At 37.7% G+C, this 68022-nt stretch overlaps 1 protein-coding gene across 2 annotated transcripts; it reads right to left on the bottom strand.

The window, feature by feature from the left end:
* Positions 1-26633: 26633 nt before the first annotated feature.
* Positions 26634-56641, bottom strand: LOC112809070 (UPF0547 protein C16orf87). 2 transcript variants are annotated; one of them, XM_025852411.2, is made up of 5 exons: positions 56391-56641; positions 56261-56354; positions 50130-50226; positions 33620-33802; positions 26634-27830 (listed from the first exon to the last, which is right to left on the bottom strand). In XM_025852411.2, exons 2-5 carry the CDS (start codon positions 56324-56326, stop codon positions 27712-27714), a joined length of 465 nt encoding a protein of 154 aa, XP_025708196.1. In that variant the 5' UTR covers positions 56327-56354; positions 56391-56641; the 3' UTR covers positions 26634-27711. The 2 variants fall into 2 exon arrangements, with proteins under 2 accessions (XP_025708196.1, XP_073740464.1); XM_073884363.1 differs by lacking the exons at positions 33620-33802; positions 56391-56641 and having other exon boundaries at positions 56261-56372.
* Positions 56642-68022: the final 11381 nt, after the last annotated feature.

Raw genomic sequence — 68022 nt, 5'->3', positions numbered from 1 at the left:
TCTGCTTCTCCTTCTTCCTCTCCCTCTGCCCCTGCTTGTGTGCTCTCTCTCTCAAATAAATAAAATCTCTAAAAAAAATAGAGATGTAAAATATGGGTCATATGTGTGGGAATGAATCTCTAAGGGCATGAGATCATGGTAGAAAGAATATAAAGTTGGATTAGGCTGACTATATTGATATGAGTCTACTAAGCAGAGATTCTGAATTCAATGTTTTAACTTAAGGGGCTTAGAAAAGGATCTAATAGTATGGCTGGTCGGCTGAACCATGGATCCAAAGGTTTCAACTTCAGCAAATGAAGCTGAAACTTGCCTTGGTCTACTATAAAGAGCTGCCTTGATTACTATAAAGGAAAGCATCCAAAAGCTAAGAGATACTGTTTTCTTCCCTCTCTTATTCCCTTATCATCTATAACATAAGATATATTAATAATAGTTAACTTTATATCACAGAATTTAAGTTACAGGATCAAAGGAGAAAATGAATGTTCTTGCATGCTCTTCTGGAGTAAGAGTTAGCATGTTTTTGATTGTATAAAAGGCAACTGTATTGATGAGAGACAGAAGCAGGAAAATGTCTACCCTTAAAGTCTGCATAGTTTCAATAAAGATCAAATACATGCTGGTTGCTACATTCTTTAAGGGTATCATGACTGCCTATATATCTCACCAATAGTTAATATCAAACTGAATGATATGTGTGGTGTCTAAATGGGGTGTCTTCTGATCAGATGGGGGCCCCCAAATGTGGGGTGATGACTGGGTGGAAGCCAGTGGCACAGGCGGTAAAAGAATTCACCTGAGGCAGAACAAAGGAGATAGAAGTTTACTGAATGCACCACAAGGGAGGAGCGGGCAGGAAAGGAGAGGAGAGAAGCTCCTGCAAAGAGGCAGTGGATGGGGTCTGTTTTTAAAGGGGCAAGGTGAGGCGGTATGACAACCTATGGAATTCTCCCTTTTTTGGTAACTGTGCCTGGTTGTAAGTAGCCCATTGGTCAGTTAGGGCCTATGGATATTTTGAGGTGGGTCACCTGATGGGTCTGTCTGTATTCAGCCAGTTGGTCACTATGCGCCCTCCTACATTCCAAAGCTCAAGGCTGCCTAAAAGTGGCCTCTACAATATGCACCTGATGAATCTTCAAAAGTAGTTTTCCAAGTAGTAATTCAAAGAAATTCAAAGAAACGTTTATAATCTGATACACCCTGCATGCCCCCTTCCTTTGCTAAGTATGTAACCATCAGCCTCACACAGCAAACAGTGCAGCTCTTTCTGCCCAAAGGTCCTGTCCCTGTGCTACTTAAATAAACTTACTAAGTTGCACTGTAAAGGTCTCAAGAATTCTTTCTTGACCATTGCACTGGAAGACTCCACACCAGTATCATGTCAGGCAGAAGTACAACTTTGTTACTGCCTTTGAGATTAAGTATAGTTTGAGATGTATAAGGGTAGCAAGCTGACAAGGGGTAGACAAGGTGTCCACTTGACTAAGCTACAATCCCTAGTTATTCAGACATGAATCTAGGTATTGCTATGAAGGTGTTTTGTAGATATGGTTAAAGTCCATAATCAGATTTCTGGTTTCTGACATATAAAAAGCTCCGAGATCATCACTCCCATCCTTACAAGAGCTGAAGAAACTGAAAAATTCAATAACTTTTCTTGGGCTGGTTGCAGAATTGAGGTTGTGGGGAAAATTGCCCCCCTAAAATCTGGAGAGATATGCAAATACAGAAAATCACAAAATGATCTGTTTACGTTGAGCAGAAACCTCTGAAGCCATAAAAAGAACACTTACATGGTAATTTTGATGGATGCTGGAAGCTGTATGGACTAGTGTCAAAGTGAGAAATTCCTGGGACTGAAGTCTTGGCGGGGAGGGAGAAGGACACATTTTCATGGGTATTCCAAAGAATCCTACTAGGTTCTCAAGGTTAAGAACCAAGAAAAAAGATCATAGCTCTGGCAAGAGGAGAGGAAAAATAACCATCTTGAAATACACCCAGATTGGGGGTGCCTGGGTGGCTCAGTCATTAAGCATCTGCCTTCGGCTCAGGTCATGATCCCAGGGTCCAAGGATCGAGCCCCGCATTGGGATCCCTGCTCAGTGGGAAGCCTGCTTCTCCCTCTCCCACTCCCCCTGCTTGTGTTCCCTCTCTTGCTGTGTCTCTCTCTGTCAAACAAATAAATAAAATCTTAAAAAAAAAAAAAAAAGAAATACACCCAGATTGTTCTCCATAACAAAGACCTACTCTCCACTGGAAAAGCCTTTTCCAGAGCCTTATCTACCTGGAAGGAAGGACATTTATCTAACTCCTGCCCTCTCTAGCCATCCTGTCTCACTAAAGGGGGTTATGGGGTAAATAAAAGCCAAGAAACACTTGGGAAGGTAACAGCCCAGGGATACAGTCTTACCACTAAAAGACTGAAATATAATCAAAAGATTAAAGAATGTTTCACATCCCTCACACCTTACCACCAACAACACTGGATTACAGCTGAAAGAACTACAGGGTATAGGTTCTATTTAAGGAGAACGTCTCTGGGAAATTAACGGTACAGGTAAAAACACGGACAGCAGAAGAGTTTGAAGCCGCTGGTACCCACAACTACAGTGAACAATAAACATAGCCCAACTCCTAACCTGATTAATATAAAACCTCACATTAAAGACCTCTTACTCTCCTGGCCCCATCTGTTCAGAAGTACTGGTGAGAATGCCTGGAAGCTCTGTGACCCAGTGACACTCAGAGCAAAGCCAGTGGACCTCTTTGGCTAGGAATCTTGGAGCACAGGTTGGTGTGAGTTAAGACAGCAAAGAGCTCTAGCAGCTTTAGAGCTACTTCTCCCACTGCATCCAGGCAGAGAAACTAATTCATAGCTCTGCTTGATGATGAATACAGTCCCCAGCCTGCCTGACCAGATAAACCAACCAGAGCATACGGGAAGCTGTGTAGCTGATCCAACATCCCCGCTTACAGTGGTACTTGAACAGAGAACACAGCCCATGGCTTTCCTCATCTGCTGAGTACAACCAGCAGCCTCACCTGACCATAGAATTCCGTATATACTCTTGCATGATTTGGGATCCCAAACAATGAGCCATACAGGTTCTGGGTCATGTCCTGCTGCCCTGCCAGGGCAGGGAAGCTGATTCGTGGCCCAATCTACTACCAAATATAGCATTCAGTTACAACCATCTGGTAAGCCTGACCAGAGGATCCAAGCAACCACAGAGCCCATCCTACAGCCCCACTTGAGTAGGGAACCAAACCAACTTATCTAACTGCTCTCATCAGTGGCACCCTCCCCCTCCATCATCAACCCCAGAAAGGGAGCCAAAAATAGACCACAATAGCAGGTACCACCTGCCTAAAGGACATTACCAGTAATTACACCCAGAAACCCAAACTGAGCTGATTGATGAAGATCTGTCTCTGCCAAAGCAAATCTGTCAAGGAACCTGATTACTCAAATGTACAGATATCAATGTAAGGAATCAAGGATCACAAAAACAAACAAACAAACAACAGGTAAATATGACACCACTAAAGGAACCTAATAACTAATCTTTTAAAAAAAAGGAGACCTATGAAGAATTCAAAGAATTCAGAATAATCCTCTTAAATAAATTTAATGAACTATAAGAGCACAGAGACAGCTCAACAAAATTAGGAAACAATGCATATGAGCAAACAAGCTCAACAATGCTACAGAAATCATTAAAAAATCAGAAATCCTAGAGTTGAAAAATATAATAATTGAACAGAAGAATTCAATAGTTTCAAAGACTGACTTAAGCATGAAGAAGAATCAGTGAAGTGGAGGATAGGACATTAGAAACTATCCAATCAGACAAACAAAAAGAAAAAAGAATGAAAAAAAAATTAAGAAAGTCTATGAGACTTATAAGACACAATGAGGGCGCTTGGGTGGCTCAGTTGGTTAAGCATCTGCCTTCGGCTTGGGTCATGATCCTGGAGTCCTGGGATCGAGTCCCGCATTGGGCTCCCTGCTCAGCAGGGAGTCTGCTTCTCCCTCTGACCCTTCCCCCTCTCGTGCTCTCTCTCTCTTTCATTCTCTCTCTCTCTCAGATAAATAAATAAAATCTTTAAAAAAAAGACACAATGAAACAAAACAATATTCATATTATGGGAATTCCAGAAGGAGAAAAGAAAGAAACAAAATATATTTAAAGCAAAAATGGCTGAAAAATTCCTGAACCTGGAGAAAAAAATTGACATCCAGATCTGTGAGACTCAAAAAACTCCAAATAGATTGAACTCGAATAGGGCTACACTAAGACACATAATTAAATTGTAAAAAACCAAGACAGAGAGAAAAAATGAAAAGCAGCATGACAAAAGAGAAAAAGTTACAAACAAGGGAACCCCTATAAGACTATGGGCAGATTTATCAACAGAAACATTTCAGACCAGGAGGGAATGGGATGACATATTCAAAATAAAAGAATGGTCAGTTAAGAATACTATACCCATCAAGTATAGTATTCTTCTGTGTTCTGTTTGAAGCTGTCCTTCAAAAACAAAGGAGGGATAAAAACTTCCCTGAACTAACAAAAGCTGAGGGAGTTCATTACCACTAGACCTGCCTTATAAGAAACAGTAGAGAGTTCTTTAAGTGAAGTAAAAGGATGCTGATTAACATAAAAACATTAAAAAGTAGCATAAAACTCATTTGTAATGGTAAATATATAGTTAATGCTCGACTCTAATTTGGTAATGGTGGTGCATAATTCACTTATAATTCTAGTTTAAAAGTTTTTAAAAAATGGATATAGTCAAAACAACCATAACCACAATAATCTGTTACTAGTTACATAATATAAAATATGTAAATTGTAACAGCAATAACCAAAAAAAGTGAGAAAGAGAAGTAAAAGTGTTAAGTTTAGAAATTCTGTTTAAGGGTGCCTGGGTGGCTCAGTTGGTTGGGCGACTGCTTTCTGCTCAGGTCATGATCCTGGAGTCTCAGGATCGAGTCCCGCATCGGGCTTCCCTGCTCAGCAGGGAGTCTGCTTCTCCCTCTGACCCTTCCCCCTCTCATGTGCTCTCTCTCTCTCAAATAAATAAATAAATAAAATTAAAAAAAAAAAGTCCTCAACTTCCTTTAAAAAAAAAAAAAGAAATTCTGTTTAAGTTGTTATCAGCTTAAAATAGGGTGTTATAATTTTAAGATGTTTTCTGTAAGCCTCAAGGTAACTATGAGGGAAAAACCTATAGCAATTACACAAAAGAATATGACAAATAAGTTAAAGCATACTGATACCTAAAGACACCAAAACACAGAAAAGAGCAGGATAAGAAAAAGGAACAATTAATCTACAAAACAACCAGAAAACAATGGACAAAATGTAATGGTAAGTCCTTACCTATCAGTAATTACTTTAAAGTTTATTTTTTTTAGTAACCTCTACACCCAATGTGGAGCTTGAACTCACGACCCTGCAGGACACCAATGCAGGGGCATTTGGTGGCACCAGGTACAGTGTGTATGATGTCTCTTTGGCTCAGGCCACTGGGGTCCACAATACTGACAACTGTGTAGTTTTTGGCAAGCATTGAAGGAGGTTCACAGTGGCTTCAAGGGCCGTTGGGCTCTTAAGTGGCACCTCCAAGACTGGTAGAAACCACTGCAGGTAGTGGTGGTGATCAGAGCCAATGGCGTGCAGACACTTGACTATAGAGGCCAGCTATGGGAGCCTATGCAGTTGGAGAAGTCACTTACAGACACACTCATAGTAATGGGGGTCAGGATGGGTAGCAAGGGCTGGGGCTAACTATGGGTTCACTGGAATCTATGCAGGTCTGTTTGTATGCCAGTACTATATTATTTTGATTACTATAGCTTTATAGAGTTAGCATGAAATCAGGAAGTGTGATGCCTCCTGCTTTGTTCTTCCTCAGGATTTCATTGGCTGATTTTGGGAATTTTGTGGTTCCATATACATCTTAGGAGTTTTTTTCCTACTTCTGTAAAAAATGCCATTGGAATCCTGTCAGGGATTGCTTTGAATCTATAGATGGCTCTCGGTAACATTGACATTTTAACAGTATTCTTCAATTCTGCATGGGGTATCTTTCCATTTATTTGTGTCTTCTTTGATTTCTTTCATCAATGTCTTTTAGTTTTCAGAGTAGAGATCTTTCGCCTTCTTGGTTAAATTTACTTCAAGTATTTCATTGTTTTTATGCTAGTGTAAATGGGATTGCTTTATTTCTTTTTCAGAAAAGTCATTACCCACAACTATATGGCCAATTAATTTCTGACAAAGCAGGAAAGAACATACAATAGGAAAAAGACAGTCTCTTCAAAAATGGTGTTGGGAAAACTGGACAGCAACATGCAAAAGAATGTAACTGAACCATTTTCTTACACCATACACAAAAATAAATTCAAAATGGACTAAAGACCTAAATGTGAGACTTAAAACCATCAAAATCCTAGAGAACACAGGCAGTAACCTATTTGACACTGGCCATAGCAACTTCTTTCTAGATATGTCTCTTGAGGCAAGAGAAACAAAAGCAAAAATAAACTATTGGGACTTAATCAAAATAAAAAGTTTCAGGGCGCCTGGGTGGCTTAGTCAGTTGAGTGTTTGTCTTTGGCTCAGGTCATGATCCCAGAGTCCTAGGATCGAGTCCCACATCAGGCTCTCCGCTCAGCGGGGAGTCTGCTTCTCCCTCTGTCCCTCCCCCTGCTCATGTGCACTCTCTCTCTCTCAAAAATAAATAAATAAAATCTTTAAAAATAAAAATAAAAAGTTTCTTCACAGCAAAGGAAACAATCAACAAAACTAAAAGGTAACATACAGAAAGGGAGAAGATATTTGCAAATGACATATCTGATAATGGGTTAGTGTCCAAAATATATAAAGAACTTATCAAACTTATCAAATTTACCCAAAAAATAATCCAATTAAAAAATGGGCAGAAGACATGAATAGACATTTCTCAAAAGAAGACATACAGATGGCCAACACTCATGAAAAGATGCTCAACATCACTCATCATCAGGGAAATATAAATCAAAACTATAATGAGATATCACCTCACACCTGTCAGAATGGCTAAAATCAACAATTCAAGAAACAACAAATGCAGGGCGCCTGGGTGGCTCAGTCATTAAGTGTCTGGCTTCGGCTCAGGTCATGATCCCAGGGTCCCGGGATCGAGCCCTGCATCGGGTCCTCGCTCAGCAGAAAACCTGCTTCTCCCTCTCCCACTCCCCCTGCGTTCCTTCTCTCACGTTGTCTCTCTCTGTCAAATAAATAAATAAAATCTTAAAAAAAAAAAAAAAAGAAGAAGAAACAACAAATTCTGGCAAGGATGTGGAGAAAGGGGAACCATCTTATGCTGTTGGTGGGAATGCAAACTGGTGCCGCCACCCTGGAAAACAGTGTGGAAGTTCTAAAAAAGTAAGAAATAGAACTACCCTACAATCCAACAACTGCACTACTAGGTATTTACCCAAAGAATACAAAAATACTAATTCAAAAGGATACATGTACCCTGATGTTGATAGCAGCATTATCTACAATAGCCAAGATATGGAAACAGCCCAAGTGTCCATCAACCGATGAATGGATAAAGTTGTGGAATACATATACAATGGAATATTACTCAGCAAAAGAATGAAATCTTGGCATTTGCAATGATATGGATGGAGCTAGAGAGTATGCTAAGTGAAATAAATCAGAGAAAGACAAATACCAGGATTTCACTCATATGTGGGATTTAAGAAACAAAACAAACCAACAAAGGGGGAAAAGAAAGAGAGAGGGAGGCAAGCCAAGAAACAGACTCTTAAATATTGAGAATTGATGGTTACCAGAGGGAGGTTAGTGGGGGGATGGATAAAATAGGTGATGGGGATTAAGGAGTGCACTTGCTGTGTTGAGCACTTGGGTGTTGTATAGAAGTGTTGAACTATCTTATACACCTGAAACTAATATTACATTGCATGCTAACTAACTGGAATTTAAATAAAAACTAAAAAAAAAAAAAAAATGGGGCTACCTGGGTGGCTCAGTCAGTTAAGCATCTGACTGCAGCTCAGGTCATGATGTTGGGGTCCTGGGATCGAGCCCCACATTGGGCTCCCCTTTCCCCCCTCCCCCACCCCTGCTTGTGCTCTCACTATCTCTCAAATAAATAAATAAAATCTTAAAAAAAAGAAAATTCATTATTCTAGTCATTAATGTAGAGAAATGGTGATTTTTGTCTCTTGATTTTATACCCTGAAATTTTACAGAATTTATTGATGAGATCTAACAGATCCAACAAAGAATTTAAAATAATTGTTCTACAGATGCTCAGAGAGCTACAAGAGAACACAGAATCAAAAAAAAAAAAATACGAGAACAAAATATAAAATTCAACAAAGAGATAGAAACACTAAAAAAGAACCAAATGGGAATTCTATGGCTGAAGAATACAATGGCTGCAATGAAGAACTGAATAGCGGGTTTTATTAAAGCGTGGGTGAAAAAAAAAATGGAGTTTCAAGAGCAGACTTGAACAAGCAGAGGAGAGAATCAGTGATCTAGGAGACTGATCAATTGAAATTATATGAACAGAATAAACAAGAAAAAGAATGAACAAGGTTGAAGAGAGCCTTTGAAGTTATAAAACACCATCAAAAGAAATAATATGTACATTATTGGAGTCCCAGAAGGAGAAGAAAGTTGAAAGGAGCAGAAAATAAGTAATGGCTGAGAACATCCCAAACATGAGGAGAGATTTGGTCATCCAAGTTCATGAAGCAAATAGGCTACCTCAAAATGTCAATCCAAAATGTTCTTCTCCAAAACATAAAACTGTCTAAAAACAAAAACAGAATTTTTATATTATGTTATGTTAATCACCATACATTACATCATTAGTTTTTGATGTAGTGTTCCATGATTCATTGTTTGCATATAACACCCAGTGCTCCATGCAGAATGTGCCCTCCTCAATACCCATCACCAGGCTAACCCATCCCCCCACCCCTCTCCCCTCTAGAACCTTCAGTTTGTTTCTCAGAGTCCATAGTCTATCATGGTTCGTCTCCCCCTCCAATTCCCCCCCTTCATTTTTCCCTTCCTACTGTCTTTTTTTTCAACATATAATGTATTATTTGTTTCAGAGGTACAGGTCTGTGATTCATCAGTCTTACACAATTCACAGCACTCACCATAGCACATACCCTCGCCAATGTCTATCACTCAGCCACCCCATCCCTCCCACCCCCCCCCACCACTCCAGTAACCCTCAGTTTATTTCCTGAGATTAAGAATTCCTCATATCAGTGAGATCATATGATACATGTCTTTCTCTGATTGACTTATCTCACTTAGCATAATACCCTCTAGTTCCATCCACATCATTGCAAATGGCAAGATTTCATGTTTTTTGATGGCTGCATAATATTCCATTGTGTGTGTGTGTGTGTGTGTATGTGTGTGTGTATTATATATATATATACATCTTCTTTATCCATTCATCTACAAAAAACGGAATTTTTAAAGCAGGAGAAAAAAAATTCATACAAGGGAAGCCCCATAAAGCTATCAGTGGATGTCTCAGCAGACACCTTACTAGCCAGGGGAGAAGAGGAGGATATATTCACACTGCTAAAAGAAAGAAACCGCCAACCAAGGATACTTTACCCAGCAAAGTTGTCCTTCAGAGTTGAAGGCAAAAAGACTTTCCTTAATAAACAAAAGCAGACAGAATCAATCACCACTAAACCTGCCTTACAAGAAATGCTGAAAGAAGTTTTTCAAGCTAAAACAAAAGGACACTAATTAGTAACATGAAAATATACAACACATGGGGGCAAAGATAAGCATAAAGTCAGATTCAAAATACTTCAATACTGTAATATGGTGATATGCTAATTAACTCTACAATAAAGATTTTTAAACAAAGGTATTAAAAATAGCTATAGCTTCAACAATTTGTTAATGAATACACAATAAGCAAAATGTAAATGGTGACATCAAAAATGTAAAAGGGTAGAGAGGCGTCTGGGTGACTCAGCTGGTTAAGCATCTGCCTTTGACTCAGGTCATGATCCCAGGGTCCTGGGATTGAGCCCCGCATCAGGCTCCCTGCTCGGCCGGGAGCCTACTTCTCCCTCTCCCTCTGCCCCTCACCCCTGCTTGTGATCTCTCTCTGTCAAATAAATAAATAAAATCTTTTAAAAAAATGTAAAAGGGTAAGAGTAAAAGGATAGACTATTTGTATATGATCAAATATTGGCAGAAACTAGAGTACTATAAGATATCTTATGTAAACTTCATAGTAACCACAAAGCAAAAATCTGTAACAAACAGAAAAGACAAAGGGAAAGAAATCAATGCATTCTACTATGGAAAAACACTGACTTACAAGGAAGCCAGCAAGAAAGGAGGAAGACAATAAGATGGTATTAGCAAGTTCTTACCTATCGGTAATTACTCTAAATGTTAATGGATCAAATTCTACAATCAAAAGGTATGGAATGGTTAGGTGGATTAAAAAGAAAAAAGACCCAACTATATGCTGCTTAAAAAGATTCACCTCAGCTCTAAGAACACACACAGATTCAAAGTGAAAATATGGCAAAAGATATTCCATGCAAGTGGAAACCAAAGGAAAGCAGAGGTATCTATACTAATATCAAACAAAAGAAACTTTAAGCCAAAAACAGTAACAAGAGACAAAGACAGTCATTATATAATAAGGGGGTAAATTCATCTAAAGACATAACATTCATAAATATATATACACCCAACATCAAAATACCAAAATATATTAAGCAAATATTATCACAGTTCCAAAGAGAGAAACAGAATATAATACAATAATAGCAGGGGACTGCTATACCTCACTTTCAACAATGGATAGATCATCCAGACAGAAAACCAGTAAGAAAACATTGAACTTGTGGGGCGCATGGGTGGCTCAGTTGTTAAGTGTCTGCCTTTGGCTCAGGTCATGATCCCGGAGTCCTGGGATCGAGCCCTGCATCAGGCTCTCTGCTCATCAGGAAGCCTGCTTCTCCCTCTCCCACTCCCCCTGCTTGCGTTGCCTCTCTTGCTGAGTCTCTCTCTGTCAAAGAAAGAAAGAAAATCTTAAAAAAAAAAAAAATTGAACTTGAACCACACTATTGACCAAATGGACCTAACAAACAAATGTAGAACATTTCATCCAGAATACACATCATTCTCAAATGCACACTGAACATACTCCAAGATAGATAACATGCTAGGTCACAGAACAAGTCTTATCAAATTTAAGAAGATTAAAATCAGTCCAACTATCTTTTCCAACCACAACAGCATGAAACTAGAAATCAATTAACAGGAAGAGAGCTGGAAATTCACAGATATGTGGAGATTAAACAACGTGCTCCTGAACAACTAATGGTTCAAAGAAGAAATCAAAAGGGAAATCAAGAAATATCCTGAAAAAATGAAAATGAAAGCACAACATATCAAACCTATGGGATGCTATAAAACAGTTGCAAGAGAGAAGTTTATAGCAATAAACACCTAAATTAAGAAACAAGAAAGATCTCAAACAACTTCACTTTACATCTCAAGGAACTAGAAAAAAAAAAAAAGAACTAAATCCAAAGTTAGAAGAAAGGAAATAAAGATCAGAATGGAAATAAATGAAATAGAGAAGACAATAGAAAAGATCAATGAAACTAAATTGGTTTTTGAAAACATAAAAATAGAGAAACCTTTAGATAGACTTACCAAGAAAAGAGAGAGGACTCAAATAAATAAAATTAGAAATGAAAGAGGAGACATTACAACTGATTTCACAGAAATACAAAAGACCAGAAGAGACTACAATAAATAATTATACACCTACAAATTGGACAATCTGGAAGAAATGGGTAAATTTCTAGAAACATACAACTTACCAAGACTGAATATGAAGAGGGATGCCTGGGTGGCTCAGTTGGTTAAGCGGCTGCCTTCAGCTCAGGTCATGATCCCAGGGTCCTGGGATTGAGTCCCACATCAGGCTCCTTGCTCAGCGGGAAGCGTGCTGCTCCCTCTGCTTGTGCACTCAATCTCTCTCTCTGACAAATAAATAAATAAAATCTTTAAAAAAAAAAAAGACTGAATATGAAAAAATAGAAAATATGAACAGTTCATTTACTAGTAAGGAGATTACTGAGTCAGTAAAAACCTCCCAACAAAGAAAATTCCAGGACCAGGTGGCTTCACTGCTGAATTCTACCAAATATCTAAAGAAGAATTAATACAAACCCTTCCCAAACTCTTCCAAAAAGATGAAGAGGGAACACTTCCAAAGTCCTTTTACAAGACCAGCATTACCAAAATAAGAGTACGCTACAAGAAAATTACTGGCCAGTATCGCAGATGAACACAGAGGCAAAAATACTCAACAAAACATTAGCAAACCAAATTCAACAATACTTTAAAAGGATTATATATCCTGATCAAATGGGATTTATCTCAAGAATACAACGGTGGTTCAATATACGAAAATCAGAGAAAGGAAGATGGTGGAAGAGTAGGGGACCCTTATATTTCATCTGGTCCCTTGAATTCAGCTAGATATCTATCAAATCATTCTGAACACCTGTGAATTCAACTGGAGATCTAAGAAAAGAATTGCTGCAATTCTACAAATAGAAAAGCAACCACTTTTTGCAAGGTAGGAGGTGTGGAGACGTGAATCTGAGGGGATATATTGGAAGATAGACTGCGAGGGGGAGGGAGCCTCCATAAGTTGGCTACTGGAAAGCGATATAGCAGTGGAGCACCAAATCAGAACTTTCACAAGTCTGCTTGGTGAGGGACGTCCCTGCTTGAAAGGTGCCCAGACAGCAAAACAGGGCAGAATCCTAGGTGGAAGAGTGTGGTCTCAGGATCCCTGGGGTAACAAAGAATGGGGGTGCCTGAGTGGGACAGAGTTCCCAAGCATCAGAACAGGGAAGCCAGCTACAATCAGAGAGCCCCAGAGTGGGCTCTCAGCTCGATGTTGCCATAAACCATGAACCACAGCACATTCCGGCGACCGCTCTCCAAGCAGGGACCAAACAAGTGCCTGAACCACAGGGAGACCCTGCTCCTTCCCCCAGGAGGACTGGCAGAGGTGCACACTGCAGGAGTCTGCTGAGTTTGGTGCACACAAAAGTGACTGACTGCTTTTCCCTGAGAGTTTACTAAAGAGAGGGGGCCTTGATATTTCAGCTCTGGGGCTGGAGATGGGGGCACTGCCATTTTTATTTTCATCCTCTTAGGTGGTAAAGAAAGACTTCAGGGAACAAAAGCCACGTAGAGCAACTGGAAGCAGCTTGTGCTGAGCCTGGCCCTCTGGTAAAGGGCAGTGCAGCTCCCCCTAGGCAAAGACATCTGAGAATCAGTGCAGCAGGCCCCTCCCCCAGAAGACCAGCAGGAACATCAGGCTAATACCAAGTTTATGTATCACACAGAACTGAAAAACTCCTGCACTAGGGGAAAATTATACAATATATAGAATTCAAGGTTTTTTTGAGTCTTTAGTCTTTCAGTTTAAAATTTTTTTTTCCTTTTCAACTAGCTTCTTATCAAGTCTTTTTTATGTCTTTTTAAAATTTTCATTTTTACATTTACCTTTTATAAGTATGTTCTTCATTTTTGGCTTCCTTTCACTGTATTCAATTTTATTTTTGTGTATATATATATATATATATATATATAAACTTTCTTTACAATTCTGGAATCTAGTGTCTGTAAGATTATATTCTACCCCCCCTTTATTTTTCTTTTCTTTTTTTTCCTTTTTTGGTTCCTGATCTCTTTGGATTTGTCTAGTGTATACTTCGCTGGGGTCATGGTTGATATTTTTGATTTTATTCTCTCATTCATCTATTCTTGTCTGAACAAAATAACTAGAAGGAGAAATTTGCAACAAAAGAAAGAACCAGAGGCAATACTCTCTGCCACAGATTTAATCAATATGGATATAAGTAAAACCTAGAATTTAGAATAATGATTATAAAGACACTAGCTGGGCTTGATAAAAGCATAAAAGATGCTAGTGAATCCCATAGTACAGAAATAAAAGAACTAAAATCTAATTAGGCCAAAATTAAAAATGCTTTAACTGAGATGCAGTCTAAAATGGACGTGCTAATGGCTATGGTAAAATAAGGCAGAAGAGAGAGTCAGTGGCATAGAAGACAAAATGATGGAAAGTATAAGGAAGCTGAGGAAAAGAGAGAAAAACAACCAATGGATCATGAGCGGATGCTTTGAGAAATCAGCCATCCCATAAACTGAAACAATATTAGAATAATTGGGGTCCCAGAGGAAGAAGAGAGAGAGGGATAGAAGGTATATTTGAGTAAATCATAGATGAGAACTTCCCTAATGTAGGGAAGGAAACAGACATTCAAGTTCAGGAGACTCAGAGAACCCCTCTCAAAATCAATAGAAACAGATCAACACCCCAACATATAATTGTGAAGCTTGCAAATTTCAGAGATAAAGAGAAAATCCTGAAAGTAGCTCAAGACAAGAGGTCCTTAACCTACAAGGGTAGAAACATTAGACTGGCAGCTGACCTATCCACAGAGACCTGGCAGGCCAGAAAGGGTTGGTGTGATATATGCAGGGTACTAAATGAGAAGAACATGCAGCCAAGAATACTATATCCAGCAAGCTGTCATTTAGAATGGAAGGAGAGTTAAAGAGCTTCCAGGACAAACAGAAACTAAAAGAATTTGTGATCACTAAACCAACCGTGTAAGAAATATTAAGGGGGATCCTGTCAGTGGAGAGACAGCCCTAAAGTAACATAGTCCAGAAAGGAACAGAGACAATATACAGAAACAGGGACTTTTCCAGGTAATACAATGGCACTAAATTCATATATTTCAATAGTTACTCTAAATGTAAATGGGCTAAATGCCCCAATCAAAAGACACAGGCTATCAGATTGGATAAAAAAAAACAAGACCCATCAATATGCTGTCTACAAGACACTCATTTTAGAGCAAAAGACAGCTCCAGATTGAAAGTGAGGGGGTAGAGAACCATTTATCATGCTAATGGACATCAAAAGAAAGCTGGGGTAGCAATCCTTATATCAGACAAATTAGATTTTAAACCAAAGTCTGTATTAAGAGATGAAGAGGGACACTATATCACACTTAAAGGGTCTCTCCAACAAGAAGATCTAACAATTATAAATATTTATGCACCTAACTTGGGAGCAGCCAATTATATAAACCAATTAATAACAAAATTAAAGAAACACATTGATAATAATACAATAATTGTAAGGGACTTGAACACCGCCCCTCACAGCAATGGAGAGATCATCTAAGTAGAAGATCAACAAGGAAATAAGGGCTTTGAATGACACACTGGACCAGATGGACTTCACAGATATATACAAAGCATTCCATCCTAAAGCAACAGAACATACAATCTTCTCGAGTGCACATGGAACATTCTCCAGAATAGATCACATACTGGGTCACAAATAGGTCTCAACTGATACCAAAAGACTGAGATTATTCCCTGCATATTCTCGGACCATAATGCTTTAAAACTTGAACTCAATCAAAAAGGAAATTCGGAAGGAACTCAAACACTTGGAGATTAAAGAGCATCCTACTAAAGAATGAATGGGTCAACCAGGAAATTAAAGAAGACTTTTAAATATCATGGAAACAAATGAAAATGAAAGCACAACTGTTCAAAACCTTTGGGATGCAGCAAAGGTCGTCCTAAGAGGGAAGTACACAGCAATACAAGCTTTTCTCAAGAAACTAGAAGAGTCTCAAATACACAAGCTAAACTTACACCTAAAGCTGGAGAAAGAACAGCAAATAAAGCCTAAACCAAGCAGGAGACAAGAAATAATAAGTATTAGAGCAGAAATCAATGAAATAGAAACCAAAGAACAGTGGAACAGATCAACTAAACTAGAAGCTGGTTCTTTGAAAGAATTAATAAAATTGATAAACCCCTAGCCAGACTTATCAAAAAGAAAAAAGAAGGACCAAAACTAATAAAATCATGGATGAAAGAGGAGAGATCACAACCAACACCAAGGAAATACAAACAATTTTAAGAATATATTATGAGCCTGGGTGGCTCAGTTGGTTAAGAGTCTGCCTTCAGCTTGGGTCATGGTCTTGGGGTCCTGAGATGGAGCCCCTGCTCAGCAGGGAGCCTGCTTCTCCCTCTCCCTCTGCTCCTCCCCATTGCTTGTGTGCTCATGCACTCTGTCTCTCTCTCAAATAATTAAAAAAATCTTTAAAAAAAAGAACATATTACAAGTGATTATATGCCAACAAATTAGGCAATCTGGAAGAATGGATAAATTCCTAGAAACTTGGAAACTACCAAAACTGAAACAGGAAGAAATAGGGAACATAGTCAATAATACTGTAATAATGTACCATGAGAGATGGTGATTACACTTATTGTGGTGAGCACTGAATTATGTATTGAACTGTCAAATCAGGGGCGCCTGCGTGGCTCAGTTGGTTAAGTGTCTGCCTTCGGCTCGGGTCATAATCCCAGGGTTATGGGATCGAGCCCCACATCAGGCTCCCTGCTCAGTGGGGGGCCTACTTCTCCCTTTCCTTCTGCCGTTCCCCCTGCTTATGTTCTCTCAAATAAATAAATAAATAAATAAATAAATAAATAAATAAATCTTAAAAAAAATTGTCAAACCAGTATGTTGTACATCTGAAACTAACACATTGTATCTTCGCTATATTTCAAGAAAAAAATTAAACCTGCGCATCAAGAACATTATCAAGAAAGTAGAAAGACAAAAAAAAAAGTAAAAACAATCTACAGAATGGGAGGAAATATTTGTTAATCACCCATCTGGTATGATATAAAGAACTCCTATTAACAAAAGACCACCCAATTTGAAATGGGCAAAGGAGTTGAACAGACACTTCTGCAGATATATAAAAATGTTCAATATGTACATGAAGATGTTCAGCATCATCAGTCATTAGGCAAATGCACATCAAAACTACAATGAGATACTACTACTAGGATTGCTATAATAATAAAACAATAACAACAACAAAAGCATTGGCAAGGATGTGGAGAAATTCTTCAATCATGTACATTGCTGGTGGGAATGAAACTGGGGTAGCCAGTTATCACTATGAAAAATAGTTCGGCAGTTCCTCAAAAAGCTAAATATAAAATTACCATATGATCCAACAATTCCACTCCTAGGTTTATAACCAAAGGAATTGAAAGAGGGACTCCAACATAAACTTGTATGTCAATGTTCTGTAATGGCATTTTCACAATGGCCAAAAGATAGAACCCAAGGATCGATCAACAAATGAATGGATAAATGAAAATGCAGTAGTGCATAATTATATATATATATGTATATATATATATAATTGTACACTTAAAAATGGCTAAAATGGCAACTTTTGTTATGCATATTTTACCATAATTTTTTATAACATACCAAAGGTGCATTTTAACTGGGTGAATTGTATGGTATATGTATTTCATCTCAAAAAATATTTTAAAATTATCAGGACCTGTGCATCCCCTTAGAAAGTGTTTTCATTTCCCAGGTTAAAGGCCACTGCCATAGCACATGCTGTCACCAAAGGGATGGAGAGAACACTCCGGTTACAGATGCAGCATCATATAGCAACCATTCTGCAAAGCATACTGGAGGGCAACAATTCTATCCATTGCTCAAAGATTACAACTACAATAATGAGTATCCTAACATACAAAGTTAACACTCTAAATGAAAAGCATGAGTTAGTTCTATAATAGAGGTTCTAGACTGGGCCAGAATAAGTCATTTCACCACAATCAAAATTTATCATTAGTTCCTTGGTGAAGAAAAACTGGAAAGTGGTTCCTGAAACTACTGTATTATCCTTTAGTTATATTTATCCATGCATATGTAAACTCCATTTCTCATTGATGGAGGAATCTGGTTAACTCAACAAAACATTATCTTCATAAGTTCCAAAGTAAAGAATCCTATGAGATATAGGAAGAACTCTAAGACATATTGTAAGCAGTGACATATGACCTTATTTGAATTACATACAAAAACTGTGAGATTCCAATTCCAAGGCAGTTAGAGTAAGTACACACTTGCCTCTCCCACTGAATGTAACTTTAAATCCTGGACAGAATGCATGGAGCATATCCTGAAGACTCTGAAATATAAATCGTAGTAGCAGACAAATTAGGAAAGCAGACCCAAAATCTAAATTCCACAGAACTAGCAAAGACTTTATAATTCTTTAGTTACTACCTAGCCTGAACCCAAAGGCAGCCTGAAACACAGAAATATGCACCAAGGAGTCAACAGAATCCTTCCCTTTCTGAAGAATAGGAAAGGGGGCTCCTAAAGGTCAGAGAGGGTGGGTCATGGCTCTTCCCCCCCCCCTTATTTTCTCCCTTCTTCACCACTCCAGGTCCCAAATGATAGACCACAGCAACCACATCTTGTCAGGCACTTAAATCTCAGAGGATTCAGAGTGAACAGATCCCTTCTCTTTGACCAAAAGAGCTATGATCCCAAGAGTGTGGGCAAATCCCCATTGCTTCTCTTCCCTCTGTCTTGATACCTTTTCACCACAGATGCAGTCATAGGAAGTGTAGAGCAGAAGGAAGAAACTAAAGCCTCAGCTTTTTAGATGAAAGACTAGGAAGGGAGGCTCTAGGGAGCCAGAAAGTGTCAAGGAGACTATAAAAAGTAGGAAAATGAAGTGTGATCCCACAGTTGTTTGAATTATTAGGCTTATCCCTGAGTTGTACATAAATGGATCTGACCCTAAATAACATAGCACAAGTTTTGAGAAGTGAGCTGCAAGGTAGAACTATTGTCCAGGTCTGTAGCAAATCATGAGTAGTACACATGCAGAAGTGACCTAAATAGTACCGCAATCATTGAGGAAATGAATGGATATTGGAACCACAGGTCACAGAGGCACATCAAAATGTGCGGCCTGAACCTAACTTGGCTATTATCCTTAGTTACCCAGAGATTCCTACACAATATTTGAAATGTCAAAGATGGTATCCAAAATTACTTCAACAATCAACAGAAACCAATCATGACATGACACAAATTTTAGAACCAGAGAAAGATGTTAAGGCAAACATTTTTGAAACAAATGGAAAGTTTCAGAAAAGGAATATAAAATATAAAGAAAAACCAAATGGCAATTTTAGAAATAAAAAGTATAAAAATAAAAATAAGAAATTCACTGGATGAATTCAGAAAGGAGATAAAAGGGAAGTCAGTGAACTTGAGATAGATCAGGAGAAACAATCCAATCTGAACAAAGGAGTAAAAATAAATAAATAAATAAATGAGGAGAGGCCCTGGATCTGTGAGACAATACCAAAAAGTCTAACATCATTGGAGTCTCAGAGAGGAGAAAGGAGGTGGAAGAGCAAAAAAAATCTGAATAGCTAAAAATTTTATGTAGTTGTTGAAAGATATGTACTTACACATTCAAGAAGCTCAGAAAACCACAAACAGGAAAAATTCAAAGAGAGCCACACCCAGACATATCATAATCAAACTGATAAAAAGGACAAAGACTCCTGAAAACAGCCAGAGAAAAATAATGTTTCATAGAGATGAAAAATTATTTGAATGGCTGTATATTTCTCATCAGAAATCATGGAGGCCAGAAGGAAGTGGGGGATTTTTAATGTGCTGTAAGAAAAGAACTGTCAGAATGGAAGAAAATATTTGCAAATGAGATATCAGATAAAGGGCTAGTATCCAAAATCTATAAAGAATTTATCAAACTCAACACCCAAAGAACAATTAATCCAATCAAGAAATGGGCAGAAGACATGAACAGACATTTTTCCAAAGAAGACATCCAAATGGCCAACAGACACATGAAAAAGTGCTCAACATCGCTCGGCATCAGGGAAATCCAAATCAAAACCTCAATGAGATACCACCTCACACCAGTCAGAATGGCTAAAATGAACAAGTCAGGAAACGACAGATGTTGGTGGGGATGTGGAGAAAGGGGAACCCTCCTACGCTGTTGGTGGGAATGCAAGCTGGTGCAACCACTCTGGAAAACAGTATGGAGGTTCCTCAAACAGTTGAAAATAGAGCTACCCTACGATCCAGCAATTGAACTACTGGGTATTTACCACAAAGATACAAATGTAGGGATCCGAAGGGGTACATGCACCCCAATGTCTATAGCAACAATGTCCACAATAGCCAAACTGTGGAAAGAGCCAAGATGTCCATCGACAGATGAATGGATAAAGAAGATGTGGTATATATACACTATGGAATATTATGCAGCCATCAAAAGGAATGAGATCTTGCCATTTGCAACGATGTGGATGGAACTGGAGGGTGTTATGCTGAGTGAAATAAGTCAATCAGAGAAAGACATGTATCATATGACCTCACTGATATGAGGAATTCTTTTTTTTTTTAAGATTTTATTTATTTATTTGAGAGAGAGAGAATGAGAGATAGAGAGCACGAGAGGGAAGAGGGTCAGAGGGAGAAGCAGACTCCCCGCTGAGCAGGGAGCCCGATGCGGGACTCGATCCAGGGACTCCAGGATCATGACCTGAGCCGAAGGCAGCCGCTTAACCGACTGAGCCACCAAGGCGCCCTGATATGAGGAATTCTTAATCTCAGGAAACAAACTGAGTGTTGCTGGAGTGGTGGGGGCTGGGAGGGATGGGGTGGCTGGGTGATAGACACTGGGTAGGGTATGTGCTATGGTGAGCGCTGTGAATTGTGCAAGACTGTTGAATCACAGATCTGTACTTCTGAAACAAATAATGCAACATATGTTAAGAAAAAAGAAAAAGAAGAAGATAGCAGGAGGGGAAGAATGAAGGGGAGTAAGTCAGAGGGGGAGACGAACCATGAGAGACGATGGACTCTGAAAAACAAACTGAGGGTTCTAGAAGGGAGGGGGGTGGGGGGATGGGTTAGTCTGGTGATGGGTATTAAAGAGGGCACATTCTGCGTGGAGCACTGGATGTTATGCACAAACAATGAATCATGGAACACCACATCAAGAACTAATGATGTAATGTATGGTGATTAACATAACAATTAAAAAAATTTTTTTAAAATAAAATCAAGAACTGTCAACCTAGAATTTTATATCCTCCAAAAATATCTTTCATGAATTAAAGTAAAATAAAGACATTCTCATATGAAGGTAAGCTATGAGAACTAATCAGATCAGCTCTAAAAGACATGCTAAAAGTAGTTTTCCAGGTAGAATGGATATACCAATGGAAACTTAGAACATCAGAAATTAAGAAAGAGCAACAGAAATATGACAAATATCCAGATATATGTAATGGATTGTTCTCCTCTTGAATTCTTAAAAATATGTACAACAGTTGCAAACAAAATATACAACCCTGTCCAGTGGGTTTTATAAGACAACTATGACAGAAAAAGGAAAGGATAAAGGAATATAAATGGAGATAAGATACCTATATTCCACATGAATTGGTAAAATACTGATTTTAAGTAAACTGTAAAAGTTCGTTTAGGATAATACCTAAGAAAGTAAAAAACTATACAGATATAGTAAAAAAAATCACAATAGATAAAATACTAAAAAATGCTCAAGAAATCCAAGAGAGTAGGAAAAGGGAAATGGGAAAATATAAAAGAGAAATCATACAGAAAATGAGTAATAAAATGGCAGATATAATCCAACATATACATAGTCTAAATAAACCAAGTAAAATATTGAGATTGTCAGAAAAATTAAAGCATGAATATGCTCTCCACAAGAAATTGACTTCAAATATAATGACAAGGGTAGGTTAAAAGTAAAATGATGGATGGGATGCCTGGGTGGTTCAGTCAGTTAAGTGGCTGCCTTCAGCTCAGGTCAGGATCCCAGGGTACTAGAATCCGTCCTGTGTCCTGCATCAGGCTCCCTGCTCAGCAGGGCGTCTGTTTCTCCTTCTTCCTCTGCCCCTCCCCCTGCTCGTGGTCTCTCTTAATCAAATAAATAAATAAAATCTTTTAAAAAATAAAATAAAATGATGGAAAAGACTTACCACGCAAACACTAATCAAAAGACAATAATCCTAGGTATTTATGTACCAAACAACAGAGCTTCAAAAACTAACAGAACTAAAAGGAGAAATAGATCCATTATTATAGTTGGAGATTTCAACACTCCTCTTTCAGTAATGAAACTGGTAGAAAATCAGCAAGGAGGGTGCCTGGGTGGCTCATAGTTGGTTAGGTGACTGCCTTCGACTCAGGTCATGATCTTGGAGTCCCAGGATCGAGTCCTGCATGGGGCTCTCTGCTCATCAGGGAGTCTGCTTCTCCCTTTGACCCTCCCCCAACTCATGCTCTTTCTCATTCTCTAATAAATAAATAAAATCTTTAAAAAAATAAATCAACAAGGACACAGAACTGAACAGTATTAGGAGAATCCACACTCTTTCAAGTGCACACAGAACACTTAGCAAAACAGACCATATCTTAGGTCCTAACAAACTCTAACAATTTTAAAAGAACTGAAATCATATAAAATATGATCTCTGATGATAATGAATTTAAACTGAATATCAACAACAGAAAGATAACTAGAAAAGCCTCCAAATGCTTGGAAATTGAAGAAATATCAAGGAATATTGGAAAATATTCTGAACTGAACAAGAATAAAAATATAACACAAAAAAATTTGTGTGACAAAGAAGATACTGTGTTTAAAAGCAAACTTAGAGCATTAAATGCTTCTGTTAGAAAAGTCTCAAATCAATGATCTAAGTTTCCACCATAAGAAACCACAAAAAGAGATAAAAATAAACCCAAAGCAAGCAAAAGGGAGGAAATAATAAAAAGCATAAATTACTGAAACTTATAATAACAAAAGTAGCAATAGACTGTAAGCTGGTTCTTTGAAAAAGAATACAATTAAATAAACTCTAGTTTACACTGAAAAAAAAAACCCAAATTATTAGTATCAAAAATGAAGGAAGAGGGGCGCCTGGGGTAGCTCAGTCAGTTGGGCATCTGCCTCCCACTTAGGTCATGATCTCAGCGTCCTGGGATCAAGCCCCGTGTCAGGCTCCCTGCTCAGCAGGGAGTCTGCTTCTCCCCCTCCCCCTGCTCTCTCTCTCTCTCTCTCTAATAAAGTCTTAACAAAAAAATGGAGGAAGAAATATCACTGACCCCTAAAACACAAAAAAGAGAATGCCACAAGGAATTTTACATATAATTTCCATAACTTCAATGAAATTGGCCAACTACCAAAACTCATCCAAATAGAAATAGATAACTGAAATTATCCAATAACTATTAATGTAATTCTTAGTAAAATCCTTTTGAAATACATGTCTAGGCCCTGATAATTTCAATGCCAACTTCTACCAAACATCTAAAGAATAACAATTAAGTCTACACAATCTCTTCAAGAAAGCAGAAAAAGATGGAATACTTTCCAACTCATTATACGAAACCAGTATCACCTAATTACAAAACCAGATAAAGACACTACAAAAACATTACAATTCAATATACCTTATGAACGTAGACAAAAATCCTCGATAAATTAATTCAAGTTGAATTCATCAGTATATAAAAATAGTAACACAACACAACCAAGTAAAATTTGTATCAGAAATGCAAGGCTGGCTTCATTAATCAAAAATCAGTCAATGTGACCCACCATATTAACAGTCCAAAGGAAAAAAAAATCTTTTCAATTTACGTGAAAAAATCATCTGACAAAATTTAACAAATGTTCACAATAAAAACTCTCAGCAAATGAAAAGGGATTTTCCTCCATTTAATAAGGGGTATTCTAGGGGCATCTGGGTGGCTCAGTCGTTAAGCGTCTGCCTTCGGCTCACGTCATGATCCCAGGGTCCTGGGATCAAGCCCCACGTCGGGCTCCCTGCTCCGCGGGAGGTCTGCTTCTCCTTCTCCCACTCCCCCTGCTTGTGTTCCCTCTCTCACTTGTTTGACAGAGAGAAACACAGCAAGAGAGGGAACACAAGCAGGGGGAGTGGGAGAGGGAGAAGCAAGCTTCCCACTGAGCAGAGAGCCCGATGCAGGCCTAGATCCCAGGACCCTGGGATCATGATCTGAGCTGAAGGCAGACGCTTAACGACTGAGCCACCCAGGCGCCCCATAAATAAAATCTTTAAAAAAAAGGGGGGGTATTCTACAACACAAAAACCTATAGTTAACATCATACTTAATGGTGTAAGACTGAGTATGTTTCTCCCACAACTGGCATCAGGGCAAGTATCTTCCTCTTCTCACTTTTAAAGATTGTACTGAGGTCCTTGCCAGTGTAATAAGGGAAAGAAATTAAAAAACACACTGATAAAACATTAAGGGAAGGGGAGAGACACTCTTGACAATAAGAGGGTAAAAGATTCCTTAATAATACAAAAGGAAAATTTTTGACTATGGTAAAAAGAATTATTCCAGTCCAGCCTAGAGCCTCTATATGTCTCATACTTTTCATTCCAGAGAGTTTGCTTTCTATGTTAGGATACTCATTATTATAGTTGTAATCTTTGAGTAATGAACACTATTAATAAACTAAGTGGATTAAAACAGCACAAAAGAACTAGAAAAAGTAAAATAGGTGTGTACGTGTGTGTATGTGTGTGTGTATCACCAAATGTAAAAACAAGCCTTATAATAATAGTCAAAGATGAAAACAAAAAAACTGAACACAAAAAATTTAAAAATTCTATATAGAACATATTTTTGTATGCAGAAGCAAACAAATTTGATTAATACTTTTTTCTAAGATTTTATTTATTCATTTGTGAGAGAGAGATCGAGAGAGAGAAAGCATGAGAGGGGGGAGGGTTAGAGGGAGAAGCAGACTCCCCACTGAGCAGGGAGCCTGACGAGGGGCTCAATCCTGGGACTCCGGGATCACGACCTGAGCCAAACGCAGACGCTCAACCGACTGAGCCACCCAGGTGCCCAATTAATACTTTCATATAAAGTATGCAAAGAGCTTAACTTCTCCAAATTTAAAGGATAAACATATGCAGGTTGAAAGTAAAAATTACATGTATTACTAAGACATTTTTACAGTCAGAATTAGAGAATCAAATGCAATTACCAGCGTTTAGAAAGTCAAACACTTTTCAATTTGAATTATTTCAGAGAAAACACATTACTTTTAGGAAACACCACAAATGTCACGACATACTGAGCATTATTTTTTAAAATACTTTTGAAATTTCAAGAAGTGTCAATTTACTCTGGCTAAATTTTTAAGTCATTTTGTAATTTTAAATTTTATTTCATCATAATATAAACTGTCTCAAGATGTTTTATCATTTCCACTGATTTCTACAGAAGAAATAATTTGCAGTATTTCCTTACTTTTAAATACCTTACATTGAACATAGTAACCTAAGGCTTCTCTGCCCATAAAAACTTAAGAAATGTTCATGTTTAAAAAAACAAAATTAAATCTCAAAATCTTAAGTGCCTCCCCCAAAACATTTTGGAATACGTGGGATTGGGTGGGGAGATAAACATACGAATTTGTATAGTTCAGCCTAACAATTCCCAAATACATTTAATCTTGTTCACATTTAAGAATGAACATCTCTTCAACAGGCCTAATCTAATTATAGAATCATTTTAAGGCATTCTGAATAATCATATCATTTATAGGTATTAAAGCAGAACAAATTTTGGATTATGTAATTAAATTATTATAATTATGCTCTTAGGACATCTAAGAGGTTTCATAAGAAACCTCTCATCTCAACCTCTCAGTTTCTTCAACACCAGTGAATGACAAATAATATGTTCCAAGACGATTACAACATTCTTAGACAAATTCAGCTTTATGAGATAGCTTATAAAAATATCAGAGAACACAATTTTTAGAGAAATTTCCTGAATAGGTTACATCACAAATAGGGGAAAGCCTAGTTAGCCCCTCTACCAAAGAACTTTTTAAATAAGCCAATGATTTAACATCATGAGCATCTGAAATAAATTACTACTTTACACGGTAAGTTCCAGCCTAATCACCGTCTCCTTCCATATTGTATCCATGACTATTCTAACACGACTTTCCTCTAAGGGTCTTCAGCTTTAAATGGATAGACTCTGACATCAATAGTTCTTTATAGAGATGCCTACTCCATAAGCTATTCTTCCTTTTTCTGAGGACATACTCAAAAGCATTTTTAGATATTATTTTTATATTTTCTTGTCAAAATGAAAATAGTTTTCTTATATTTCAAAGATAAAAATCACATTAGCATTCTTGGGAATAAACTTTATTACTAGGGCTTTAAAATGCATACAAGATAATTGTAGTAGTACCTATAGGTAAATACAAGGATTGTGGGGAAAAAAATTCTACTTCCTGCCTAGAGTCTCTTAAGCTCCCTCTGCTGGCTACAATTTAGATGAAGTAGGACAACATGTGAATCTTTTTTTTTTTTTTGAGAGGTAATGAGAGAGGCAGGATGAAGCTGACAACGCAACTACCAAAACTCAAAGGGAAATTCTCTTAAGGCTAAATCTATCTGATGAGTACCTTCCCTAATAAGGCTTCTGGACTTCCAAACAGATTCAGCCACTGGGGTGAGGGTGGGGGGTACCTGAAATAAGGGAAATTACTGTCAAGTTTGAATATTAATATTAAATTGAAAAACAAAAATGCAAAAGCATTTAGTATAAATCAACTATAAACAGTTATCAATTACTAGAAAAATTAAGAATTTAAGTATATTTCATAAACTTCATAGAACAAAAACTTATACCACACTATTAATCTATTAGTTTCAATATTAAGATTTATTTTTTTTTCCAGAGTGAGATTAAGTAACAATTTAAATAATTATCTGTATGTATAAATGAACATCCATTCAGATAAAACATTACTGCTTAAAAGAGGCTACCTAAGAAATATTTTGTATGTAATAAATATATTTTATGTTTAGGTTAACAGGCACCATCTTGAGAGCAGAAAAGGTATTTTTAACCAATAAATAAATTACATTCAAGAAAACAAGATGTTTGTATCTGAAGTATGATATATCCTTAAATGTTTTTCTTCATATAGCACCCAAACTTCCCAAATGTCTAGAAAGTATCTCCCAAAATATAACTCATACCTTAAGTCATAAAAATAAAGGCCAAGAAAAAAAATCAATTTAAGACAAAATGTACAGTTTATATTCTTAATTCCCCATTCAATAAAATATCAATTGCCAATTTATTAAAAGTAAATGAACTGTATATATGTAATCTGTTAGTGCTGAAAATCTGAAATATAATATTTTTAAAAGTCACTTTCTCAAAGTACTTAAAATATTGCATCTCTGGTGGCAAACCTGAAAACTATCAAGCATTTTATTTCCCTAGTTTTCATTCTTCCACTCTCACCTCTATTCCTTTATCCTTTAATAGCCATCCATTGTTTATTTTTTTGTTTTTGGTAAATATACTTACTTATATCCCAAACACAAAACACTGACAATACTCCTTGGTAAACAAGGAAATCCCAGAACAGTCCAAGCCTACAGCTTTGCTCCCAAAGTGTGGCACAGGCTAAAGACAGGGAAAAAAAAACAATCAATGGCCCTTATTGATGCAGTCAGAATGCTCCTGAGAGTCCACAACTGTTTGAGAATTTGCTGATGTAATCCTGAAGACAGTTTCAACATATTTTGCAGGCAAATATCAGAGAATAAGTCTTTGATTGATAATTTTTCTATTTATTTCTGCCAAGGCGACTGAAAACACGAAAGCCTTTTCATCAGAGAGGTTAGCATAGATGTCAATTTCCTTTTCCTGTTTCTCTGTTAAAAGAAAAAGAGAAAGCTTAATGTAAATGTGGTAATTAAAAAATACTTGAGGCTTTCAAGTATCTCTTTAGATGACAATAAATATACATAATACTAACAATATATATTACTTGTTATACAGTATCATGCTACTAAACTGAAAATTTTTTAAAATGACACAAAGGAGTTATTGAAATGCCATAAACTAAATGGAAACTGTATATATATATCTCTATACACACCGTCTATAATATCTATATTTCTTAAAAATCTCAAATATTTTTCTCTTCACTAGGATGAGCTTATTGTCCAATCAAAATGAATTTTCTCACCCTAAAAATGGTCCCTTCTGAACACCAATAGTGCCTTTATGAATATATTAACTTCTTTACCTTAGCCCTGCTATAGAAAATAAGAATAACCAACATTTAATTCTATTTTTCCCCCTCCTGATTACAAATGCAATCCAAGTTCGTGGTAGAAAATTGAAAAGTACAGAAAAACAAAAAAGAAAATAAAACCCATCTATATTATCCCAGAGCCAGGTAAAACCACAATAAACATCTTTGTGTATTCTGCCAACTTCTTTTTTCAGACTCTTCTACGATTGTAATTTTGTCTATTTTTTTGTTTTGTTTTGACTTTTTAATCAAAGTTAAATATATAGAGTCAAATCGTTTTTATTCAACTTGTTACAAAATACGGAAGTCCTCCTTCCCCCATGCACGTTTCCCATAATCCAAGTGCAACTACTTTTTTTCAGTTGTTTCTTTTCGTTTTTTACCTAAGCAACATTTTTATGTCCACTTCTTGGTTTTAGGCATTATTAATTAACCTTCCACCATGAAAAGTTAGTATTTTATTGTTTTACATATCTTAAGCCCTGTACTCTTCCTATCCCATCTTCCCATTACAATTACATCACAATTTAGGTGAGATCAATATTCAATGTTTACATTATTCTTCTATGTAAATGATTTCACTTTTCCTGCACATTGTTTTTTTCCTGAGATTCTTTCTCCATCAGCTTAGTTTTCATTACTAATGAGTTGTACAGATCTTTCAGAATGTTTACACATACTAGATATTATATCAATTTTAACTTCTTGAATAAGTCTCTCCAAGTCTTCTGCTCAATCTGAAATGGTTGATTTCTAAACCTGCTACACAATTATCACCAAGATCTCTCTTCAACATCATACTGGATATAAACATCTTTTCTCTTGAGTTGGACCCTGTGTCCTGGATCCCAGGACACTTTCTTGGTTTACTTCTTCCTTTTGATGCCAGGTATCTTGTAGTAGCTTCCTGAGAAAGGGAGTACAGGTAGCAAATTTTTTGAGACCCTGAATGTTAGAAAGTGTCATTAATCTACCTCCATGCTAATTCATAGTGTGGCTGACTAAACACTCATAGATTTCCTGAGTAGTACAAAGGCAAAAAATTGGCTTCCAACTAGTGGTGCCACTGTTTTAAAAAGAGCCAATACCTTTTTTTTACAGCTATTTAAAACATTATTGTTAAATTTACATACAGTGAAACACACAGACCTTAAAGTACAATTGGATGAGTTCTGACAAAATATACATCTATGTAACCCACACCACAATCAAGATACAGGAAATTCCTCATGCTCCTTTCCAGTCAATTCCTCCCCACCTCTGTTCTGATTATATCACCACAGATTCATTTGCCTGTTCTTGGACTTCATATAAATGGCATCATCTAGCATGAACTGTTTTGTGTCTAGCTTCTTTCATTCAACATGTTTTTAAAATTCACTGATGCTGTCTGTTCATATATGAGTAGTTTGTTCCTTGCTGTGTACTATTCCACTGTATTAATTCCAAATACCACTTTCTTTTCTCGCTATTTTTTCCCTGAGTACTTGAAGGAGTTTCCCTTTAACCAAAGAGACAGGATTTATGATGATAGGCTTCGGCATAATCTCTACTTTTAACCATCCACTGGTCTGGGAATTTGGTGGACCATTTCAATGTCCTTCAGGTTTGGAAAAATTTCTTGAATTATTTCATCGATGACTTCCTTCTCCTCCATCTTCTATGTTCCTTTGTGGAACATCAGTTATTTATAGATGTTGACTTCAAACTGGTCCTCTAAATTTCTTATCTTTCCCATTCTATTTTTTCTTTTTTTTTTTTCTTTCTCCCTCTCTTTCTTTCCTAGAGAGAGGGAGAAAGAGAATCCTAAGCAGGCTTCCCACGCTCAGCACAGAGCCTGACATGGGGCTCAATCTCACCACCCTGAGATCGTGACGTGAGCCGAAATCAAGAGTCGGACACTTAACCGACTGAGCCATCCAGGTGTCCCTTTCATCTCTTTTTTATTTCTCTGCCTTCTGGTACAATTCTTTAATTCTGTCAATAAACCTGTTAAAGTTTTTCATTTCTGCAATCTTTATACACACACGTATTTTTTTAGATTTGTATTTTAAAGTTCATTTTCTAGGTACTTTTTTGACACCTGCTTTTCCATTTAAATATCATCTTGTTCTTGTTTCATGACTATATCTTCTCTTGCTAAAACCATTAACAATAGTTTTAAGTTTTTCTCTTTCCTGCAAAATCCTGTTTTATCCAAGTTATTGTTTCTTCCCTGTTGTTTCAAGGTCTTAGCCTTTCATATAGATGCTTTCTTCTATATATCTGAGTAATTCTTGATAATATGCTCATATTTAAGAACGGGATCCAAAAAGATGATAAGCTCATACATATTTGTGGAGCTTGACTGTGATCACCAATTTAGGATGATCTGACTGGGCCATTTGTGAAATCCCTAATGAAAGTTCCTTATATTAGGCCCTTTCTCTTGGGTTTTTCAGATTTTCTAGAGAAGATACTGCTAATCTCCTACCTCGAAGATCCAACCCTGACCACAGAAGTCAGTATTTACTATCTCCAAATTTTCATGTAATCTTCCTGATCTCAATATAGTATCCCTGCCCTCAATGACACCTGGTGTTCCATTAAATCAGAGACTCTGTTTTGTTTTCTTTTTGAAAGGATAAATTTGGAAGGAGGGAAAAATGAGGTAAACAGCCTTAGCAGGCCATTAAGAAACAGACTTCCAAACAATCTCATTTTTAGCCTCACCTTCACCTCTACACTTCCAGACATAACTGATGCACAAATTCCTGACCTTAAGGCAGCTGTGTAATAAAAACCAGCTTTTTATTATTTTTTCCCAAAGGGGCTAACAGTTTAGATTTCATGGGTCTACTAAAGCAGTCATCACTTTCTAGAATTCTGCTGCTTTTCCCATTCCTTGTCCTTGTGAAATTTGGTCCTTTAAAAAAAAAAATCCCTTTACTATAATATTACTAGGATTTGAGGATGATGGAGAGCATGGTGTGGTTATTCAATCTACCAACTTGAACATGAACTCTACATAAATCTTGTACGTTCGTTAATAAGATATTCAGAATTGCCCATTATATTTTAATCTAAATGTCACTCTTACCTTACTAATATTCAAAATAATCATACTCCCCTCATATAAAATGAAAACTTATCTTAAACCAACCAAAATTTTTAAGTTTAATGGTTTGTTTTTATGATTGTATAAAAATATTTTGCTATCTAGATGTCTAACAAGCTTTCCTTTTGCATTCTTTCTTCTTCCTATTCTTTTTCAAAATATAGAAAACAAAGTCAATAAAAAATGTGTTTTTTATACATAAACTGTCCTTACAAAAGGTAAAGCTTGCTTCAAAGTTTTCAAGTACCCTACGAGCAAGAAATCAATAAAAACTGAATTACAGTAAATAGCTAGTTAATACTAAGAAGCATATGAAAGAAGTCTATTCTAAAATACATAGAGATTTCAAAAGTTCATATTTCTTATCCATATTATATTTCGGGAACATGGTTTGCCTCAAGGGTTGGTAAAATACAGCCCAAGGTCAAATCTGGCCTGCCACCTGTTTTTATAAAGTCTTACTGGAACACAGCCAGGCCCATTTATTTACATATTGTCTATGGCTGCTCTCCAGCTACAATGACAGGGCCGAGTAGCAGCAACAGAAGGCTGTATGGCCCACAAAGCCTAAAATATTTATTACTTGATTCTTTACAGAAAGTCTGCTGACCTCTTCCCTACCCCGCCCCCATGGCCTACATGAAAAGATTCCAGTTTATTCTACAAAAATTGCTTTGAGCACCTTCCTGTTTGTATTAAAAATAAATCAAAAGCGTATCTTACTCTAGAAATAGCTTAAAACTTTTCTATTAATAAGCTCAAAATATCTGGAAAAAAAATAATAGCTAACTAAATTCTTTTCTTAAAAGTTCAGACCTGCACATACAGATTCCTAGAACAGCTATCTAGATTTCATTTCCCCAACTAAAAGACTGTCATTATCTGTTTGCTCATCTCCTCTCACTCACCACCAGAAGCATTCCTTCTCCATTCTTTGGGTTATATTCCCTTTACTTCAACTGAAAAGAATGTCCTGTTTTCTGGGCCAAGCAGTATTTCTCTGGGTTTTTTGTTTTTTTCTTGTTGATTTCTCTTTGCCTAGTTTCCCTGCTGAAGCAGTTTTTAGCATAGATTTTTCTGATCATCCCATGTTAAAAAACACATTCAAATTTAGAAAATAATTCAAACTCTCTGGAAGAGCAGCATAAGAGAAGGAAAAAGAAAATGGAGTACTATTACCCAAGGAATTAAGGAAGATCTAAGTATTCTTCAAAGAATACAGTCAAATATGATATAAGCCTTATTCCTTTAGCCATACAATACTACGACACCATTAACTCTGAAAAAGCTAAAGACAGCTATACCGGTGAAGTTATTTTCCCTAACAGTCATAACTTTATTGAAATAAAAGCATACAAAGCAGAGAGAAATGGTAAACAGGTTAAAAAAAATTCTCAATGTCTAAAATAAGAGAAATTTACACTTATGCTTGAATATCTAAAACTGAATGCCTGAAAAAGCAAAGCATAACTCACCAACAAGATAAGAAATTATAAACGCATTTCACTGAAGATGAAATTATTTTGATAGATGTTTTTAAGTAATTATAAAGAGCAACCATCCCTTTTTTCCATTAATTACAGGCTTAAAAGTCTCAATTGCAAAAGATATTCATTCATGGCCATACAGGGATTCATTATCCTAGTCTCTCTACTCTTGTGTCATCTTTGAAATTTTCCATGATAAATGGTTTTTTAGAAGATGTATAAAAAGAGAAGCTGAAGTTTTAGTTAATGTGTTAAAAACAAGTTATTGGTAGACATACTACTTATCAGAAGAAAGGAGAAAATCTGTAAGGAGAAATATGAATATATTTTGGACCAAGAAGAATTTACCTAACTACCCAAAAGCTGCCTCAAAGCAGGGAGGACACAATGAGCAATTTAAAAATTCATACTGAAGAATACTTTCAGTAGTAAATTTTAAAACTCATAGTGTAACAGTTTGAAATAAGTGTAACAGAACTCAGATTTATCTTTAAAAACAAACAAAAAAACAACCATTTTAACAGGCTTCCCTAGGTTGTCATATACAAATTATTATCTCTGAACTCTACTATCATCAGTTTATAGCAAGGTGAATTTTACCTAATTTGAGCCTTTATAGCTTTTCAATAAGAATTAAATTGTGATTTAAAAAAAAAAAAAAAGCATCTACCCTGGAGGAAATGTTTTCAAACTAAAATATGAGTTGTGATTTTAAGTCCAGGAGCTCAATGCCTACCAAACACTTTCTTTACTACTATCTAATTAAGATCTAGAAAAATTTAATACTTGAAAAACAAAACTGCTTGGATTTATTCATACCTCTTTCTTCCTCATGTTTTTTGGCAGATGCAGTTTTAGGTCTTCCTCTTCCTCGTCTGATATGATCTGAATGGCTGTTACTTCGAGACCTCTTTCTGTTTTCTAAATCCTTATTTACTGTAGAATTTATCTTCTCTCGCCTAACTCTCTCTGTTCGCCTCCTCTTGGCCTCATGCTTGTTTTCTGTATGGATGAATAAAAGTGATATATTTTAGGGCTTAGCAAGAACTGTTTGCCCAAGTTCTCATTGTCTTCTTTTTCTTTCTAAATAGCACTAGAGTTTTTGCTGCCTGGCATATTTTATAAAACTACAACCATAACATCTACGTTCCTCACACCCACACAGGAAAAAAAGAAATTCAACAGAATACAGATCCTCATTAACTCATGAGGTAGGAAGAATTGTAACAAGACCAGTTTTTTTATTTGGCACCTTTAATTTCAGCCCCTACATGTTCACACAATTTCACAGCGATCTTTCTGCCTTTTTCCTTCTCTCTGCTTCCAAGCTAAAAATGGTAAAGTATTAGAAAAGGAAAAAAAAATTCCATTCCTTTTTGCCCCCTACTCAAATTATAGACTGAAATATGTCAAATATACAGAAGCAAAACTGACCTTAGTCATAATACGTTAAGGTTACCAATAAAAAGCAAACAGAAAACATCCACAGAAAATATAAAAACACTAGGGAAGTAATAAGTAGTTTTCACTTTAGCCACAGATGAGATCATTTCTGACATTCTCAGAGCATGCAGATCCCTAAATGGAATAGCAAAAGAGGAACTTTACTCAATATGGTGATTTAATTAATGCCAAGAAGCCATCTTTCTCACTCCAAACAATTCAAAATGTTGGATAAGGCAAACAACAAATTAAAAAAAACAAAAACAAAAAAAACTTGCTTTAATACATACCTCAGGTCATGAACTCAAAAGCAACAAAGAGAATTCCCCAAATACATAAAACCACAATGGTAAAGGGCCAAAATGGATAAAATTCATATCCCAAGAAGGGAACAATTTAAAAGACTGTAATATAACTATGCTTAATAGGCTAGTGTAAAATTAAAAAAAAAAAAAACTTAAGTAAAATGGTAATGGTTATTTTTAAATACTGTACCCTTAGAGAATTAGTTAATTCTCATCTCAGACATATACCAGATGATGCAAGAACACTTAATTATTCCAGATTGCAAGGAAGTTATCAAAGACAACCAGGGTCTTGTTGAAGGACTAAAGGGCTAACTTGAAAAGGCTCCCCCTGGCCACTTTACGACAGTTCGGGCATCAACACAAATAGTAACTATAATAATAAATTGGAACATCAAATATACTTAATATTACGAGTACATGACATTAAATTAAAAAAACACAAGCAAAAACTACGTGGCCACCATAGGAAGACACTAAAGAACCAACTCCCTATTTTGAAAGCTTAAATAGAATAGAAAGAATAAAGCATTTATCCTGCCTCTTCTATTCAAACTGTACCACTCACTGGGTAACCAAAGGACAGATAAAGAGAAGTTTCTAATTTAAGAATTACCGTGGCTAAAAAATGAAGGATGATAAAATCAAAGCATCACCATTTTTCTTAAAGATTTTATTTATTTGAGAAAGCGAGCAAGTGAGCACGAGTGGGAGAGAGGGGTAGAGGCAGAGGGAGAAGCAAGCTCCCCACTGAGCAGGGAGCCCAACATGGAGCTCAATCCCAGGACCCCAGGATCATGACCTGAGCCAAAGGCAGATGCTTAACCAACTGAGCCACCCAGGCACCCCAAGTATCACCATTTTCAACCAGAAATGAACTAAAGGATGTAAGTGTTGAACATAAATAGCTGCTAACATTACAAAAACAGAGACAAGCAGACTTTATGTGTCACCTGACAGAATACCTAACTATTAGGTAGTCTTGTCAAGAAAATCAAATCCCATCAAGCCTTTGAATCCAAATTACAATTTACAGGAAAAATAAAAGTCACTGGAGGAATGTGTCATCCTACATTCCTACACCATGAAGACCCAAATAGCACATCCAGATGTACATGTGGTAGCTTCTTCAACATACAATTTGCAAGAAAAAAAAGAAACAATAGATAAAAGAGAGCTAAAAAAGACTGCCCATACGTAATGTGTGGACCTTACATAATCTGTTTTTTAAAACTTTTTAATTTTTTTTAAAGATTTTATTTATTTATTCATAAGAGACAGAGACAGAGAGGGGCAGAGGGAGAAGTAGGCTCCCCGCTGAGCAGGGAGCCCAATGCAGGACTCGATAACCTGAGCCGAAGGCAGATGCTCAACCATCTGAGCCACCCAGGCACCCTTTTTAAAACTTTTTAAAAAAGTTTTTATGAGAAACCTGAAAACGTCAACACCAGTTGGGTATTTAATATTAAGGAATTATTGTTAATTTTAATTGTGCTTATATTTTTAAAAGTCTATCTTTTAGAAACATATAATGAAACATTTATAACAAATTATATGAGATTTGCCTAAAAATAATATGCAAGAGGGACACCTAGATGGCTCAGTCAGTTAAGCGGCTGCCTTTGGCCCGAGTCATGACCCCAGGGTCCTGAGATGGAGTCCCGCATCGGGCTCCTTGCTCAGCGGGGAGCCTGCTTCTCCCTCTCTCTCCCTCTGCTTGTGCTCTGTCAAATAAAAAAATCTTTAAAAAAAAAAAAATAATACTATGCAAGGGAAAGAGTAAACGGTATAAATGGGGCCAGGTTGGCCATTTTCCTTCTGGTCTTGTGTATGCTTAGAATTTCTCAAAAAAAAAAAAAAAGCTGAAAGAAATAGCGATAGGTAAAGCTTTTTACAGTATGCCTTTTAAAGTTCAACAATGAATTTAGGTTTGTTCCTTCGGCTACCTGCCCATCTCTGCAAACTTCTCAAAAAAGAGCTCTCTGTACTTTCTGCCTTCAATTTCTCACCTCCCATTCACTAATCAATCCACTCCAATTCAGATGCCCACTCAATGAAACGGATCAAGAAGGACAAAAATCTCTGTTATCAAATCTAACAGCACCTCTCTCTGATCATCTTAATACCATCTCTCAAAAATTCAACAAAGATGACTACTCTTTTCCTTAAATTATTCTTCACTTGATTTTCAGGTTTCCAGGTATCCCATCTCACCAGTCACTCCTCTTTATCTCCTTTTGGTGTCTTCTCCCCCAGGTTCTTTCTCATCTTTAATATTAAAGCCCTAGGACTCTGACCTGAGCCCTCTTCTCTTACTTACACTCTGTCGAGATAATCCATAGATCCAAACATTACACTCTATGCTTTATGACGGTTCCAAAATTTATACTTTCAACTCTGACCTCTTCCCAAAGTTCCAGACTGCCTACCCAACAGCTTCACTCTAGTATCTTACAAGCATTTCAAATGTATCAAAAAATCACTCTTGATTTTCCCTCTTCCAAAGCTTCATTATATTAGTAAATAATACTACCCAGTTGCAAAAGCCAAATAATTTGTAATTATCTGGGACTCAGCCTGCTGCTTCTTATATCATCACAAATGTCCACAGGTACTATATCCACAATTTCTTCATCACTCTACCTCGATGGGCAATATCCAAACCAAATGCGTTTCCTACATAGCTGCCAAAATTATCTTTAAAAAATTCAAACTGCATAGCTCCCCTTCTAAAATCTTTCATTAGCTTTTCATTGTATTTAAAAATAAAGTCAAATTTCCTTATCAAAGACTACAAGTGTCTATAAGACCTGACATTTGCCTCTCTCTCCAATATTCTCTCACACTGCAACACTTTGTTCACTATACTCCAGACATGCCTTCCTTTTAATAAAACAAGTTCCTTTCCTCCCCTTAGCATTTGCTAATCCTTCTGCCTAGAGCTCACATCCCAAAACTTCTAATGAGACCACTTATTTACTTCAAATGTTGATTTATAGGTTACCCCTGAGTCTTACAGCTCAAATTACTTTTTATAATCCAATACTATGTTATTTACTTATATGCTGAATCCCCCATTAGAATATAAACTCCATAAAAGTTGGGATGCCATTTGTCTGTCTCATTCACAGAATCTAGAATGTTATCGACACATATTAAGTAGTGCTGAATAAATAAAATTTATTTAGACTGAGCACATGCATCTACCATCCCCTTTCTGGAAAATCCCACTGAAAAGAGAGTAAAGGTAAAGAGAAAAAGGAAAATAGGTCTGTACTGATGGAAACAAAGAAAGGATGCTATCAATCACCCGAAATTACAGAATTTCAGCAAACCAGCAGACTCACAGATTCTGATTAAGAAACCAGAGTAGGGGGCACCTGGGTGGCTCAGTCGGTGAAGCCTCTGACTCTTGATTTTGGCTAAGGTCATAGTGTCAGGGTAATGGGACTGAGCCCAGTGTCAGGCTCTGTGCTCAGCGGGGAGTCTGCTTGAGATTCTCTCTCTCCCTCTGCCCCTCCCCATGCTCATGCTCTCTCTCTCTAAAATAAATAAATCTTAAAAAAAAAAAAAAAGAAACCGGAATAGAAGACACTACAATCCAAAATAGAAACAAAAGATGGCTCCTATAGAAGGGAGAGCTGTTCTTCCCCAAAATACTCCCAGGACAGAATAAAAAGTACAATAAGGGAGAGCAGGCCACAGAGTGATCATCAGAATACTTACAGGACTACTGCAGAGCAAATGACATAAGGAAGTAAAGCTCTCAGGAAACAAGCAATGTTCCAAAGAACTATGAACCTCCAAAAAACAGAAGACACAAATGGCAGCTCCTCATAAAAATGAAATAATATAGGGCGCCTGGGTGGCTCAGTTGGTTAAGCGACTGCCTTTGGCTCAGGTCATGATCCTGGAGTCCCAGGATCGAGTCCCGCGCAGGGAGCCCGCTTCTCCCTCTGACCCTCCCCCCTCTCATGTGCTCTCTCTCTCTCTCATTCTCTCTCTTTCAAGTAAATAAATAAATCTTTTAAAAAAATGAAATAATATAAGGAATTTCACATTCTCTAGGATGAAGCTTTCCTTATTTTAGCCATGATGGAATTCAACAATGTCTCCCAGCTCATGTAATTTATCAATAAGTTCCTCCCAACTGTAAACTAAAGAGATCTATAGTCAGGGCGCCTGGGTGGCTCAGATGGTTAAGCAACGGCCTTCGGCTCAGGTCATGATCCTGGAGTCCCAGGATCGAGTCCCACATCGGGTTTCCTGCTCAGCAGGGAGACTGCTTCTCCCTCTGACCCTCTTCCCTCTCGTGCTTTCTATCTCTCATTCTGTCTCTCTCTGAAATAAATAAATAAAATTTTAAAAAATAAAGAGATCTACAGTCAAAATAGACCTTTAAGACAGCGTAGGATATGGGGCACCTGGGTGGCTCAGTTGTTGAGTGTCTGCCTTCAGCTCAGGTCATGATCCCAGGGTCTTGGGATCGAGCCCCACACTGGGCTCCCTGCTCCGTGGGAAGCCTGCTTCTCCCTCTCCCACTCCCCCTGCTTGTGCCCCCTCTCTTGCTGTCTCTCTCTCTGTCAAAAAATAAATAAAACTTAAAAATAAATAAAAAATAAATAAAACAGTGTAGGATAGTCATGCAAGTTATCTACACTGATAAATCAAACCATTTATGAATATCAATAGGCAATTAAGGATTACCAGGAATTTAAGGAAAATTAAAAGTGTAATAGAGAAGAAACAAGTTAAAACAGGAGGAACAAAGGTAGTTCAAGAAACACGAAAGAAATAGGGGCACCTGGGTGGCTCAGTTGGTGAAGTGTCCTGGCCGACACTTGGTTTCAGCTTGGGTCATGATCTCAGGGTCATGGGATCCAGTCCCACATTAGGCTCCATGCTCAGTGTGGAGTCTGCTTGTCCGTCTCCCTCTGTTCCTCCCCTGCCCTGTCTCTCTCTCTCTTTCTCTCTCAAATAAATAAATAAATCTTAAAAAAAAGCAAGAAAAGATAATCTTAAAACATTCTAATGCATACCTTCGAGACATCTGATTATACTTTATATCATTAAGAATAAGATTCTTTTGCAAAAATGGAAAGCTCAATCCTAAAAAATCATATGGACTCTCAAGCAATCTGAAATAACCAAAAGAATCTTGAAAAACAATGTCAGAAGTCTTACACTTCCTGATTTCAAAACTCACTACAAAGCTACAGTAATCAAAAAAGTGTGGTATTGCCATATGACAGATATATAGACCAAGAGAATAAAATAGAGAGCCCAGAAATAAATCCTTGAATATATGGTTCAAATGATTTTCAAAAACAATGCCAAGATGATTCAAGGAGAAAAAGATAATATTTTCAACAAGTTGTATTGGGAAAACTGGATCTCCACATACAAAAAAAAATGTAACTGGACCCTTATTTTATACCATATGCAAAAATTAATTCAAAATGGATGGAATACCTAAATATTACAGCCAAAACTATAAAATGCTTAGAACAAAAAGAAGGGAAAAGCTTCATAACACTGGACTTGGGAGTGATTTCTTGGATATGACACTGAAAATATAGGCAACAAAAGAAAAAATAGACAACTTGGATTTCAACGAAATTAAAAACTTTTGTGCATCAAAGGACAGTATCAACAGAGTAAAAAAAGGCAATTCATGGAACGGGGCAAAATATTGTAAACATTTATGAGATAAGGGATTAATATCCAGAATAAAAAGAACTTCTACAACTCAATAACAAAGCCAATTCAAAAATGAGCAAAGAACTTGAATAGACATTTATCCAAAGATGAGAGGCAAATGAAAAGATGTTCAACATCACTAATCATTAGAGAAATGCAAATCAAAACCACATGTTATCACTTCATACTGATTAGAATGGCTCTTATCAAAAGTGTTGATGAGGATGTGGAGAAACTGGAAACTCTGGGCACTGCTGATGATAACTTAAAATGGTGTAGCTGCTATGGAAAATGATATGGCATTATCATATACATAGAAATACCATAAGATCCAGCAATTCCACTTCCGGGCATATATACAAAAGAAATGAAAGCAGGTATTCAAATAGATATTTGAACAACCATGTTCATAGCTGCATTATTCACAATAGCCAAAAGGTGAAAGCAGCTCAACTGTCCATCAATGCATGAATAAACAAAATGTGGTATATACATACAATGAAATATTATAAAGGAAATTCTGACACAAGCTACAACATGAAGTCTAAAGACATTATGCTAAAGGAAACAAGTCAGACACAAAAAAATAAATGTAGTATGATTCCAAATAGGAAGTAACTACACTAGTCAAATTCACAGGTACAGAAAAAAGAATAGTGGCTGGGTGATAGACATTGGGGAGGGTATGTGCTACGGTGAGCGCTGTGAATTGTGCAAGACTGTTGAATCACAGATCTGTACTTCTGAAACAAATAACGCAACATATTTTAAGAAAAAAGGAAAAGAAGAAGATAACAGGAGAGGAAGAAAAGGGGAGTATGTCGGAGGGGGAGACGAACCATGAGAGATGATGGACTCTGAAAAACTGAGGGTTCTAGAGGGTAGGGGGGTGGGGGGATGGGTTGGCCTGGTGATGGGTATTGAGGAGGGCACGTTTTGCATGGTGCACTGGGTGTTATGAACAAACAATGAATCATGGAACACTGCATCAAAAACTAATGATGTAATATATGGTGATTAACATAACAATAAAAAAATGTTAAAAAAAAAGAAAAAAAAAAGAAAAAAGAATAGTGGTTGCCTTGGGGCAGTGGGGAAGTGAGTTATTGTTTAATGGGTATAGCACTTCAGTTTGGGAAGATGAAAACAGTCCTGCAGATTAATAGTGGTAATCATTAAGTACACAATATGAATGTACTTAATGCCACCGAAGTGTATATTTAAAATGATTAAAATACAGGGCGCCTGGGTGACTCAGTCGGTTAAACATCTGCCTTCGGCTCAGGGCATGATCCCAGGGTCCTGGGATCAAGTCCAGCATCCAACTCCCTGCTCAGCAGGGAGTCTGCTTCTCCCTCTCCCTCTGCCCCTACCCCCTGATCATAGTCTCTCTTTCTCTCAAATAAATAAATAAAACCTTTAAAATGATTAAAATACTTATACTTGTAATATACCACAAAAATATGAAAAAAATAAGATTCAATGAAAAAAAGAAATTAGAAAACAAAATGAACTGTTCAAAATTGAAGTGCAGAAGACAAGCTAAATAATGGACACCTCTGAAAGACAGAATTATAGCTCTAGAAAAGGAAATCAATGAAATTTCCTGGAACACCCAAAAAAAAAAAAAGAGAGAGAGAGAGAGAGAATAAGTGACAGTAAGTGAAGAGAAATGAAAGAAAGATCCAAGAAATCCAATACTCATCCATGACATACTTACTAATTATCTACCCAATATTCATTCTCCCTTCTTAAGAACAGAATATTCTAATCAAGAGGGAACTGGGCCCAGCTAAAATATATACATTCAAAGACCCTCCTACAGAAGAAGTAGCCATGGAATTTTGTTCTGGTTAATGACAAATAAGTGGAATTGGATAAGGTTTCCAGCACGATTTTTTTTTTAAGGGGGTAAGCACAGCTGGCATGTCCCTTTGCCCCTTTGCCCTTCCCTCTTCTTCCTCTTGGAATGCTTAAGAGATTCCTGGAGGTACAACAGCTACCTTGTAACAATGAGGATGAAAGCCAAATCTCAGGACAGAAGAAAGAGATCAACCTAGGTCCTTGATTGATACCACTGAATCACTAGTCCTGTACTGCCAACTTCATCTTTCTTCTCTAAATAGTGAAAAAAAAACCCACAAACTATTTGTCCAATCCAGTGTCAGTCTCTGTGGGTGGTAATCCTGATATATCATCCAACAAGTATGCACAATCAGTATACCAGGAGGAAGAGAAAAAGACAGTAAGGAAAAAAGAAATACTAGGTAAAAACTGCTCTAAACTGAAGATTTGAGCCCTCAGATGGAAAGGAAGAATGAGAATGACATTTAAATATGAGTACAGGGCTCCTAGGTGACTTAGTCAAGCGTCCTACTCTTGGTTTCGGCTCAGGTCATGATCTCAGGGTTGTGAGATCAAGCCCCAGGATGGGTTCCCCATCCTCAGCTGGGAGTCGGCTTTGGATTGTTTCTCACCCTTCACCTCTGCCCCTCCCCCCACTCGCATGTGTGCACACACACTCTCTAAAATAAATAAAATCTTTAAAAATAAACAAATAAATGTGAGTACACAGTAAAGGCCTTTCACACAATGGAAAACAGGAAATGTACCACCACATACCTTCTATGAAAAAATTTTTCCAGGTCTGAAACAACTTTCTGGAAAATTTATTTTAGAAAAAAAAATACACAAGTTAAAAAAAATGATACTGAAGAAAAATGGGATTATCCTAAGAGTACAAAGGAAGGAAATCTTAGGGATGCATGGGTGGCTCAGTTGATTAAGCATCTGCCTTCAGCTCAGGTCATGATCCCAGGGTCCTGGGATCGAGTCCCGCATTGGACTCCTTGCTCAGCCAGGAGCCTGATTCTCCCTCTCCCACTCCCCCTGCTTGTGCTCTCTCTCTGACAAATAAATAAAATCTTTAAAAAAAAAAATCTTAGTATGACAACTATGCAGCAGACCTAAGATCAGTCAGTCTTAATTAGAAGAAGTCAGAAGATTCTACAAAAAAGTCTTAAAAATGAATATACTCATCATTATACAAACTGTATGAGTAAGAACTTAAAAGTACAGGCAGAGGTAAATTAAGGTATGCATTCTTCCACCAAAGACAAAATAAAAACCTAAAGCCATGTCCCATATATGAATGTATAGCAATTTTAAGTGATTAGCATGTAAGAAAGTGTTTTCTGAAATAACAAAACCAAACCTTCATTGTCAAGTAATTCAGAACTGAGGACCACTTACTACTGAATTAATGCTCAATCACTGAGTTTATAAAAAGTACTGACAACTGGCAATAATCATTTCACTTTTTTCTCTTAACTAAAAGTGAGTATGTCATTTATAGAATTCTTGGCTTATTTATCAGCCTTTGCCTGCTAACTTACCTTAGACAATAATTTGAAAAGTTTAGGTTTAAATTTTTTTTTCCTTCCCCTAATTAAAAATGAGGAGGTTGTTATTTATCTGACTAAACTTAATCTAAAACTCATACCCAGGGGCACCTGGGTGGCTCAGTCGTTAAGCAGCTGCCTTCGGCTCTGGTCATGATCCCAGGGTCCTGGGATCGAGCCCCGCATCGGGCTCACTGCTTGGCAGGAAGCCTGCTTCTCTCTCTCCCCCTCCCCCCTGCTTGTGTTCCTGCTCTCACTATCTCTCACTATCTCTCTCTCTGTCAAACAAATAAATAAAATCTTAAAAAAAAACAAAAACTCATACCCACTGAGAAACATAGTTAAATACTAAAAAGCTATTCCAATTTCTTACTGTTTTATATCTTTTTTCTTACCTTCAGAGAAGTCTTTTATGAACTAGTATGTCATTTAGAATTTGTTTTTTCTTTATAGTTTTTTATAATTAAAATTTTTAAAGGAAAAAGGTATATCCATAATTATTAAATGCAAAATGGCACCCTTGATGTCACAAAACACCTGGAATAGCCATCAGAAAAAAACAAATTTAGAGGTGCCTGGGTGACTGAGTTGGTTAAATGTCCAACTCTTGATTTCGGCTCAGGTCATGATCTCAGGGTGGTGAGACTGAACCCTGTGGCAGGCTCCATGCTCAGCAGGGGAATCTGCTTTGCTCCTCCCCCCACTCTCTCTCAAATAAATAAATAGATAAATAAATAAACAAATACTTTAAAAGAAAGAAAGAAAGAAAAAGAAAAACCAAACTTAAACATCTGGAACAAAGCAGAGTTTGTTCTCACCAAAAACTGTTTCTGTCAGGATTTGGTGACGGATCAAGTATTTGGATAGTGCTCAAGGTTTGGTCTACAGTACAGATACTCTCAATTTTAGGAAATACAGTATTTCCTTTAATCCCTTTTTATTTTTTTAAAGATTTTATTTTTAAGTAATCTCTACACCCAATGCGGGGCTCAAACTTACAACCCCAAGAACAAAAGTCACGTGCTCCACCAACTGAGCCAGCCAGGAGTCACTTCTTCAATCTCTTTTTAAAGAAATTGCTTCAAATTGACAGTTTAGGACTTAATCTCAAGACTATTTTTTAAACTCTTAGGCAACCATTCAATTTAGAAATGAAATCCTACAAGAACAAGACAGTTAATTTTTTAAAATTTATCTCCATTTAATACTGGCCCCCCCAAAGAAAGTAAAAGAAACAACGCATATCTAACTCATTTGGGAAGTTGTCAAAGAATTATTAATTGCCTTGAGGTTCTATGCACTCCTACAAAACACTGAGCATTTCTTAACACAGATTTATTTGTAACATTCATCTCTGCCCCTCATCAAAATTAAAAAGCTTTTAAAAAATCCTTTGATTTCCATAATAAATTTTGTTTATTTAAATGTATTTTCAGCTAGACAAAATTCTATACAGGTCTAGTGTCCTACCTCCCTATTTCTACTGTGTAATAAAGATATACAGATAATATATTTGAAAAATGTGAGTTTTGAGCAGCTCAAGCTTAGATAAATCTGACTTGACAGATTATTTTCCTCCTACACATCACAAAGTTACAAAAGAAATTTCAACCCACTGAAATTTAAAATTATCTTTTATAGCTTTGATTTCACTTTTAAAATAAGTTCAATCTGAACTTTACAGATGGCTCTCGTTCTTGTTTTAAATGTTTAATTACATAAGTAAAAGTCTTCCTTGATTCCTTCCTCGTTATTTAGTGATCTATCTATCTATGCATTACATGTAGAGATAATTTTGTGGGGTCTTAAAAGCAAATGGAAAACAATGACCACATGATATAGCAATTCCTTCTAATTCTGGGTATTTATCCAAAGAAAATGAAAACACTAGCTCGAAAAGATATATGCACCCCATGTTCACTGCAGCATTATTTACAATAGCCAAGATATGGAAACAACTTAAATGTACACTAATGGATGAACAGATAAAAGTAATGTGGAGTTTTATCCAGCCATAAAACTGAAATCTTGCCATTTTTGACAACATGAATGGACCTTCAGGGCATTATGCTAAGTGATATGTCAGAGAGAGAAAGATTAAATACCATATGATCTCATTTGTATGTGGAATCTTAAGAAACAAACCAGAGCTCATAAATAACAGAGAACAGATTGGTGGTTGCCAGAGGTGAGAGTTGGAGGGGGAGGAGGAGGTGAAGTGGGTGAAGGGGGTCCAAAACTACAAACTTCTAATTATAATATTAATAAATCATAATCACGTAACATACAGCATGGTGACTATAGTTAATAATACTGTATTGCATATTTGAAAGTTGCTAAGAGTAAATTTTAAAAGTTCTCATTACAAGAAAAAAATTTTGTAAAACAAAAATGAATTCATGCAAGTATTGTTTTATTCTTTTCCTTAACTTCGTTTTACAGATTTTTCCATGTCAGTACATAAAAATCTGCATCATTCTCTCTAATTAGCACATATTGTTGTTCCCTAAAAGATGCACCCTACTTAACTATTTCCCTACTGATGATATTTGGCTCAATTTTCTGCTATTATAAACAGTGTTGCTTATAAATCCTAATAAATATTTCACTGTGTATTAAAAACAATTGTATCTTTAGGATACATACCTACTGATAAAAAGTCTAGATTCTAGATTACGTGCATTTAAAACTTTTAACAACTACTGTCAGACTGTTCTACAAAAAAGCTGTGCTGATTTACAACCTCACCACTAGTATGAGACTTTGGATTCTGCCATACTCATAAAAGCTCTTGGAAATCCTTTACATTTTTGTCAGAATGGGGGTAAAAAGAATGGTATTTTAATTAAACTGCATTTCCCTGATTATTAACAAAGTTCATTATCTTTCCAGATATATATTATCCATTTTCATTTTCTCTGTATAAATTCTCTAATTAAAACTGAAATGTTCTGGATCCCACTAACAATGTTCAAGTACTTAATAAACTATAGAGATTTTAAAAATTATGTACTCAATCTCCCACATACTACAAACTATCCAAGGCAAATCTTTAAAGAAATTTAATTGTAGAAATGAATATTTGAGTACCTATAACATACTAAACTCTGTTTACATTAGCCACATTCATCTGCACTTCATCTGCACTTCAATCCTCTAAGGTTTATACTATAAGCCTATCTTATACTCAATAGCAGCTGCTCACCGAGGTTAATTAACTTGTTGGAGAGTGACAAAACTCTCTAAACTGAATCTGAAGCCAAGGTTTCCAACCCCCATGTCTGACTATATCAAATTGTTCTCTAGGCTTTGAATACTCTTAACCCTTTCTCCTTAAAACCTTTTCCTCCTTTAATTTCTATGGCACAGTCTACTCCTGATGTTTCTCCATCCTTTCAAACTATTTTTTCTGTTTCTTTTGCTGGTTCCTCTTCCTCCTCCAGGAAATTTCTAGGCTTTAATATCTCATCTTTACTTCAAGGTCACAAGACCACTCTCATTAAACAACAGACCTTAGGAAATTCCAAATGTAAAATAATAATAAACTGCTTCTTACTCATCACCATGACTTATGTAACACCACTCTCCATTGGTTGTTCTCCTATAGCTGACATGTACATCTTCTCAGTTGACCTAAACTCCCTCCCTAATAACCTCCACCCTTTAAGACGAGTTTGCCAGAGTTCAGTCACTGAACTTCCTCTTCCTACCTACCAACCCTCTGGGCACAAGCTCATCCATTTCCATGAGATCAACTACCATCTATTCACTGATGGCTCAAAAGATTTATCACCAGTTGAGGCTATTCCCTAAGCTTCAAACTATATGTCCAACTGGGGAAAAAAAATCCACATGGATGATATTTCATAACCACACCCAAAACTTAATTCTTCATCTTTCCCTCCAAACTTGTCTTCCTTTTTATATTCCCGTTCTTTTTTTTAAGTTTTTTTGTTATGTTAATCACCATACCTCATTAGTTTTTGATGTAGTGTTCCATGATTCATTGTTTGTGCATAATACCCAGTGCTCCACACAGAACGTGCCCTCTTTAATACCCACCACCAGGCTAACCCATCCCCCCACCCCCCCACCCCTCTAGAACCCTGTTTGTTTTTCAGAGTCCATCATCTCTCATGGTTCGTCTCCCCCTCCGATTTCTCCCCCTTCATTCTTCCCCTCCTGCTATCTTCTTCTTTTTTTTTCCTTAACATATTTTATATTCCCTTTCTAACCAGTAATCCAAGTCATTGAGAGTAATTGTAAAATTCTTCCCTCTGGTTCAAGTGATTCTGATTCCTTAATACTTGCAGCATCTGTCCCTTCTCTCTGTCCTTGTTGGGTATCTTCTTTACCTCATCTCTCACCTGAACCACTGGTATATAGAAGGCGCTTGAAAATATTTGTTGAATAAAAAAAATAAACACACTTGTCCTGCTAAGGGCACGAACCATGTCTTACTTATTTTGGAGGCCCGGAACTGAGTTGACATGCCACCCCAGACACCTACTGAATGATCATTCCCGGGTTCTCATACCTGAATCAAACGCTTAGGGAATAAGACCCAGAAACCCATTTTTAACAAGCTCGCTGATTCCTATATAGTTATCCAGCAAAGTCTTTATTCTCATGATGAAAGGGAACAAACTCAAACAAAGGCAGAAATGGAATTAAATAACTTTCTTGCCACTTCTATATAGACCTAAGATAAACAGACCTCTCAAAGACATAAATATAAATAATTCTTTAATCACTTGCTACTATAACCTAAGCACTAACTCAGCATTCTCACTCAGTTAACTTACTGCAATAGCCCACTTCTATCTTGTATTCCCAACAAACTATTCTCTAGACAGCAGCCAAAATGTAATTTCTAAAAGACAAATCAGAGCATGCTACCTTTCCCTCACTCCATCCTACATCCTAGGAATAGTTTGTCCTCATATTTTAAGAAGAAAATCCAAAACTTCTTATTCTGGTTTACAAAGCCCTACACAATCTGGCCTCTGCCTATCCCTGTGGCCTCATCTCCCACACTCCCCTGCTCTTACTGTCTACACTGCAACCACATAGGCCTTTTTGTTCCTAAAATATACCAAACTTTTTCCAGCCCTAAATTTTTGCATTTGCTATTTCATCTGTCAAGAATGTTCTTCTCCTTGATCTTATCATGGCTAGCCCCTTGTTTCAATTCAGCCTCAGGTTAATTGTCCCCTCTCAGAGAGGCCTTCTCCAATCACCCAATCAAAAGTAGCCTTCCAGACACATGCTAGGACAGCAATCTATTTTAATTTCCTACAATGCATTTATCACAAGCTGTTTATTTGTTCATTGTCTATCTCATGCCCAAAAGAACGTAAGCTCCAAAACAGCAGTGAACTGCCTTGACAGTAGATTCATTCATTACTTTACGGCCAAGGCTTAGAACAGTGCCTAGCATACAGCAGGTACTCAAAATTTATTTGTAATCAATCTACTCTTATTTGGAGATCATCACTGTTCTGATTTTATCTAAGGATACACAACAAAATTTCATCTTTTGCATTTCAAAATTCAATCCACTGAATAAATCCAATTTGTCTACACTAACGGGAAAGTAAAATTCCAAAAAAATATTTTTTAGATATTCTAAATCAGAGAATTATAAAAAATAACCAAATTATCTAAAAATTATATTCACCTCAAAATCAAGTTATATTTTTCCAGTCACTAGTCCAAGAAAATATTTTAAGTCATTATAAATTTTACTAGCACTGAGGAGGATAAAACCAAAGATCCATCAACCAGTGAATGGATAAAAAATTTGTGGTTTATCCATATAAAGAGCACTACTAAGCAGTAAAAAGGAATTAATTCTTACTGATATACACAATGATATGGCTGAATCTTAAATTATGCTCAATGAAAGAAGCCAAGCAAAAAAAAAGAGTATATACTGTATGATTCTATTTATATATAAAGTTCTAGAAATAATGACAGAAAGCACATCAGTGGTTATCTGGGGGTGGAGCAGTAAGGACAGAGTAACAAAGGGGAACTAAAAAACTTTTGGGAATGATAAACATTATTCATTATCTTGATTGTGGTGACTAGTGTAATCATAGGATAAAACGTATCAAACTGTACACTTTAAATATGTGCAATTTATTGAATGTCAGTTATACCTTAAATTATTTTTTTATTTTTAGAAATCAGATCAGATCACTCCCTTGCTTAAAACCCTTCAATGGCTCTCCATCCTTCAATAATAAAAAACAGAAAATTTGCTACAAGATTTATCAGCATTATAAGGGAGTTAACATTTAAATGGAATGAAGAGCAAACTAATGTCATAGCTGATTTCCAACAGCTAATAAAAACCAAAGGCATACTTCAATAGGCTTTAATTTTTAACTTCAAGATGTAAATAATATATTCACAAAAATTAATTTTACATTTCTAAATCAAAAAGCTAAATATGTGGTAAACTCTCACAATTACCTGTAGAAGGTGGTGATTTCTCTGGGTGTTTTGCATTTAAAAGTTTTCTGCTAATAAATATATAACCACAAGGACACGATTTACATGCAACAGGAACCTGTACAAAAATAAGAAAAAGTGTATTATTACTATTTTTTTACTAAACTTCTCAGTGTTTATGTAGTCTCCTGAACTGAATGATAAATTACCGAAGTAGGAATCACAGATTTATTTAAACCCCACCTCCTTACAACAAATCGAGACTGGTATTGTGTCCTATACATCTTCACATTCTCCTAATGCTTTACAATACCACGTACATAGAAAATGCATGATAAACACGTACTGATGGGAGTGACCAATAGAAAACCGTAAGAGAATCAGAACAGGGGAAAATATGTGGGAAAAAGGTAGTATTTCCTAAAATATCTGTTTGATGGCAGTTTATTAGCACCAACTGGAAAAGGGAGTGTGGTTGGGAAGTAATTAAAGTAACCCCAGCATAAGAATGAGGACCCAACTGGAATAGTGAGAATGGAAATGGAGAAAAGGCAGATGTGCCAAACATTTCAAAAGGGGAAAATACTTCCACTATTTTCCCAAAGAGAACAAAAATACTAATTTGAAAAGATATATGCACTTAGGTTTATTGCAGGATTATTTATAATAGCCAAGATATGGAAGCAACCCAAGTGTCCATCCACAGATAAATGGATGAAGATGTGATACACACACACACACACATACACACAGCAGAATATTACTCAGACATAAAAAAGAATGAGATTTTGCCAGTTGCAACAACATGGATGGATATAGAAAATATTATGTTAAGTGAAGTAAGTCAGAAAAAGACAAATATCATATGATTTCACTTATAAGTGAAATCTAAAAAACAAAACTAATGAACAAACAAAAGTAGAAACAGACCCATAAATACAGAGAACAAACTGATGGCCCCTTGAGGGGGCTGGGTAGGGGACTAGGCAAAATGGGTGAAGGGGAGTGGGAGGTATAGGTTCCTAATTATAGAATGAGTAAGTCACTGGGTTGAAAGGTACAGCACAGGGAATACAGTCAATGGTACTGGAATAGCCTTGTACGGTGACAGATGGTAGCTACATTTATTGTGAGCATAGCATAACCTATATAGGGTTGTCAAAACATTATGTTGTACACCTGAAACTAACATAACATTGTATGCCAACTATACTTTCCTTAAAAAAATTTTTTTAAAGGGAAAGTACTGAAAATGACTCGTTCTAATAGGAGAGGGCAAAATGCCAATTACCACTGACAAAAAAAGAATAGTTTACAACAACTACTCTGTGGGGCAAAGGATAGCACAAAACAAAAGAGAATGTAGGAGGCGTCAAGATCTAGGATCTCTTTAGTCTCAGCTCCAGGAAGGACATTGGATAAAACACTTAAGCTCTTCAAACTTCTGTTTCTAAATGTGTAAATTACAAGTAGCTCCTTTCTCTATTTCAAATCTATAATTTTTCAAAAGCCAAATGTTACCTAAAATCATTTTTAAAATGTTTTGATTTCTCTGCAATCATTTCACTCAATTTAACTTTTTTCACTCATATTAACTTTAATGATCCTTGAAATCAAGACATGTTCACCAAAAACCAGAAATTAATCTCAACAAAAAGTACTCACAGAATATTTTATGGTCAGAAAACTGCAATTCACTTTGTGAGATAAATTCCATTTGCCCATTGTTCTGCTTATGTAAAAGTTTAGTTACAATTATAAAGTTTTTTATCCAGGGGTGCCTGGGTGGCTCAGTCCGTTAAGTGGCTGACTCTTGATTTTGGCTTAGGTCATGATCTTGGGGTCCTGGAATCGAGCCGGGCATAGGGCTCCATGATCAGTGGGGAGTCTGCTTGAAGAATCTCTCTCTCTCTCTACCCCTCCCCCCACTGAGTGCACTCTCTAAAATAAAAAAAAATTTAAAAATAAAACTTTTTATCCATGTATGTAAAGAATGCTTCACAGTCTGAAATATAAATACTTGATCTAATTAAGCTTAATTAATATTCTGGCAGAATTCTTTTCCTTTGCATAAAAACACTGAACAAAGGATCTCTAGTTTGCATTTAAGAAAAATAACAATGAATCTTAAAAAAATAATCAAACTTCAATAGGTCAAATAGCATGCTTTATTAAGAATGTGATGAGATTCTTTCATGCCAGGACAGAAAGAAATGTTACATTTTTTAATATTGTAAAATGCACCCAAAATAGATGTTTGTCATTTTTAAAATTTCACATCTTCATAGAAACTAAACTCAAAGGTACTGACTCATTTCCTTTATACTTACACACATCATTAAAGACATTCAATGTAATATAAATTGTTTTAAATTAATGTTATCCAAAAAACACAGAAACATGATGTTCTTATTCAAAAGTTCCTTTGCTATTCCACAAGCATTTTCTTCCAGCTACTAAAACTGAACAAATTTAAATTTAGGTCTCTGTCTTATATACAAGAAAAATACATAACACATAGTCTAAATTAACAGAGGGCTGCACTTAGGTATCTGAGATATGTACATATGGCTTTGGGATGAAAGAATGCACAAACGCTAATTGATAAGCTGATTTTCACTCCTTAAGAATGTTTTATGATCAAGAAACATTTATGTGCCTGAGCTAAGTCACCCTAAAGTCCCTTTTAAAATGGAAAGTTCCTTCTCCCAACCCCAACCCTGAAAAAAAGTACAACTAACTACCACCACAACCCAAATCCTAGAAAAAGAATTATTAAATAGGGTGGGCTTCAGTAATATTAATCTCTTTACAGTATAATTTGGTTTTAAAACAAAAAACCCTACGTTTCCTTCAAATTTCAGTTGTAATGCCAAAGATGACACTAACGAAAGTTCTAATGCTATACTCTCAGGGTTTTAAAACAGAAAAAAAAGAAAAGTTTTGTTTATTGATGACTTATTTTTCATCAATTTATCCTTTGAAAAGTACATTCAGGTTGTTTTTATGTTTACAAGTAAAACAGCTAAAAACAAGTAAAAAGTTAAAAAAAGGGTAAAATAAGTGCAAGAAACAAGATCCTGGTCTTATACTGTTTCACTGATTTTTTTAAAAGTTCAAAATAACCACATTATAGAGAACTAATTTACATTCTTGCTGCTAAGAGAATCAAAGTGACCTACAGTAGACATGTTTGCTACATAGCACATAAAATTTCATATAAATAGAAAAAAAAAAAGCTGCTCTATTTTAAAAAATTAAGCAGAAACAGAAACATACACAAAAGATCCCAGACAACTAACAAGAATCTTGAATATTACTACATACAAAATGGTTCAGTAATTTGAGCTACTGGATGTGAAACCTCTCAAAAATGAAAAGTATTGTGGTTGAGATGTTTCAGAACGGTATTTTCAATGGAGACATGTAAAGGAGATGTTATAAAACAACTGAAAATCTAGGTCTTTCTTGTTTGCTGATCTCTGTACCTGTTTTTAAACCTACACACACAAAGAATATATGTAAATCTATTTAAGTGGTGCAATCTCAAACTAAAGATTTTACATATCCTTTTGTTTATAAACTATACCTAAATTCTATTTTAATATTCATCAAACAACTCAGAATAACAATAATCTAATGATGTTTAAAAAATGGCTTTCTGGATTATAATTTTTTCTCATTTATAACTATAAGAAGCTTGTACTCTCCAATAATTAGAAAACTAAAATTAACCTTTTATTTCCTTCAAACCAGTTACTTTTAGTAAAAGATAAATCAATTTTAAGAATCACCAAAAGTTTTATTTTTTATTTTTATTTTTTAAAGATTTTATTTATTTATTTGACAGAGATAGAGAGAGCACAAGTAGGCAGAGAGGCAGACAGAGGGAGAGGGAGAAGCAGGCTCTCTGCCAAGCAGGGAGCCTGATGCGGAACTCGATCCCAGGACCCTGGGATCACGACCTGAGCTGAAGGCAGCCGCTTTAACCAACTGAGCCACCCAGGCACCCGAATCACCAAAAGTTTTAATTAGTCCTTATGTATATTATATTCTCTTAAATATTTACAATAAAGAACAAAACCAACATTCTAAATTATGTAGTAGCTTGCTATGGACTGAATTGTCATCCCCCCAAATTCATATGTTTAAGCACTAATCCCCAATCTGAAAGTATTTGGAGGTTAGATAATCAGGTTTAAAGTCACGGTGGTGGGGCCCTCATGATGGGATTAGTGGCCTTATAAGGCAACCAGAAAGCTCTCTCTCTTTGCCAGATCTCAGACTTTGAGCCTCCAGAACTGTGAGAAAATAAATTGCTATTGTTTGAGCCACTTAACCTATGGTATTTTGTTATGGCAGCTGGGGGGGAAGGGAGGACGTGTTGTGTGTGTATAACAAAATTAATGTATGTTTCCAAATAAAATGCTGATCACATTTTGTTGAACAATTACAGGGACTCCTAACAAGCTTATCGTCCTTCCCTTTTTCTTTAACCAGGATATTAAAAACAGGTTACTTTTCCCAAAAGATTACTTTATGCCAAATAAAACAAGGTCAAGATTTGCAGTAACTTGTGCCCTACAGAAACTGAAATGCATAAAGCATAACATGTAAACCATATACTTCAGCACAGTTAATTGGAACAAATGGAAATGATTTAAATATTGATATAATCTCCTGCAAACAGACTTAAATCACAAAGTCCAATTTTGTCAGAATTTAACAGATTTAGTTTAAGCGGTAAACTTAGTCAAATGGTAAGAAGGGAAGTTTAACTCTACTTCGGGAAACATGACTAAATTGTTTTTATACTGCATACTCAATAAACTCATAATATCAATAAAACTGTAATTCTCCTTACACAATCTTCCTTCCTTGCATTTCTACCACAGGCCCATAAAAGATACTGAATAAAACATTTAACATTTTCTTTTACAAGATTTGATCAAGGTACAAGATTGCTCTTAAAGAATGCACTGACATCAGCATGTTATTTTTAAAGAAGTCTCCAGCCATTTCAAATTACTGATTTAAAGAAAAAAAAATTTTTTTAAGGAAAGGGGAGAAGAGAGGTAGTCATTTTGAAAAAATTCTCTCAGTAGAAAAGAAAAAAATCACACCCAGATATGCACACTGACATGAAAGAAGGGCCTTCGGATGGTTTTAATTGAGAATTTTAACTCAATAGATTGTAAGGAACGTCCATTATTCCAGTAAAGAATGAGGCATGCATAAAACTAAGAAACAGTAAAATGAAATTTTTAAAATTACAGCTATGACACTATTAATTTTGTGTAGAAAGAAGTCATTTAAAATTCATGAAACTACATATAAATTTTTAAAAAAAATCATGAAGCAGAAACGCCAAATTTTTAACAGCGGATACGGCGGCGAGTGGGGGAGGTGAGGAGTACCCAGAAGGAATGGGCTTCACTGGGGGCGTTATTCAATAATGTTCCACAAAAAAACAATGTAAAGATTCACGATTATTTCCGTCAAAAATATAAGAAATATATTTAGGAGGAAAAATGTCCAAATTCGCCTAAACTTGAAACCATTGCATTGCGGCCCCTTTTGTCACATTTAAGCGTTCCCCCCCCCCCAGGTGGGAACAGTTTGGGGGGATCACAGTATAGATCTGATGGGAACAAAGCAACCCTGCGTCGCAGGAGCGGCTTTCGCAGCCAGGAGCCAGGAGCCTGGACTCGGAGCCGGGCACACTGGGCATTCTCGTCGGGGCAGAAGGGATCTGAAGGGGCCGTGCTCCTCTATTTAGGCCACTGCCCCCACACTCCCGCCGCTGTCACCCAAAGCCAGCCAGGCGACTCCGGGAGGGTTCGGTCAGGGCGCCCCGTCCGCTCCAGACAAACCCACGCTTCCCTCCCGCGCCACGGGCCGCGGGACACACACAGTCGCCCAGCTAACGCCGCCAGGTGGGCACCGGCCGGACTGCGACCCCGGGAGTCTCCCTGGCATCCCCTCGGCGTAGCCCGGCCTCCCACCGGGCTCCCACCGTGGCCACCGAGCCCAAGGGCCAGACCACCAGGCGAGGCGGCCTCTCCACAGCCAGCGGCCGCAGACAACGGCAGCCCGTCCGCCCGCCGGCGCACCCGGCCCGCCGGCTCCCGGTTCCGGCCCCCGGCGCCCACCTGTTGGTCGCACTCGGGGCACGATTTGGTGGCCATCTTCACTTTCTTGGCTCGAGTTGCAGACATGCTCCTCTCCAGCGGCAGCGGCGGCGGCAGCAGCAGCGGCAGCAGCAGCAGCGGCGGCGGCGGCGGCGGCGGCTCCGGCTCCTCCCCTCGTACCTCAGGCGGCCCAGCGCCACCCGCCCGGTTGCCGCTGGCCAGACCGAAGCTTGAACGGGAGCGCGCGCGCGTGCGCGAGCTCGCGCGGAGCCAGCGTGCCGGAGAGGGGGTGGGGCCGGGCGTGCGCCCGCAGCGACCACAGTCCTCTTGCGCCAGCTCCGCGTGACCGCGGAGCGCGCTCCCACCCGCACCAAGCGGGTCCTCGGGCACGTCCCGATTCTCACGAGAGGAGACCGTCTGAATCTTCGAGCTGCACAATAGCCACGCCTTCTCTCAGCCCGGCGGCGCGTGGGGGCGTGGCTTGGGCGGGACTCGGCAGTAACGGGCGTCGGGTTTGGCCAACGAATGCACAGATAGGGCGGGTCGTGGTGCTGGGCACGCCCTCTCCCCCGGAGGAAGGAGAACGTGAGTGAAAGGGGAAAGGGAAAGCGCTTACGCATGTCCTGGCATTTAATACACTTAAGTAAATGTTAGCAACTCTAATTATTGAGGAATTGTAATAGATACCTGCTGAGTCTGCTATATGCCAGTCCTGGACTCGGCACTTAGACATAAAATTCAACATTAAGTCAAATATTTATTGAAGGCCAATTCTGCCAGACAAATGTGAATATTAGGAAATGCCCGCCCTCAAAACATATCCAGACTAGTATGGTACACGGCCTAACTCGAATACAGCAGAGCTGGGTTGTTGATGGGAAGAATAAATCGGTTGACTATTTAGAGCTTTATATCAAAATTTACAATCCTCTTGGCCTTTGACCTAGCCTTATAATCTAGCAATTCTGCCCCTAAGAAACTGTGGAAAAGATATTTTCCACCTGTACTCAAATCCATTTGTACAAAGATGTTGGACTTTGCGGCACTACTTGTGAGAGCAAAATCAGAAATAACCCAGATGTCCGAAAACAAATTGCTTGAGCAAATTAAGATATGCATACAAGAAGATATTGCTGCATCTCTTTAAAGAATGAGCTAGATCTATGTCAACTGATAGAATGATCTCCAAAGTACAGTGTTAATTGGAAAAACAAGGCAAAAAACACCTTAAGATTGTGCAAAAATAATATGAAAAAATATATTTGCATATGCACTAAGAAACTGGAGAAAAGGAACTGGGGGACAGGAATAGGAGGGAGACTTATTTTTCATTCCATATCCTATTGTTTTATTTGATTTTTCTACTAGGTCAACCTAGTATGGCCTTTTCCCCCATTAAGGGAAAAGGATTTGAACACTACTGAGCTACTGAGGAAGCCAGCAGGCCCACTGTTGCAGGAGTTAGTAGTAGTCCTAGAAAACTTTCTAGAAAAGCTGCTACCAAAGCTGAATCCTTAAGGATATCAAGTGGCGTTCTCAATCAAAAGTGAAGCCCTGGACGCCTGGGTGGCTCAGTCGTTAAGTGTCTGCCTTCGGCTCAGGTCATGATCCCAGGGTCCTGGGATCGAGGCCCGCATCGGGCTCCCTGCTCCGCGGGGAGTCTGCTTCTCCCTCTCCCACTCCCCCTGCTTGTGTTCCCTCTATCACTATGTCTCTCTCTGTCAAATAAATAAAATCTTTAAAAAAAAAAAAAAAAAGTGAAGCCCTACCAGGCAGATGGGACAGTGTAAGCAAAGGCAAGAGAGGTCAGCAATTTGGTGTTGTGGGAACACCAAGTCCAGATCAAAGAGTTAAGGCTGGGGAAGTGGGCCATATCCTGTAATACAGGGTCTTTGCTACCACGGGAAGAAGTTAAAGCTTCATCCTGAGGGCAGTAGGACACCAGGGTGGCTCAGTCGGTTAAGCATCTGCCTTCAGCTCAGGTCATTATCCCAGGGTCCTGGGATAGAGCCCCAGGACTTCCTGCTCAGCGGGGAGGCTGCTTCTCCCTCTCCCTCTGCTCTGCCCATACACTGTGCGCACATGTGCGCTCTCTCTCAAATAATGAAATCTCACACACACACACAAAAAAGGTCAGTAAAGGAGAGGAGAGGGATTAAAAAAGTATGAAGGCTATAATATTAGCAGAACTTGAGGAGCCATTTTGCTGGGGCAGGGAGTGATCAGGGATATTTCCAGATGACTCTAAAGTTTCTATTTCAAAGGACTGGAGACATAGAAGTAACAGTGGAAGATAGCGCTGCAGCTTTCCCAGAATGGTGTGGGGCACAAATCAGAAATCAAAGCGTGCAACCCAGGCCCTGAGGAGTTTTCTGAAATTTTCATTTGAATAGGTCTTTTCGAAATTTCCTCAAAAGGCCACTTGGCTGGAGTAGTGTTAAGGAAGTGGTCTTTAAAAATTTTATGGGGTTTCTGAAATGGTTTATGTGCCAGAGACTGAGAGTTGGCTGATGCAAACTCCATGTAGGTCCCCCCTTCTCTCTAGCTGCCTTCTAGCTAAGAGTGATCATGTGGTGTTATCTCTGGCCAATAAGATATAAACCAGTCTGCTGAGTGGGATTTTTTTGGAAGATTCTGAGTTCTTGATAAAAATGAACAGATTGATGTGAAAAACCTCTTTGTCCTTTGCCTTTCACACTTTTTCTTACTGTGTGTGGAGCATGAACATGAGACCCTGAAGGTACAGAAGCCATCTTATGATATGCGATCATGAGGTGTCGTGTTAGTCTATCTATTGTTGTGTAACAAATTACCCCAAAACTTGATGGTTTAAAACAACAAACATTTATTATCTTGTTTTCTGTGGGTCAGGAATCCAGGTGTGGTTCTGCAGTCTCATCTGAATGCTCAACTAGGGGGAGATCTTTTTCTAAGCTCACTGTTTTGATTGTTGGCAGGCTCCATTGTCCCTCATCACATCCACGTGGTCTCTTCACAACATGGCAATTGTGAGCTGCCTCATAATATGGCAATTTGGCTTTCCCGAGAAAAAAGAATGAGAAAGAATGCGCATGAAAAAAGCCACATTCTTTTTATAACAATCTCAGAAGTGGCATCCTCTTACTTCTGCTATATTCTATTAAAAGCTAGGGGCGCCTGGATGTCTCAGGCAGTTGAGCGTCCAATTTTTTTATTTTGACTCAGGTCATGACCTCCAGGTTCTGGGATCGAGCCCCGGATCCAGGCTCCATGCTCTGCAGGCAGTCTGCTTGAGGATTTCTCTCCCTCTCCCTCTGCCCCCACCCACCCCCTTGCGCACATATGCGTGCACACACTCTCTCAAATAAATAAATCTTAAAAAAAAAAAAAGCTAGTCACTAAGTCCAGCCCACAATCAATGAGAGGAGATTACACAAGGGCAGGAATACCAAGAGGCAGGACTGCCTACCCCAGATGCCATGCATGGAACTATGATCAACCCACTAAGGATGAACAAAAAGCTATAAAGTGCCTGGGTCCCTGACTGCATTGTTAAGTACCTACCCCACGCATGGCCTGTCTCCCTAGATTCCTTATAATGTGAAAGAGGGAAAATAGTTCAAAATAAGACACAGCTCCACCCCCACCAGAAGAGATAAGAATAACATCAAATGTTGGGGGAGGCAGTAAAAAATGGTGTAATCACTTCGGAAAAAGGTCTAGGAAAACTAAATATACACATAGCCTATGACCCGGTATTTCCAATCTTAGGTATTCATCAAAGAGAAATGAAAACAAATGTCCACAGAAAGACTTGTGCAATAATATTCATAGGTTTTATTTATAATAGGCTCAAACTGTGAAAAAAAAAACCCACAAATGTATCAAACAGGTAAATAGATAAATTGTTATATTCATTTCATGGAAAACTAATCAGCTTTTAAAAGGAATGAAATATTGATACACGCAACAAAATGGATTAATTTCAAAAACATTATGCTTAGTAAAAGAAGCCTTACACAAAAGAGCACTTCCTGTATTTATGTGTAGTTCTAGAACAGGCAAAACTATTCCATGATAGAAAAAAATCAGAGCAGTGTTTGCCTCTAGGGGATGAGTGGGGATAAAATGAAAAGGTATGAGAGAACATTCTGTATCTTCATAGGGGTTTGTGTTACATAAATGTTTGCATTTATCAAAACATACTGAATAGTAAAATTAAGATTTGGGCATTTTATCAAATTTAAATTTACAAGAACAAGAACCTTAAGCCAATATTGAACTCCAGGTAATGACAGGTATGCTGAAGTATTTAGGGTGAAATGTGCTAATGCCTGCTACTTCACATTGAAATGCATTAAAAAAAAAAAAAAAAGGTGGGGCGCCTGGGTGGCTCAGTCGTTAAGCGGCTGCCTTCGGCTCAGGTCATGGTCCCAGGGTCCTGGGATCGAGCCCCGCATCGGGCTCCTGCTCGGCGGGAAGCCTGCTTCTCCCTCTCCCACTCCCCCTGCTTGTGTTCCCTCTCTCGCTGTATCTAATAAAAAAAAAAAAATCTTTAAAAAAAAAAAAAGGAGAGCTACATGAGTAGCTAAGTGATAAAGTATAGTAAAATGTCAATGGTACAATCTAGGTGGTTGGCATACAGGTGTTCACTGTAAAATTCAGGTATTTTGTATGTTTGTATGTCACAGTAAACAAAACCTACTTATTTAAGCCACTGTTCGTTAGGTTTTCAATTATTTGCTATCAACATATTCCTTACTTACACTGATACCAAAACAAGGGTTTTCTACAAAGTGGATGAGACTGGCCCTAACACTTATTCATTCATCTAACAAACATTTACTAGGTATCTACCATGTGCTGGACCTTGTGCTCTCAATGCAGGTATGATCTTGTGAGCAAAAAAGTCCCTGCTGTTGTGAATTTTATAATCTAGCAGAGAAGATGACAAACACACACTATCACACAAATACATGTGATCATAATTACGAAGGAACCATACTGGGGTCCTAAGGCCATGACAAGGGGACCTGACCGATGGTGGGGTGGGGTAATCAGGTTAAGATGTCCTGGAGGAAATGTGTGTGATGGGTAGAGGTAACGATGTGAAGAGCAGTAGCAGCACAAACAAATTAGCTGAGGTCAAAGGAAGTGAAAGGAGGCTACTGTGGCCAAAGCACCAACAGAAAGAGGAAGAGAGAGTCCAACATAATGACAGGTCCTGGAAGAGTCCACTTTCCATTGGCTTTTGATGCTATCTCTAACTTCACCCAAGATCTTTCATGCATACTGTTAAAGTGGCTGTAGGGAGGCAAGAAACAACAGATGTTGGAGAGGTTGTGGAGAAAGGGGAACCCTCTTACACTGTTCGTGGGAATCCAAGTTGGTACAGCCACTTTGGAAAACAGTGTGGAGGTTCCTCAAAAAATTAAAAATAGAGCTACCCTATGACCCAGCAATTGCACTCCTGGGTATTTACCCCAAAGACACAGATGTAGTGAAAAGAAGGGCCACATGCACCCCAATGTTCATAGCAGCAATGTCCGCAATAGCGAAACTGTGGAAAGAGCCGAGATGCCCTTCAACAAATGAATAAAGAAGATGTGGTCCACCGAAGGGGTACGTGTACCCCAATGTTTATAGCAGCAATGTCCACAATAGCCAAACTGTGGAAAGAGCCAAGATGCCCATCGACAGATGAATGGATAAAGAAGATGTGGTATATATACACAATGGAATATTATGCAGCCATCAAAAGGAATGAGATCTTGCCATTTGCAACGACGTGGATGGACCTGGAGGGTGTTATGCTGAGTGAAATAAGTCAATCAGAGAAAGACATGTATCACATGACCTCACTGATATGAGGAATTCTTAATCTCAGGAAACAAACTGAGTGTTACTGGAGTGGTTGGGGGTGGGAGGGATGGGATGGCTGGGTGATAGACATTGGGGAGAGGATGTGCTACGGTGAGCACTGTGAATTGTGCAAGACTGTTGAATCACAGATCTGTACTTCTGAAACAAATAACGCAACATATTTTAAGAAAAAAGGAAAAGAAGAAGATAACAGGAGAGGAAGAAAAGGGGAGTATGTCAGAGGGGGAGACGAACCATGAGAGATGATGGACTCTGAAAAACAAACTGAGGGTTCTAGAGGGTAGGGGGGTGGGGGGATGGGTTAGCCTGGTGATGGGTATTGAGGAGGGCACGTTCTGCATGGAGCACTGGGTGTTATGAACAAACAATGAATCATGGAACACTGCATCAAAAACTAATGATGTAATATATGGTGATTAACATAACAATAAAAAATTTAAAAAAAAAAGAAGAAGATGTGGTCCATATATACAATGGGATATTACTCAGCCATCAGAAAGGATGAATACCCACCATTGGCATCAACATGGATGGGACTGGAGGAGATAATGCTAAGTGAAATAAGTCAAGCAGAGAAAGTCAATTATCATATAGTTTCACTTATTTGTGGAACCTAAGGAATAGCATGAAGGACATTAGGAGAAGGAAGGGAAATATGAAGCGGGGGAAATCAGAGGGGGAGATGAACCATGAGAGACTATGGACTCTGAGAAACAAACTGAGGGTTCTAGAGGGGAGGGGAGTGGGGGGATGGGTCAGCCCGGTGATGGGTATTAAGAAGGGCACGTTCTGCGTGGAGCACTGGGTGTTATACGCAAACAATGAATCATGGAACATACATCAAAAACTAATGATGTACTGTATGGTGCTAACATAATTTAAAAAAATTGCCCTGGGCGCCTGGGTGGCTCGGTTGGTTAGGCGACTGCCTTCGGCTCAGGTCATGATCCTGGAGTCCCGGGATCGAGTCCCGCATCGGGCTCCCTGCTCAGCGGGGGGTCTGCTTCTCCCTCTGACCCTCTTCCCTCTCGTGCTCTCTATCTCTCATTCTCTCTCTCTCAAATAAATAAATAAAAAATCTTTAAAAAAAAATAAAATAAATAAAAATAAAAAATAAAAAAAATTGCCCTGTCTGAAAATACTGAATTTGCTAACTAGTTGATTTATTCAGAGGTCCCTGAATATTTCAGGGTACAATCAGTTGTACTTTTAATACCATAAGCTATGAAAAACAAACAAACAAAGTGGCTGTAGGTGCTCTAGTCTCACTGTAAGCAATTAGACCAAGGCAGGAGATTCTTTAATAACAGCTATTATGTACATAATAAACCAAAATTCAAAGCCACCTTTTTTTGTCTTTTGTTTTTAAGTAAACTCTACCCCCAACATGGGGCTCTAACTCATTACCCCAAGATCAAGACTTGCATGCTTTACTGACTGAGCCACCCAGGCGCCCCTCAAAGCCACTTCTTACTCCCTTTTGCAATCAGGACCCAAGCTACCTCAGGGACATGGTGGGGAGATGAGATGTAGCAACCTCTACCTCCACTCCTTTCTTTCTTTTGATACTCAACCAAGGAGCTTTTTAAAGCTTTGTTTTCTTTTCTGGGAAAGGAGAATAAGAGTACTAGGATGCTTGGCAGAACTTGGTGTGTATAAAATTTATCATTTTTCTTGAAAATCCAATATAGCTTCTAAATACTTACAAATTAAAAGCTACAGTTCCTACTTTTCCAAGGTAATAGAAAGATGATCATCATAATGATGAAAATGTCATCATTCCATGTTGAGTCTGTTGACATTTATATTCCATATTTTCAAAAAGGAATGATTTTAAAAAAGATACAAATAACTGCCATGGGGCGCCTGGCTGGCTCAGTCTGTGGAAGTGTGCAACTCTTGATCTCGGGGTTGTGAGTTCAAACCCCACATTGGGTGTAGAAATTACTTAAAAATAAAATCTTAAAAAAAAAAAAGACAAAGTAAAGACAAAAAAAATGAGAAGCCTCATCTTTGTCCTGAAAGAGAGCTTTTCTTTTGTTCCTATGGGGCCAATAATACCCTGGGTCAGGGAGCACTTACTGCAGAAAAGCCACAGGCTCACAGTGACTGAAGAAGTCAGCCCTCTTTTACAGCTGCAAACCTCTAGACAGTCCAAGCCAGGCCCCAGCCTTCACTGAGCACTGAACTCAGCTCAACTGGCCTGCCCTGGACACAGAGGGGCCTCCAGAGGTATCCCACACACCTTACTTTGCCTTGTTTGCTTCTACTTTTCATGGTATTAAATCATATCTACTGGGCATCTACTCTGTGCCTGTGCTTTATATTAACTGTCCCTCTTCCTCCCCAAACCCTGCAAGGTAGTATCATGAACTTCATTTCATAGTTAAGTAAGACTCAGGGACAGTACCTATCAGTCAGGAATCTTTCTTTTGCCAAAACGGAAAGCCTAGCTCTCCAAAATGGCTTAAGCAAAAAGGGTATTTACTATCTCACATAACCAAAATACATTAATAGTAGTACAGGCACAACTCAATCCATGTGCTTGCTCACAAGAACTACAGGGTCCATTTCTGCCTCTCAAATCTACACCCCTTGTTGGAGGTGGTAAGGATGACTGATAGGATAACTCAACATCCTATAACTGCTCCTTTCCATCTCATCACATTTCACGGGTTCTTTTTTGGAAGAAACCACTCATTTGGGCTGAACAGGAATATCTGCTGTTTTAGACCAAAGTCCAGCATCCAGCTCTGGAAGTCTGACAAGGGGTCTGAGAATTGAGGGAAGGATGGATGGCCATAAAGCAACGACTACCCAGACTAAGTAACTATACAATACCACTTTCTTTCACATTGGTCCTCTGTGACCATTTGACTTCACCCTTGTGCTTGCTGCCTTTCATATAAAGTCCTTCCCACACTTCTGGTTTTGGCCTTGTTACCCTATCAGTCTGAGCTAAATCTCAGGCTTCACTCTTTAGAGTAAGCAGGAGTCCACAAAAACACTGAATAGATTCCGTGACAACCCAAGGATGGAGCAGTAAAATGAGGTGACTCCAGACCAGGGCACCCAGCCAGGGGAGTAAATTAGAACTGAAAGACACTCTACTTACAAATCTTGTGTCATAGTACTGGGTTGCTTCTACTCAAAGGAAGGGACTTTTTTTTTTTTTTTTTTAATTTGCAGTAATGCATCCCATGGTCTTTAAATCTTTGGCTCATAGTCAAATTCTACTTTAGGGGATTTCCATTCCATCTTTCCCTCCATTCCTCGCCTTCCCTCCTTCCCTCTGTCTGTCTCTCTCCAGGTAAGATCCATTCCAGATGTCCTTCTCTCACCTCTTAGCTTTTAGGATTCCTTAATTCTCCTTCACAGATGAGACACAGCAGATCACCAGGAGGGAGAGAGGCAGGAAGAGGACCACCCCAGTATCTTTACCCCAACTTTATCCCTGGATGCCAGAAGGAGTAACTGCAATCTAGCTACACAATCATAAAGAGGCCATTAATTATGATCTGATAGGCCACTTACATTTTTCTTAAAGAATCAGAGTGGAAAACACACGAAAGAAGGGACTGGCTTTGTGTGACAGAATAAGTATTATCACTCAAAAACACCACTGTGCCATGCATGTCTACCATGTGCATGGCTTTTGTGTTAGAAACATGCTTTCATTTCTTTATTCAAAAAATATTTTCTGAGAGCTTTTGACGAGGTTGCTCATCTCCCTAAAACCCTCTTTACCCGGATTTTTGCATGGCTGAGTCCTAAGCATCCTTCACACATACCTATACTCTGGGTTGTTCCACATTCCTCCAATGAAGAAGCCCAAAACTCAGGGGCAGCTTGTAGTTTTCCAGTACATTACGTATCTTTCAGTCTTCATGTTCTGCCAGGATCTGGGAAGGTACTAGGTTGAGCTCTATGAAACTGCCTTTATATAAAAATGAAAATGTTGTATTTTTCAGGAAAAGAAAAGTTTTATTCAACCAAAATATGCACTGTTAGCATTAACTGCTTTCCCCCAATGATAAATTTCTCCAAATACTATATATTTATAAAATTCAGCATTGTTAAAATTTATTCAAATCCTTCAATTACTGTTGTCTATTAGAGAATGCTCTGTTTCTTAGAGTTCCAAATGATGACAGAGTGGTAATCTGTTGAAAAAAGGTCAGATAGGTGTGATGGATATGGCAAAAGTTCTTGGCCCGATGCAGTCATTCCCTATGGTGGTCTGGGGTTTCAGTGATCAAATGTTGTCATGGAAAAGTGTATGTCCATCCATGTCTGCTAACCAATGCAGAGTGCTTTTAGATCCATTTTTGATACATAATTTCAACTTCTTGACAATAAGATGCTACTGTTAGTTTTGCCTGAGTTAAAAGTAATGAAATACTCTCTTTGCAGACCACCATACAGTTACCAGAACCTTCTCTTTGGTTGCAATGATGGTTTTAACACGTTTGGGAACTTCTTCAACATCCAACCATTGTCCAGACCACTTTCATTTTTTGTCAAAGCTTATGATATTCTCCAAAATAGGTCTCTGCTCTTTCAAATCTTCAGGTATATAAGCACATCTCTAAACATCTCAGTTTATGATTATCCATCAGTTGGTGTTACCTACCCACTTGTCCAACTTTTTCACCTTTCCTATTGCAGCCAGGTGTCGAGAAATTGTTGTAGCAGAAACCCCTAAGTCTGCTGCAAGGCCTCGAATTGCTGTTTTGGGGTTAGCTTCCACCATGGCTCTCAACTGATCTTCATTTAAAACAGATCTGGGTCTCCCTCGAGGCTCGTTTTTCAGACTCAGGTCCCCAGAACGAAATTTTTCAAACCACCACCGGATAGTCCTTTCACTAACAGAGCCTTTTCCAAATACAGAATTGATGTTTCTACTTGCTGTGGCTGCACTATGTCCTAGTTTAAATTCATATAAAAATAGTATTCTCAAAGCTTTCAAAGATACGGTACTGTTCACTTCTGTGGAAGAAATAAATAATAAAAACTCAGCCATCAAAGAAAACTGAAGACCATAGTATCATTATGAATACTAAACAACACAACTGAAAACAGACCTGATATCAACTTTATCAATCACGGTCAAGTTTCAACTAGTCAAATATCAGCAATTTAATCTGGAGGATACATGTTTTTATCACTGTGTTCTGCTGCCATCAGTTTATATCAGGCGATGACTTTACAGCAGTAATACAATTTCCAGTGATTTTATAAGCATTACCGTAAAAGAAATACTTTTGAACTAAAATATGAGTTGTGCTTTTAAATCTACAAACTCAATGCCTGCCACACAATTTTTTCAGTACTATCAAATTAAGACCTCAGATCAATTTAATGCTTGGAAAAAAATGCTCCCATAATGGGTTGATAAATACCTGCTTCTGATGTTTTCTGACAGAAGTATTTGTGGGTCTTCCTCTTTCCTATTTCACATGATCTGAACGACTGCTACTTCACATGTTCTTTATGTTTTCTAAATCCTTATTTACTATGGAATTTTTCTTCTTTTGCCTATTTCACTTTCTTGGGCTTCATAATTAATTTGGGTATAAATGAATAAAAATAATATTTCAGGTATATGAAAGAACTCTCTTCCATTTTCCCCTGGCAGTCACATGTTCTAAGTGGCCCTAGGGTCCACTGCCCAGTGGACTTTTTAAAACAACATTACACACATGTGCCCTAAACCTACCAAAGGGTTAAAAAGGAGTGGGAGAAAGAGAGAGAGAGGGAGGGATTAATTCAGCAGAATTCAAATCTGGACAATGTTTGGGAGGAAGCTTGAGGTAGGAAGGGGGAAGTTTTTCTTTTCAGCAGCTAAATTTAATTCCAGGCCCTTATAAGTATATATTCCTCTAATAGTAACTTGTCTGCCTTTTTCCTCCCCTACATTT

Source organism: Callorhinus ursinus, unplaced genomic scaffold (assembly GCF_003265705.2).
Source record: "Callorhinus ursinus isolate GAN/ISIS: 27379988/994484 unplaced genomic scaffold, GSC_fseal_2.0 scaffold56, whole genome shotgun sequence".
Lineage (NCBI taxonomy): Eukaryota > Metazoa > Chordata > Mammalia > Carnivora > Otariidae > Callorhinus > Callorhinus ursinus.
This window is presented reverse-complemented; position numbering and strand designations above follow the sequence as displayed.

Bases quoted from the DNA above. Each gene is read 5' to 3' on its own strand.
- LOC112809070 (XM_025852411.2), bottom strand. From the start codon at position 56,326: ATGTCTGCAACTCGAGCCAAGAAAGTGAAGATGGCCACCAAATCGTGC. The intron at 33,803-50,129 runs GTAATTGTGAGA...TCATCCATACAG, and splicing joins GAAATCACCACCTTCTACAG to AAAACAAGCATGAGGCCAAG. The intron at 27,831-33,619 runs GTATGAATAAAT...TTCTTTTAACAG, and splicing joins AAAACATGAGGAAGAAAGAG to AGAAACAGGAAAAGGAAATT.